This window comes from Capsicum annuum, chromosome 10, assembly GCF_002878395.1.
Source record: "Capsicum annuum cultivar UCD-10X-F1 chromosome 10, UCD10Xv1.1, whole genome shotgun sequence".
Lineage (NCBI taxonomy): Eukaryota > Viridiplantae > Streptophyta > Magnoliopsida > Solanales > Solanaceae > Capsicum > Capsicum annuum.
Genome location: NC_061120.1, coordinates 116,950,262 through 117,020,518, shown reverse-complemented (window position 1 = coordinate 117,020,518; position 70,257 = coordinate 116,950,262). Strand labels below are relative to the sequence as shown.

Genomic DNA, 70,257 nt, shown 5'->3' with positions numbered 1-70,257 from the left:
TTTTTTCTAGTTAGACCTTTTATTCCTATAACAATTAAACCGATATGCATCAATATCATTTTATTATTTTTTATATGTCTTAAAGAGTTAGCATTTACTAAATCTAGTATTTTAAAATCTTCTCCTATAGATGATATTTGTTCTTCTCTGTAATGTCTATATAGCTGATTGTCTGTAGAAAAATATCCTGCGTTATATAATGTTTTAGGATTTAATAATTTTAATTGATGTTGTTGGAAAATTTGTAAATCTTTATCTACATCTATTATTTCGTTAAGTTCTTGGTTCTGCTCCATATTAGGTTGTCTTCGTCATATTCTGAATGATATATTATTATTTCCTATTCTATTCTCCGAAAAACTTATTCTTTGTCTTTCTTCTCCTTGTCTTTCATTATTTTCGATGGTTCTCCGTCTATTTGATAGAAAGTCCATTTTTGTGGTTTTCTTATTATATTTTTTCTTTCTTGTTTAAGAGTTAATTCAATTCGTTTTAACTGGTTAATAAGTTCTTCTATTTCAAAGTTATTTTTTGGTGGCTCTTGAGCTTCTTTATTTTTTATTAGGATGTCTATTTTCTTATGTAGTTCGGGTAATTCCGATTCTTCCTGAAAAGGTTTTTGAGTTTCTTTGCCTTTAATTAAAATGTCTATCTTTTTGTGTAAGTCTAATAATAACTCTATTATGGTATTATTTTGTTTTAATAAAATTTTATCTGTTATACTTGAAGGTATATGCTTAGATAATCCTTCTGGTTCGCTATGATAATTTCTTGATTTTTCTAGTGCTTTACTATAATTTATATCTTCTTCAATCATGAATGTGATAATTCTTCTAATCTTTTTGTTATTTCTTGCAAATCTTTGATTTCTGTTGTTATATTTTCTACTTGTTCTATAAGCTTAGATATTAATTGAGTTGTTTTTACTTTTAATTCTTTAGGTCTTTCTATTATAGTTTTTATTAGCTTTTCAATTTCTAATTTTGTAGGTATTTTCTCTAAATTAAATTTGTGATTTAAATACTGAATTTTTCTGCCTATTTCTATTTCTTGTGACTTTAAATAATCTAAATTTTGTTCTATCTTATCTAGTGTCTTTTTATGTTTATTCTGAGTAACTTCTATCTCTTCTAAAATTCTTATTATACTATTATCTTTTTCCTGAATTTTTTTGCTTGTATTTATTAAAAAGTCTATTATTGTATTATATTGTTTATCCTCTGAATGTAAAATGTGTTCACCCTGGTTGAAATTACACCTTATAGTGGAGTTATCTTTTAACACTCTATATTTCTTTTCTGGTTGAAATCTAAGATCTAAGTAATCGAGGCGTTTTAAAGAAGCTATCTTGTTATCCTAAGTAGTTTAAATTAAGGTATTTTTTGCTTAGCTTAGTTTGATATTTCAATCTACTATTAGTATAGGTTATATCTAATTCTACTTCTTATATATTTTCTATCAGCCTAGATTTTTCACTAATTAATGCTTTTTTATAATAGTTGGAGGTTACGGTAATTATTTCGTCTGTTTCTTTAAAGTTTAGAATATTTATTTCTAGGTTTCTTATTTCTTTATTTAACAACTCTAGTCTTTCTACAAATTATTTTCGAATTTTTACAAGTTGATGTTTATAAGCAAATTCTCTATAATATTGACGTTGTATTTCTCTAATATACTCAATATATCTTATTGGCATTTATTATTCTAATTGATAAGATTTTCTATTAATACGTTCCTTAAGCCACTTTATTCCTGAAGTATTATTTTTTAAATCTCTCTCACAACCTTGTATTTCCCAATTTAATGCGCTTACTAAATCTTCACAAACTTGTCTAGATGTATTATAACTTTTATGTAATTTGTTTACTTCTAATAACTTTTTTCGACTTTCTTCTAAATTATGTTTTCTAGCTATTATATTATTTCTTTTTCTGATTTCTCTATATAAATAGAAGTAGCTACACCTTATGTCTTGGAAAGATCTATGTCTTTTCATACAGAGTTTATAAACTTTTGCGAGTTAATAGGTAATGTTCCCAAAACCTTCTCGCTCTGATACCAAACAAAGATATATTTCAATAATATTATGTTTCGATATTATATTTCAATGTTTTAACACAAAATGTTTAAAAAAGGATGATAAACAAGGATATATTTCAGTGATATTCTTCAATAAATAATGATTTTTTATGATTGTTTAGTATATCAGTTTTGTAAAAGCTACTCAGTACTCCCCCTTTCCCACTATTTCTTCATGTTAATTATTCTTATAGTTTATATTTTCCCCAGAGTTTTTTATGTTTTTTTTTTAATTTTATTTTACCCTGTTCATCTCTTCCCCTTAATCTGTGTTCTTAACATCTTACTTCTTTAACCACACCCCATAAAACTTTAGTTTGGCAGCTAACACTCGTCCTTTGTCTATTTTGCAGACCTGTTGGACTATCAAGGCTGGCCAGAATTCCTAGAAATTTACAGGTTAATCCATCGTTGTTATTAAGAAATTAAGAGGCTAACCATATACTAAGGGCAAGAATTTTTACAGAGAATTTAATTTACATGATGTACAAAAATATGTTAAATAACTTTAAACATGGATATAAGAACATAAGTAAACATAAATATAAATATTTTTTGTGGGAAAAATATGTAAAGTGTACTCATGTAAGATTCTTATCTTATGTCTATTTTTATTTGATATCAAAACCTAAGACTATACCAATAAAATAGACTAGGTAGATATAATAATAAATAACAGGAATATTAAGCAGATATAATATATATCCTAATAAACATATATATATATATATATAAGCAGTAGATATATATATATATATGATAATAAGTATATAAATAAAGGTAATATATATAAGTGAGTAATATATATATATTTAAGCAGTAAGTATATGTAGTTAGTAGATACAAATAATAATATATAGGTAATATGGTAAAAATATATAACAGATAATAATATTTATAAAATAGACAGATAGATATATTAATAAAAAGGGATGACCAAAACATATCTGCAACCAAATGACCAAAATACTCCTATTATCAAATAGAATGACATTTAACAACCACATTGGAACCATCACTTCTATTATATAGAAATAATAATGAGCAGATAAAATAATAATGTAATAATAAGCAGAAAATAATAAGCAGCTAGTAGATAATACGCAGGATATAATGAGTATAGTTAATAATAATAAACAGAGGTATCATGCAAATATAAGATAAATAAATAGGTAGCTAATAATAGTAATATATATATATATATATATATATAACTAGTATACAATATTAAACAAATACTATATAGATAGACAGATAAATATTATATAAAATAGACAGATAGATATGTAATAATATATAAACAAAAATAATAATAAATAGTGACTAGTATATGTATAAACAATATAAATCTAAGTATATATATGTTAGACACGTGGATATAGTTAGTATAATAAAATAAACAAGTTATTAAAGAAGGTAGGTAATTTTTTAAGTTATTAAAGCAGATGAGAAATATTAAGATATTAATGCAGAATTATCGTGAGTTTGTTTTAATATGGTGTAAAGTCCTACTCAGTACTCCCTCCTTCGTTGTCCTCAGTCCGGTGTAAGTGTCCAAGTCATAAAGGTCCAAGTGTATTTTCTCCCAATATATATTATTTTGTATTTTTTGGTTTATTGATTTTTTTCTTTTTTTTTATACCCTGTTCATCTCTTTCTCTTCAGTTTTAGGTATTTTAGCAATATCTTCTTTAATCACACCCCGAGAAAATAATAACAGTCCTTCTTTCAATCTTCTTCGAACTTTTCAAGTCCCTAGGAATTTACAGATTAATCCATTATTATTTCTAAAATACTGAGAGAATAACCTTATACTGAGGATATTTTTCTAAGTAATTTATAAATTTTACAAGATCAGAAAAATTATCGAAAAATCGTCGGTGATCCGGATCTTAATAATAAAATATATGTAAAAGAAAATATAAATTTGATTAATTCAAACATAATTTACAAACTTGGGAGAAAATTACAAAGACCTATGTAACTACTACTTACATGTCTTAAGGAAGAAGTGAGGTTTCCCTTTCGGGAGTCCCCTAAAAACTTGACAGGTACCGGAAAATGAAGAACTAAGAAAACTTTTCACACTTTTCACACACTCCTCTTTTTGTTGAAGTAGCTTACAAACTTTGGAAAACTAAGAATTTTAAGAAAAGCTAAGAACTTTATGAAAACTTTTTCACTCTTGGTTTTTTTCTCTTTCTTTGGTACATGTTTTTGTTTTCCATAAAAGGGTATTTATAGGCATTTTTTGACTTCAAATCTTACTTTTTTGTGGATTTCAAATCCTTTTTAAAGACTTTAGCAAGACTTATCATCTTGGGTAGGCCCGGCGGCTAATATCTTTCTTTAACTCTCCTCGGTTCATTTATTTATCTGATATTGCATACGGATGCTATTTTGTCTTTTGTAGATATCTTCATTGCTTATGTATCCAAATTATGTAAAGCCTCTGAGTCAAACTCCATTCCTGAATCATCATCTGCATTTGAGTCTTGGGCAAATTGATCCATGGCTGAGTTGTATTCTTGTTCATATTCATCACTGTCTCCGTCTGATAATCCTAGTATTGTTCCAGTTATTGTCTCTTCTCTTAGAATTAAAGGAATTCTGGGTCTTTGTTCTGGTGGTTCTGGATTCATAGATATCTCCTTAGGCGATTGTTCTGCTAACAACTTTTTTAGTAAGTCTGATATTATTTTTTCTATATTTCTTTTTTCATTTTTCTTTTTTCTTAATGAAAAATCCTTCTTATTTTGAGAAGAATTTTCTTCATCTATTATTTGAGTACTTGTGTTTTTAAAACTAGCTGGGAGTATTCTCCCTACATTTTTTGGCAAAGTGTCAGCCATCAATGGATTTGATGAGTCTTTACCAGCTACTGTTTAAGCTGGACTAGCTATATCATTACCCGATACAGTAGGTCTTACTGCATTCATTGGGGAATGTACACCCATTAACAGATTTGAGAAGTCTTTACCAGTTACCGTTTGAGCTGGACTAGCTGTATCATTACCCGATACAATGGGTTTTTCCATTTTTAAAGAAAATGAAGAACTCTTTGGTTGGATCTCATAAATTGACTGAGTCTGTTGTAAAAGTTCAAAATGAAGGATTCTTATACAGTCTTATAAAATACTTATATGTTCTAACATTTGTCCTTTTTCTTTTACAAGGTTTTCATTATCTTGTTTTAAAACTTCATTGGCTTGACTCAATCTTTGAAAAGCTCCGGTCATAGAGGAACAATGATCACAAAATATAATTTTGTCTGTGTCTTTGTTAATATTATATTGAAGAATTTTTTGTGTTTCTAGTCTTAAAGCTAGAGTAATAAAATAATTTGGTCTCAAATTTCTCCGGACATAGTCTAGAGTTTCTGAGAGGTCATAAAAACCTTTATAAAGAGGTGTTCTATAATAATTTATGGCATCCATTATGTCTATCCAAGTCTGGAACACTCCTTGCTGCTATCCTCTGAGAACAACATAGAATTTAAACCTGTTAATAGTATTTTTCTCAGTAAAATAGTAACTTAATGCATTTAGAACTGAAATAAAATTATTAATGTCACTTCTATTATAAGTTATCCATAAATTGTCTAGTATACATATTTGCGGCTTATCCACTTGTACGTCTGGCTTTCGTCTTAAAGTTAAGTTGGATGGTTCGTAACATACCAAGTTGTGGGGTCCAAAAATTATTCTATCTAATTTTGGTTGTTCTAGCATCGTAAGTGGTCTGAAATGAGTGTTGCTCATTAGTGTCTTTAGATAGTCTTGGGATGACGAGGCTTCTGCCTTACCTTTTCCTTTTCCTGTATTCATACTGAAACAAAAATCGCTAGTTGTCTTCTTTAATTAATCTACTTAATTGATCTGCTAAGTTATTATTTTTTTTCCTTTAATATGTTCTAAAACAATATTATAGATTGAAGTAGCATCTAGGAAATTTAACCATCTCTTTTTACTACTATTCTTATCTTTTATTTTCTGATAAAACTTTACTATAGCTTCACAGTCTGGTCTTATTAGTATTTCCCTCATATTATTACTAAAAACTAAAATATCATTTACGTAAACTAATACAAAATTTTTATAGTCTTTAAAAATACTATCCATTTTTCTTTGAAAAATTGGAGGAGCCGTCTTTAATCCAAACGGCATGACCAACATTCAAAATGTCCTTCTGGACATGTGAAAGCTGTCCCTTTTATACTATCTTCATGCATTTTAATCTGCCAATATTCAAATTTACAATCAAATTTACTAAATACTTTTCTTCCTTGTATTCTATTTATCAATTTTGTTTTGTCTGGTAACTTATATCCATCCATATTCTCATTTAGTCTTTTGTAATTTACTACAATTCTAGCCTTTTCTCTCACTATTTCACTATGGTTTCTTAATATGAAAGCTGCTGACCTATGTCTTGACGTAAATCTTCTAATTATTCCTAATTCTAGTAGCTCTTTTATTTGTATTTCAAAGTCTTTAAAGACTTCATTTGTAGCTTCTATAGATACTGTTTTTATAGTATATTCTGGATTAATTATTTCTAATTTACAGATAATTTGATTGGAGTCTCAATGTTGCAAGGGTTTTTCTTTAATTATTTCTAGCTTATTTAGGATTTGTATTATTTTTTCTAAGTCTTTTTGATCTTTTATTACTCCTATCTGCTATATAACTTTCTTAAAATTGTATAATCCTGTATACATTTCTATTAAAGTATAGTCTTTTTCTATTTCTTCTACTACTAATAAATCTTGTAATTCTTCATACATTGTTGCCTTTTTATTATAATTACATGTACAATTTTCTCCCTAATCACATTCTAGTGATATTTTGGATTTTATTTGGTTATCTAAACTTTCCTCTGGCTTATCCTTAAGAAGGTGATATTTAGTTAAAGTAGGTTGTGTCTATACTGGTGACTGAATGATATTACTGGCGAATATTACCCATTTTTTTTGTGTAACTAGACATCCTCCATTATTTTGTACCATAAAATCTAATCCTAACACAAAGTCTGCTTTTATGTTTAAATTTCTAACTAGTATTTCATTGAGTGTATATGGTGGTTGGTAGAATTTTTCACAAGTATTAATAAAACTTATTTTTGCTTTTGGTATATAGTCTGTATAGGTATTATATGTTCCGTCCATTTGCATGATTCTTGAGGTTTTGACAATTTTTTAATTAATTTTTCTGGTAAAATTCTACTATTTAAAATGCTCCTTGTACATCTTGAATCAACTATAGCTAAAGTCTCGAACTCATGGTTTTGAATTTTTATTCTCACTAAAATCTTGACTGTACTTATTTTCTTTTCTTTATTACATATCATTCCTTCAAATGGTACATTCATTGATTTTTTAACTTTATTATTTTCAACAAGTGTATTTAATAATTCTACCTCTGCTAAGTCTTCTTCTTTAATTATATCTTTACTGTATATTTTTATCTCTAGTCTTTTTAGTCTTTCTTCTAATTCTAATATTCTATGTTCTGTTGTTCTGATTATTGATTCCTCATTGTAAAATTTATTTAAATTACGGGTTGATTTCGGAGTTTTTAAGATTTCTGATACTTTCTCTATACATTTTATGCATGCTTCCTTGTAACATTTCCTACATTTGGCTCTTTTGCTTTTTACTTGAAACCATTTACAAAATCAACATTGATTACTGTCTAATCCTTCTCCTTATTCAAACTCGTATTCACATTCTTCTATCAGATTTACTAAATCATAATAGTCTGTGACTAAGTGATAGTTTGTGTTATTTACTAAGTGATAGTCTGTGTTTGTTCTCTCTAGTCCTATTTCATTTATAAATTCGTCTTCTCCAAAGTTTGAAGAATCAGAATTATCCTTCTCTTCTTCAAAAACTTTCATACTTCTGATAGAGTATATACTTTCATTTTCTGACATATATTCATCTACATTTATCAAATTCATATTCACATCCTCTATTAATTGTGAATTTCTAGATCTATTATTATTTCTTTTTGGACAAGTATTTGCTAAATGCTCTATACTTTCACAAGTAAAACATTCTAATGTATTCTTATAGGTTCTACCAGTGTTATATTTTCTCACATGTTTATTTTTATCTAAGTATGATTTTCTCGCATCTGATCTCCTCAAGTAATATTTCTTCTTAGGGCGATAGTCTTTTTAATATGTATTTTTATATTTTTTCTTTTTATAATCTTGATCATAATGTTGAGTAGTATATATGGTCTTACAAGAATCTGTATAACTTTTTTTAATTATTTTTGTATCTGTATATTTGTACATTCTTCTTGTAATATATCCATTATATGTTGTATTCTTTGTCCTATTAACCATGGGTTGTTTGGGTTTTGTATTACTCCTTCTCTTTTAGACCATTTTTCTTCTATTTCTTTTCCTAAAGCTCCTGATAATTTATTAAATAATATAGCTCCTAGAGTTTGATCAAATGAGTTTCCACTAATTGTACAATAATAAAAGTAATCATTTAAAAATTCTTTAATTCTTGACCAATGATTAATACTTAATTTTTCTAAATTTATTAAAGCTTTTTGTTGTAATACTACTAATTCACTATTGGGATCTTGGCCTGTTAGTAGAGTATGTACTTTATTTACAAAATTGCATGGATTTGAGCCAGGTTCTACTAATTTTTGAAAGTTTTGTGAGAATATTATTTTATAAACTTCCCAAAGTGCTTTAGTACTTTCTCCTAGAAATGTTTCTAAATATCTATACATAATTTCTGCATCTGGTTCTTGATTACCCTATATATGTTGTATGTAGTCTGCTACAACTATATTTTTCCATATGTCTATTACATGATTCTATGCTTGAGGGTGATGGCCTGACAAGTTTAAAATTTTTCCTTTATTACTTCTTTTTGTAATCTAATGGGTTCTTCTATTGACATTCTTTTTCCTCTAGATCTTATATCTTGTTCTGTTAGAGTGTTTGAGTTTGTTCTAAATACTCTATGTCTTGATAAATTTTCTGTTGTTAATGGTATGTTTTGCATATCAGTTGTTTTTTGGAAAGGGCTTGAGGAACTTACTGCACTTTTCATAAATTCCTTTATACTTTCTTCTATACTATAATTTGATTCTTTATCTTCACCGTTTAGTTCCTTTTTACGTGTATAACCATAATTATCTATTCTTAATTTACATTATATAAAATGTTCTTTCATTTCTTCAAGTTTTAAATTCCCTAATTTATAAACTGTACATTTAAATACGCTATTGCTATTTATTTCATATAGGACTTCTGCTTTTATTATAGCACAAATTAGACAAGACTAAAGATTTACAAAAATATTTAGGACTCTTAAATTATGCTAGAGCTTTCATCAAAGATTTAAGAAAAATAGCAGGACCACTATACTCTAAAACAGGATCGACAGGTTAAAAATTCATTGCTACTGAAGACTAAAAATTACTTCAACAATTTAAAAGCATGATATAAGATATTTCAGACTTAACATTACCATTAGAAACATATTATTTAATAGTCGAGATAGATGGAAGCCTTCAAGGATGAAGAGGACTATTAAAAGCAAAATCTAACAAATATAATGATGAAATGGATGAAAAAATTTATTTTTATTCAAGTGAAAAATATATAAAAAAATCAAATAGGATAAATGCTGCTAGCAGTAATTTATGGTTTATATAGTAATATATATATAACATAGAAATAGAAGTAGCTGTGACCCGCCATCTCGATTCCACCTTCCCGGATTTATCAGGTTTCGTTACTCTTGTCTTTTTCCTCCGGCCTCGCCGACCTTCCGGCGGCCGAATCTTCTGATTTTTTCTGGTTGATTGCATAGTTGATCTCCCTCAAAATGGAACGGGCGTCATTCACCGCTACATTCACGATAGTCTCCATTATTATATTTATTATTATACTGGTCGATAACGATGTCGTTTCGTGTTTGCACTTTTCGGATGTGCCGAACACCTATAATCGGACTACCATGGTTCTTCCACTATTTCCTCCCAAAGACACATCGTCATCTGGTCGACTCCTCCAGAAAATCCCCCTGAATGCTCGAATGTCTCTACACGACGATCTACTCCTCAACGGGTCTGTTTCTTAAATTCTCTGCTACAGATCTATTCTCAACGGATCTTTAATTACATATTTCATAATCAAGATAGTCAAACACTGGAAAGTGAATATAAATACGTTCTTTCAGGGGAACTTTTACTTTTTTGTTGATTGATGGCAAATTACTTTGATGTAGATATTATACAACCCGCCTTTGGATTGGAACTCCACCCCAGAGTTTTGCACTTATAGTGGATACTGGGAGTACTGTTACATATGTGCCTTGCTCGACGTGCGAACAATGCGGTAAGCATCAGGTATGACACATTTCTGAATTTGTTTTCGGTTTTAATTTTCTGGATATTAATTTTGATCAACAACTTTCGGGATATTGGGATTCTCAGTTGTATGTATTTTCTGACCGATAGTAGCTCAATATGACATAATTATGGATAATGTCAAAGTTTTTCTTCTTGTATGTTGCTTCAGAAACTTGATGATTTTGTTGAGGCAGAAAAATGTGTAAATTAATGAACTGTGTTATATAAGGTTCATTATTATGTTTGTGAGGGGAAGAGAAGTTGCTTTTCAGGATTTAATCTGCTAAATACAAACTTAATCTCATGTGAATAATTGGTTCACACTTTTCTTATTCCATAATGTGGAAGAACATTCTATAGAATTTCCATATATCTTATGCTTTTTTTTTTTTTTATGACATTATTATCAAATCTTAGATTTTGCTTACACTGGAATAATAAAAATGCAGAAAGAACGAAAATGTTAGTTTGGATCTTTGCTATTCTGCTGTTTGGGAAGTCCTGGTCAATTGACACGGAACTGGGCTTGCATATTTTCTTTTGGGAGTTCGCCCTTTTTTTTTTTTTGGTGTGTGTGTGTGTGTGTTAAACTACACATGATTGTACCTCTTATTAAATGCATTTTGCATAGAAAATAGCAATTATCCTTTTGGTGAAGTAGCAAGATGTATTAAATAAGCACCAGCCATTACAAAAGTGAAAAGAAAGGACTCTACTGGACTTGAGGAAAACGACTGTGAACTCGGACAGAAATTATCTGCAAGTTGATGATGCCAAGTGGAGTTTCTAAGTTCAGCCACGAAAAAGTGTAGACAAAGATGTTTCCTATACCTGGGCTTATTAAAATTTGAGAAGAAGAAAAACAAATAATATTTCATTTATTGGTAAGAACTCAGTGAGAGTCCTTCAAATGATCTTTTGCTTCTCTCCTTTAGCATTCACAAAACAGAGAAAAGGTATCAGTTTCCATAATCTTACCTTCTGTCTTATGACCACCTTAGCAGAAATTACTTGATCGAAGTTGTCCAATTTTAACCCATGAAGAGTCAGAGCACAACGTCAAGAAAATGAATTTGTAGTCCATTCAGCACTCAAGAAAGCAAAGATCATTGCTATTCCCTCTTCTCAAAATCTCTCAGGTGAGACTAGCATCCAAGCAGGTCTGAGTGCTGATTGCTGCCTATTAGCTGGGTGCCTAAGGGCTTAGCACACCATTTGTCTCTGTCTAGAAAAACTAAGGTTCTATCTTTATCTAGGCATTCTAAATGCATCTCATTATCGAAAAAGAATATCAATAACCTATTCCTCAATCCCAAACTAATTAGGATTGGTTATATCAATCCTTAATATACATTCTGCTTTATTTAAGATCATTTTCTTCCAATGCTAAGTAATTTGACTTTTACGGCAAATTAGGTATTCTATAAGAATCGCCCATAGCCCTTCTGCATGGACAGTGTCCAATCTCTATGAATTTGGCGAAGCACAACTGGTGCCAAACTTGGATTGAGAAGGACGGTTATAGTGGGTTGATGTCCAATGTAAAATAATTTAACTATGATAAGTAATTTGAAATATAAGAAAAGACGAAAGGGAAAATTAAAGGATTACAACATAGAGGTGATGTTGGGATCAATATCAATTTCTAAGCTTCTATCTCTAAAACAAATTCTAAGATTCTCACTGTTGCTGGGCTACATAAGTCATTTCATGCATGATTTGTCTTCTGATATTTTTCATGAGGTTTATTGCTCATTTGGTCTTAATCATAAGAAGGTCTGTTAGTGGGATATATAACCAATTACTACCCTTGATAACTTCGTAGCCTATATGATTACAATATTCCAAATTGTTGATAAGAGTTGCTTAAGTAACCTGTTAGATTCTATTGCATTGATTTCTATAATTTGATTGGTCATAATCCTTTGAATGTTGTCTTACTTAGGATCCTAGATTTCAGCCAGAAATGTCAAGCACCTATCAGCCTGTAAAATGTAATATTGACTGTACGTGTGACAATGAGAGGGAGCAGTGTATTTATGAAAGACAGTATGCGGAGATGAGTTCTAGTAGTGGGGTGCTTGGACAGGACATTGTGTCCTTTGGAAACCAAAGCGATCTTGAACCCCAGCAAGCTGTATTTGGATGTGAAAATAGGGAAACTGGTGATCTTTACAGCCAACATGCTGATGGTATAATGGGTTTGGGTCGTGGGGATCTCAGTATAGTGGATCAGCTTGTTGAGAAACATGTAATTAGTGATTCCTTCTCCTTGTGTTATGGAGGGATGGACTTTGGTGGCGGTGCAATGGTTCTTGGTGGAATAAAATCCCCTGCAGACATGGTCTTTACCAATTCGGATCCTGTACGCAGGTATGTATTGTGAATAATTCATTTAATGGCACAGGAATGTTAGGTGTTCTCCTAACAGATGCACTTGATAAACTTACGCATTTACTCTAGTCTCGGATGGCAACAGTCCATATTACAATATTGAGCTGAAGGAGATACATGTTGCTGGGAAGGCACTGAATCTGAATCCACGGGTTTTTGATGGAAATTACGGGACTGTGCTTGATAGTGGTACCACATATGCTTACCTTCCAGAAGCAGCATTTGCAGCCTTCAAGAGTGCTGTAAGATATATTTCTCTTAATTTCTTGCTATCATTTCTGTCATCTTTGTCATGCGTTCTGCCTGAGAAGAGTAGTGGAAAGTAACATGCTTGTGACGAGAAGATATCTTGAAGAAATTAAATCAGGGAAAAGTGAGCTTCATTTGTATAATGTGTCGGTAATATTGCCTGTTTGGTTGCAGAAGTCCTAATTTTATTTTCATTTGGCTGTTATATTGGTGCTATAACAAATTTAAGGATGACAAGGGGCGGGGCAAGGCAAGGCAGGGCGATCAATATCATAGGGGAGGGCAGTATAACAAATAAATGGGGCGGGGCGGGGCAGGGCGGGGCAGGGCAGGGAGAATTTTAATTTTTGGAATTTCTTAACAGGGAGGGTCGAGACAAATAGGATTGATACGTTTATTTTATTCTTTTTACCTTGTTTGAATCGCAACATTTATTCAAATTGAAGCTGTGTTCTTCGTATGCATCTTCATCGATTCAAATTGAAGTTTGTTAATGTTCATCTCAAGTAAAATTAATTAAGAATAGGTCTTAGTTAACAATAGTATAATAACATAGTTGTATATTTTCCCTGTAAGAGTTGAAATAAAGCATTTCATATACATCTCATTCCCATTGATAAAGAAAATGAGATATTAATTTTTATGAGATTTATCTTCGGTAGGTTTTTACACTACATCATTGATAACCCACAAAATGCAAAAAGAGAAATAAAGTACGAAAAAAATACGAAAAGTAAAGGATAGAGATAAGATAGATAGATAGACACATGAAGATACGAAAAAGGACAACCGAAGGATATATCAAATCCAACGACCTTCTTTAAGATTATCAAAAAGCACCGATCTCTTACGTAAACCATTAGAGAATCGAACTCCTAAGTAACCTACGTTTCGAAATGATTGTTTAACACAAGCTAATCCTAGCTCTCACACTCAAAAGTGTATTCATAATAATCATCAAAACTAAAGAAAATAATCTAAGAGAACTACTATTTATAGCCATGGGCTATTTATTACAATTATGGGCCCAAAAGTTACCCATTTCAGCAAATTGGGCATCTGCCCACGCAAATGGGGAACCTGCTAGCGCATGCCAGGGTGCTGGTGGCTCCAAATCATCAAATTGGGCACCTTGTGCCACATGGGAGTCCCCTGCTGGTGCATGTCAGGGCGCAGGTTCCAGAATGCCTCCAAGCTCCTCTTGATTGCCCAATGACCTCTCCAATGCATTCCTCGACTCCAAGCTACCCTCCACTGTTCTCTTGGGGGCTTGGAAAGGGTCCTCCAACATGTTGTTGCACCCTTGAAATGATTATGGCTTGAATCCCCTTGTGTCGGCCTTGAATTATGGGTCTTGTGAGGTCAATGCGGATTTGGCTTGTTTCATCCTCCCCTTCTTGAAGAGGATTCAACTTCGAATCCATAATTTGAAAACACATGAGGTGGACAAGAAACCAATATATCCTCTGAGGGTTAGCACAAGGATTAGCAACAATATTTCAGTGCCAAGGGGGCACACATTTGATATACAACCAACAATCCTTTATTATTAATGAAATGAACTCATCATACAATGCACGAAGATGTTGGCTATAAGGAGATTATGAAACAAGGAAACTACCAAGGTCGTAAGACTCAAGTGTTTCTTCATTCCACCATAAGGCCATACCCAAGGACTCCCACCTCTATCTAGATAAATCCAATATCAACATGGAAATGCAAAGAGGTAGTAAAGAAAGATATGAAGAAGTTGAGTCTCATCCAAGTTGTTTCCATATGCAACAGTATCAAGGTACTCAAGAAAACTAGTAGTCAAGTCACTAGAAATTGGTACATCCAAGGACGGAGTCAAGTCATTAGGGTGCAAATTACCCTTCTTTTCAAGACATCCCATGCTTACACATAATGGATTTTCAACACAAGCATGGTTATCATCATAGGCAAAGAGATAGAAAAGAGAGAAGTTAAGGACACCATTCTCATCTAAATTACTCTCAAACATAAGTACACAAGAAGATGAGACAAGACAATTTAAGCACATTACATCTTTTCCCAACAAGCAACTTCCTAAAAGAAGTGCATTCTCTAATGGAGTCATGCTATTAGAGGAATTAGAGGATCTATGTGAAACCAATTCATTCCAAAACAAATGATATACCCGAGAAATTTGGTTGCCTTTATTCAAGGAATTTAGCATACTCCTAAGAGTCCTTCCTATCACTTCAACTTGTCCAATTTCATAAGTGTGACATGGATTAGGAAACAAGAGTTGCACATCAAGTATGCACCAAGGACTCTTCCTAAAGCAACAAATAGATTGGGCATTTAGATTGCAAGGCCAACACAATTTAAGAACAAAAGACATACACCATGAAGAAATCTTGGTGACACTAATACTCTCATGGTATGACATGACATCAATCAATTTCAAGGGTCTACTCAATATGAGAAAGATATCATCATGTCTCCAAGGATCACTAGGAATAGGAGGGTAAATTACATACCTTGGAAGCAAGGCCTTGAACTTGTTCCATGCACCAACTTGGACCTTGCTCAGTCCTCTTGATTCCTTGGTAAGGAACTCCTTTTGATCCATGAGGTTAGATGCTTTACCCCTTGTCATCACGTATCCATCCATCCTTAGGAGTTGATTAGAATCCTCCCTTCATCAACGTTGGACTTTGGAGCCCTTAGATAAGAATTCATCTAGGCCTTCAAACTTATGCTCGTGAGAGATCCTTTTTGAATCCTCTTTGGGAGCATTGGCTCGTGAACTTGCAAAAGAGAAGTATTGGTACTAGGCAAAAGGTAGTACCATAGTTAGCATGTAACAAGGGCTTGGGATTGACAAGTTCCACAACTAAGTGTTCCGTGTCTACCTCCTTCAAGGGAGTCGAACTCTCGAGTAACCTGGACCCACGTTTCGAAATGATTGTTCAACACAAGCTAATCCTAGCTCTCACACTTGTAAGTGTATTGATAATAACCATCAAAACTAAAAAAAATAAGCTAAGGAAACTACTGTTTATAGCCATGGGTAGCAAATTGGCATCCGCCCACGTAGATGGGGCACCTGCTGGCGCATGTCAGGGCGCTGGTGGCTCCAGATCATCAAATTGGGCACCTGCTGGCGCAGGTGAGTCTGCTGCTGGTGCATGTGAGGGCGCAGGTTGCTCCAAAATGCCTCCAAGCTCCTCTTGATTGCCCAATGACCTCTCCAATGCATTCCTGGACTCCAAGATACCCTCCACACGTGGTATTGTACTCTTGGGGGCATGGAAAGGGTCCTCCAAACATGTCCTTGCACCCTTGAAATGATCATGGCTTGGATCCCTTTGTGTCAGCCTTGAATTATGGGTCTTGTGAGTTCAACGCCGATTTGGCTTGTATCAATCGTCACTCGTTAAAATTGTTAATTGTATTAAATTCATCTTCTAATTGTTCATGTGAGACCGTGTCTTTTTCTTTTATCTTTTTCATGGTGTTTTTTTGACAATTAAAAATACAAAATATCTTTTTCTTGGTGTTAACAAGAAAAGAAGAATCCAACTTAAATTAACCACAAACAGTAGCTGCGCGAATACAAAATTATTCTATGAATATGCATATAAAACATTACAATTGTGTAATTAGAAGTAATTTTTTATTATGAAATCAAATGTACATTGAGTTATTTCAAGAACTCTTTGAAAGTTGGATTATTTTGACACTTTCAACACCAGCGTCGTTGGTCAGAAGTTCAGAACAAAAGAAAAAAGAAAAAGAAATAGTGGATGTCATCAAATTGTTGTCAAAACACTTAATTAGTTTGGGGTTAGAATTTTGAACTAATTCGTTCAGTGAACTAAATTTGATGTTATTCCGGGTGAACTAAGAATAAATTTTTTGATGTAATTCCGGGAACTGATTGTTAAAAGAAGTTTTTTTAAAAAATACCACGTTGCAAAGTGAAAAATAAAGAGGAGAAATGAAAGATAATTTGGGGTGGGGGTGGGGGGGTCGGGAAAGTCTTAGTGAGGCAGCGTTTCTTTTGTTTTTTGGAAATGCTAAACTGGACAGGAAAGGGCGTGTCAAAATCTTTGCATGTCAAGCCTTGCCTTGTCCCAACCCGCCCCATTTACATCCCTAAACAAATTACCACATGCTAGTGTGACAAGGACACTCCTATTGTCAGTGGGACTTGAACCTAAAACCTCTTTATCTCACTTAAATACTCGGATAAGGCTTCAATTCAATACGACTACACAAGTTTGAAGGGAAGAAAAGAATTTGTCATCCTACTACTATACCATTTAACAATTGTCCATAAGGTTATCTTAAAGGACTTCTCATTTCACATTGCTTAACCATTGATTATAGTCATTGTTGCGTAACCACTAATTATAGTTGATTTTCTTTTTAAATTATTGAAAATTTAAGAAATTACCAGGTAATTTTCTCCGGGGATGTTGGAGAAAAATCGGAAATCTTTTTGGATAACTGCAAACTTCCTTACTCCATAAAACAAAGAAGATATATGCGAACTTCTCGTGGAGTTGCTGCAAACCTTAGATGGTTGTAGTTTCTTGCCTTTCATTCCTTTGCATTTCATTGTTTTTGTGTAGGGAGAAAAAGACTGATGGTTTTTACGGTAACTCAATGTGTTACTACTTACTAGTTAGTGGGGAATAGATTTTGTTTAGAAAATGGGAAAATCAGGAAAAGTTTTTCTCTCCGCAATGAACTTCTGGCAATTTTGTTTCAGGTTATGAAAGCGGTTCTTTCTCTAAAGCTGATTGAAGGACCTGATCCAAATTATAAAGATATCTGCTTTTCTGGTGCAGGAAGGTAATATATATCACTACAAAAGCGTTCTTAATCATTTGCATTTTTTCCTTTCACTTTTGATGTCGCTAGAGGTATCAAATGTCATGTATATTTCAGTGATATCTCACAACTCTCGAAATCCTTTCCACCTGTTGACATGGTATTTAGCAATGGAAAGAAACTCTCTCTGTCCCCTGAAAACTACTTGTTCCGGGTAGGCATCTTACCCTCTTCATTTTTAAACTTCCTTGCCTGATGAACTCCTGATGACTCCAATTTCTTTTGTGTTTGTATTAACTGATATTCCCTATTTTCTTTGCGTGAACTACTGTGCTATGAAGCACTCAAAGGTGCGTGGTGCTTATTGTCTAGGGATATTTCAGAATGGGAAGGATGCAACAACTCTTCTTGGAGGTATTTCTTATTTATATCTCTTAGCAGCTTTTGGAAGGACTATTTTCTATACTATTCCTTGTACGCGCTGTCACATTCTTGCTTTTACTGCACAGGAATTATTGTCCGCAACACACTTGTAACTTATGACCGTCAACATGAAATGATTGGTTTCTGGAAAACCAATTGTTCTGAATTATGGGATAGACTCAATTTATCTCCTCCACCTCCTCCATTGCCCTCAGGCTCGGATAGCAAACACTCCACAGGAAATATGAATCCTACATTGGTTCCTAGTGGCTCTCCTGGGTATAATGCACCTGGTACAGTATTACCCCTCCTTTACGCGATGCCGTTCAATCATAGCTTTCTTTTTCCCATTATAGAGCGGAGTACTGATAGGCTATGTTGCTCGGACTCGTCAAGAATGTTGACGGATGTGTGTTGGATTCGCTAGAAGTAGTGTATTTTTGAAGAATCCGACACGGGTGCGACATCGAAAATTAAGAGTCCGCGCAACTTAGCTGATAGGAAGTTCTGTATGTTGTTTCTAAAGATTAATTCATCTGAAGCCTTATGGCTTTTCTCTTCCATTTTAATCCATTTTGGTTTCTGTTTTTTTTTTCCCTTATAAATTAAATGTAGAATCAACTTTGAATTGCACATGTTAACTTTAGCTCTATTGCTTATGCACAAGTTAGGTCTGTTATTTTCTTGTCTTGACCAATATCAGCATATATGTTGACATTTGAGATTTGACCATAAGTTTGGATATTCTTTCACCGAGATAAATGTCTTGAGATCTAGTGTCCAGCTTATTGAGAAGCATTTTCAGGCATAAGAAATATTATAATTTCATGTCTTTTTTAACAATATTGAACTGGAAAAAATGTTTGGTTAAATGAAGTGGATTGAGAACCATGAGGAATCGGGTTCAAATCCCATCGGTAGCGAAAAGAAAGCTAGTTGATTTCTTCTAATTTGTACAAGCCTTGGTTGATAGAGCTACCAGATACTTGTATTGGTGGGAGGTAGCAATTAACTCGTGGAATTAGTTGAGATGCACACAAATTGACCCGAACATCACATTTAAAAGAAAAGGTCTGGTCAAATATTTGATTTGGACTAACAATTTCAAGGAATATAACAATTGCCACCAATTGGATATGGGTATAAACCTTTTGCCAACTGTCTCAAATTCCCTCCACTAGCTTATACTGATCAATTTCTTTCAGTATATCTGCACTAGAATCTTGGTCAAATTCTTGAAGACCTATGAGACAGGTGTCTCGTTTGACTCTTTTGTAATGTCAAGTTTTTGAGATGACATGATAATGTTGAATGATAAGGCAATTCTGTTAATTATAGGTTTACTCTCATGTTAAAGCAAAATTCTAGTGCAGATATTTTGGCGATTATAAGTCGTTTCCACTGCATATTCATCATTCATCTCAATTTGCAGGGGAAATTAAGGTTGGATTCATTACATTTTATATGTCGCTGAGTGTGAATTACTTAGACTTGAAGCCTTACATGACAGAGCTTACCCATCTCATTGCCCAAGAATTGGACGTTAACTTCTCAGAGGTATTTTGGTTTAAAAACAACAATCCTAGTTAAACCCAAATTTGTCTGAATATTTCTCATCTTAAAGCTAAATGATCATCTCTTTCATGTTACTTACCGTACTTGTGTTTTAACTACATGCTGCTGCTTCGTACTGTGAGATTCCTTGCAGGTCCACTTAATGAACTTATCGACAAAAGGAAATGATTCCCTTGTTAAATGGGCCATCTATCCAGCAGGATCTGCAAATTATATGACGAATGCTGCTGCCATGGTAATTCTGAGTTCGACATATTTGCGTATTATCCCTTAACTTGAGCAACTTTTGTGTATTCAACTATCCATCATATCTATTTGCAGGAAATAATACACCGTTTGGCTGAAAGTCGTGTTCATCTTCCTGATACATTTGGAAGTTACAAATTATTTGAATGGGGTATTGAGCCACCGCCGAAAAGGTATATAGGCAGTCTCCATTCTTGCATTTTGATTAATACTCTACATATCCTCATCTGTCTTTTCTTCTTTACACCATCCCTTTTCCTAGTTACTGTTGTCTCCTCCGCCTGAATATTAACTGGTGAAATCCCCTTGTCAAACGGTAGTATCCTTGGAAGTGTTGGTTTTGATAATTTTGCCAGCTCACATGATTTGCTTGAGCAGATTGGTGGAAGACTGTTCCATAAGCCCCTCAAATATTTTCATTTGTATGTTTATGACATCACTCCGGATGTTCCCAAGAATAGTACCCCTCGTTTCATTTATGTGTCTTTCTTTCCATTTTGTCTCTTTAAAAAAGTATGTTTTCTTTCTATTTTTAGTAAGTTTTTAATTTCAACATTCCAATTCACTTCCTTGTATGAAATGACGTGCGTATTTATGACGAGTAGACCAGTTTAATATAAGACTACAGGATTCAAAAGTTAGTTTTTCACATATTTATACTTGTCTGGTAAAACTATAAGTCACATAACTGAAACAGAAGGAATAAACTTTATGTTCCCCGACCAATGATTAGTATTTTCTTCTGTTATAAATGAAATTTTATGTATTCTAGAATAAGTTGCCAACAAATGCTTAATGCTGAAATTTTTCAACTATCAGAATTTCCACGCCTGTTGTATTGGGTTGATTTTACGTCTAAGAAAGTTATTTATTTTTGACATATAGGTATGAATGAAGGTTATTATGTCTTAACTGATTATTCTTTTGTTTTGAAATCATAACTAATCATAATATGTGATGAAACAAACAATTTTATCGGTTGAGACTGTCCATACTGCCATGTGACCAGGAAATCACGGTTCAAGCCGTGGAAACAACACCTTGGAGAAATGTAAGGTGATGCTTTACGATAGACCCTTGTGGTCCGGCCCTTTCCTGGACCCCCCGTAGTGCACCGGGCTGGCCTTTGTTGTCGATACTGCCAACTACCGAGCTTTAGTTGAAAGTTACTCTTACTTGTTTGAACATATTGAGCTGCCAAGTACCGAGCTTTAGTTGAATGTTACTCTTGTTTGAATATATTGAGCTAAACTGGCCATTTCACTTCACCCCACTCTCTTACTTCACGAATCATCATCTTCAATTTTCAATATTTCTTAGAATCAATTATCTCTTTCTTCGTAAAAATTTAGTAATTTACCTTCAAAATGAACTAAATCTTTTTTTCTTAAGAGAATATGCACATGCATTGACACTGTAACGAATTCTGGTTTATTATTATCGTTTAACAAAATTTAGTTTTGTACTTTTGACTTGACCTTTACGGGGATATGTAAATATCTATTGCTTAATTCTAATTGGAATGATGATTAAGCACATAGCATCAGATTTTAAATTCTTTATAGGAAGTTTAGAAGGGATGGTTCCGCTGAATGTATGGGACTATGAGTTTTTATCTTTTTTGAGAAATTGACAAATATTTGAAGGAAAATAATGAAATAGTGTTAGTAGAAGCCCTCAATTTGTCACTTAAAGCAATGTGAAGCAATAGGTTATCACCTCGTGGGTGAAGCCATGCTTTTCGGAAATGTATGCACTTCAAAAAATGAAGCCAAATTGATCCAACAGAGAAGTAATTAGTTCTTTGGTCCCGACTTTATGGTGTTTAATTAATGTCAGAATTGTATTTTATATTGGATGTTGAAATCAGTTATTTAATTGCAATATGATTCTTGTTGTATTAAATTCATATATGTTTCATATTATTTTAATTTTCATAAATTGTGCATTCATTTCAAAGAAGCACACTTCATGAACATTGTATCTTTCTTTGCCCTTACACTGCATTGGAAGCTGCCAAATTCAATTAGAAAGAGTACATGTTGAGGGCGTGACTTGTCATTTTGACTTCTCTTTATTTATTTTTGTCGGATGTCACTTTCTTGCCCAATTCTTCTTCATTTTCCTTTGACAAATAATCATCTTATAAAGTGCGTGCACATGTTAGGTGCTGCTTGAGTTGCTACTATCAAGATTTCTGTAATTGGGAGAAGACATCTTTGCTGACTAGTTACTTCACCTTCTGTTTGTATCAATATGTTGATGAGTGCTACAGTTTTTTATTTGTTCAGCATGTAGTCAAGTTCTTCAGTTAGTTGTCTTTATCTGTAGAACATGAAAACATATGAATTTGTGAAATTAATTGACCGAACATTCCACTGGTATTCTCTCACTCCCGGCTCTGCCAGAACAGAAATTCAGTAAAGCATGTTGATTGAATATAAAGGCTAATAAGCAGAAGACTGTAAAAGTAAGCTATGGTTACGATTTCATGAAGTCACTTCTTTCCTATATGGTCTTGACATGCATCCTTTTGGTCTTTAGAGCATCTTTTACATAAATTGCTACGTATAAAGATTTTGCTGAGCGTAATCCTTACTGAGTGCTACCTGTCCACAATTCACTGATAGATTCGCGTGATACAAGTTCTTGATTACTATTGTTTTGTTGCAATGATATAGGACTGGATGGCGACAAAGTTACTTGATCGTAGTTATAGCGTTGTCAGTTGTGTTGATACTTGGATTATCAGCTTTCCTAGGGTGGTTAATATGGAGAAGGGGGCAAGAATCATCTCTTCCATATGAGCGTGTTGAAAGTGTTGAAACCGTAGTGCGTGAACAAGAACTTCAACCACTAAAGTGAAAATTCTTGCTATCCTGAATGATATATATGCTGAAACATATGCAAAGGCATTTTAAAAGCAGAAGCCCTGATATTTTTAGCCTAATTACGAGTTGACTGAATTTTTGTCAGAAGTGAAAGAAATTATAGCCAGTTATAGATGATATGTCAGTATCAAATCAGCGTTACACTTGAGGGAAGGAACACAAAAAGGTCTGTCCCCAATTTTCTGTACTGTCATAATTCATTTGTGAATATTGTACGATATCTTGTAACGAAGAGATTACCGTTTTTGCCTGGTTTTGGAAGGCTGCTCTTTTATGAAGCTGAGTTAGATCCACCTAATTTGAGTACTATGCTAAGACCCCTATTGATTGTCGATCGGGTTCGCTCTATTCTTCACGTCCATGTTATTACTCGAGGAGATACAACAGAACTATCACTTGCATGGAATTAGGGCTTTTGATAACTCTCCCTCTCTCTCTCTCTCCCCTTCTTGGGTGGTAGGTGCTGAGGAGGATGTTGTCTGGTTTTGGAAGGTTGCTTTCTTATGAAGCTCAGAGTTGGATCCACACGCTAAGGTCCCAATCAACTGACATTCAGGTGTCACTGTATTCTTCAAGACCATGTTTCCACTTGCATGGAGTTGGGGCTTTTGCTACCGCCCACTGTCTCTCCTCCTCTCTCTCGCTCTTTCTCTCTCTCTCTCGCGATCTTTCTCTTCCTCTCTCCCCCCTCTTTTCTCTCCGGTGCTAGGTGCTGAGGATGATGTTTTGTCGGGTTTTGTCATGTTGCCGTCTTTTTTTAAAATGAAGCTGAGTTAGATCCATCTAATTTGAGTAATGTGCTAAGAAATTAATTGACAATCAAGTTTCACTATATTCTTCGCGTCCATGCTATTATTCAAGGTAATATAGCAAACTTTCAGAGTCCGGAAGGACAAGTTTTTTAGTTCAAAATTTTAGAAGGGCATATCAAAATGAAAAAATATGTTAATTAAAAAGTTTACGGCGTTAGTCACACATGGTAAAGTGCAAGGTAAAATAGTGATTTTACCTTATAAGGAAAATAGAGTCACTTACCTTATCTATTTATTGAAAAAGTGTTAAGATAAAATTGTAATTTTATCTTACTAGGTAAATTGAGTCATTTATCTTATCTGTTGATTGAAAAAGTAAAAATTAAATTTCCCTAGGGAAGAAGTGTCTGCAAGATGAGACTTACCGTTGATGAGAGAGGGAATAAATTCCCTTTTGCTAGCTGATTGTCAGTTGAGTATGAGTATGAACTCTCACCTTGTAAGATAGGATTTTATGTTCACCTTGTAAGGTAAGATCCCATATTTGTCTTGTAACTGCTTCAAAATTCACGATGCTATATAAAAAGTGTGAGTGTAGGTTTCTTTCATTTGCATCAATTCAAAAAAAAAAAAAAATTTTTTTTTTTTGTCAAAATTCACAACTCAAAATATTTGTTGAACCTTAATCATTTCTTACTTTAAGATGGATGATAATAAGGTAAGAGTGTGAGTGTGGGTTACTCAAAATATTTATTCACTTTTTTATTTTGGGATGTACAACAGTACATGTTTCAGTTATGAAATCAATGGCTAATTTATTCATTTTTACCTCTTTTATCCTTGGCATTTAATACAATACATCACTCATTGCATTTTTTAAAGCAAAAAATTTATTATATTCAAAGTGTGATATAGTAAAATTATTTATTTATTTATTGTTTCTTGAGGCATATTTCAAGTCAAAAGTGAACAAATATTTATGGACGGAGGGAGTATTTAGTAAAGAATTTATTTCAACTATAGTGCAAGGTTGGGAGACTGTTTTACCTTACAAGGTAAAATGTGTCCATTGCCTTTTTCATTTTCTTTTATAAACCACCCATTTCATTCATTTCTTATTCACATTATTGTTTATTCATGCGTTTCACTCTCTTCATTCACATTATTTAGGTGTTTGTTCTTATTCTTGTTCAAAGTCTAGTTTATAAAAAAAATTTTGCACTTTAAGGTATATTTTTAATTATCTTTTTATATATTTATTTCAATACCTAACAAACAAGTATGTAGTATTAATATTATTAATCATCTTTTTAGCTTACTAAGTAACCTACACTCACACTCTTACCTTATTATCATCCATCTTAAAATAAGAAACGAATAAGGTTCAACAAATATTTTGAGTGATGAATTTTTACAATTTTTTTTTTTTTTGAATTTATGCAAGTGAAAGAAACCTGCACTCACATTTTTTATAGAGCACCGTGAATTTCGAAGCTGTTACAAGACAAACATGGGATCCTACATTACAAGGTGAACATGAGGTCCTACCTTACAAGGTGAGAGTTCATACTCGACTTACAATTAACCACCAAAAGGGAATCTATTCCTTCCGTGGTTAGCGGTAAGCCATCTTACAGACACTCCTTCTCTAGGGTAATTTATTCTCCACCTTTTCAGTTAAAGGATAAGATAAGTAACTCCATTTACCTTGTAAGGTAAAATATTAATTTTACCTTGCATTTTTTTAATCAATAGATAAGGTAGGTGACTTTATTTACCTTGCAAGGTAAAATCACGATTTTATCTTACACTTTACCATGTGACGACGTTAACTTTTAATAGACAAGGTAAACATCTTATCCGTTTTGAATTTTTTTTCATTTTAATATGTCGTTTTGAAATTTTCAATGAAAACACCTCCCCTTTAGGCTCCGAACTCCAAACTTTCACTTGCATGGAATTAGGCTTTTGATAACCTTCTCTCTTTCCTCTCTCTCCCTCTCTCTTTAGTAGGGGTTGAGGAGGAGGCTTTGCTCGGTCTTGGAAGGTTTCTCTTTTATGAAGATGAGAGTTAGATAAACCAAATTTGTATACTATGCTAAGTAGGAACTTACGTCTGTCAACTTATCAAAACAATGCGACACACACAAGAGTAGGAAGGGTATTCATTTTTTAAATATTTTCGAAACAAGTGTGCCTATAATTTTAATTCTTTGACCGCCTTAAGTCTTCCTATTTTTCAAACTACAGCAAACCATACAAATAACATAAAAAAATACAAACTACCTAAACGTGTTGATTCAACATAATTGAAAACACCCTTGGGAATAGAACACAACAAGAGAAACACTTGGGTAGAGATGCAGACACAAGTTTCCCCAATGGCCCACCAAAAAAGGCATGCATTATCCGTAATGCAAGTAAATAAAATAGAGTTGTGAAGGTGGAAACTTACCTACGGCGCCCTAGGCACGTGTGTATGGTGTTGAGGTGGGGGCTGCAGGTGTAAATCTAGTAACATCCTTAGTATAAGTCTCATTGTCGGTGGTCGGCATACTCAATGGTTGAGGCTCACCTACTCACTGGTGCCGTACTAGATGAAGAGTTGCTCTCGGTCCATCAGGCCTTCTTTACCACATGAGTGTCGGCCATAGAACACCGTCGAGCCTTCTTTAAATCCCTTTTCTTCCTTCCACACTCTCTCGAGAGCACTATCTTCATCCGTATACTCTTCTCTCATTCTCTTCCCCATATCACGCATGAGTGCATCATCATCACCAAATAAAGTGAACAGTGGGGGCTCCTCCTCTTTCTCCTCCATAATGGTAATGCCAGGTGCCCCAATAACACTGACATGACTACTATGTAAGGCTGTGATGTCCGCCTAAGCCTATGAAAGGTTAGCAAATATCTGCGTCAAATATATGAGCTGAATCTCCTTCTACCTCAAGTTCACTCGCTCCTCTATACCGTCAAACGTCCATGCATCTCACACACGAACTGATCTAAGGGCTCTCTCCAGGGGAACCACAACATCTATTAACGTCGGAATGTAAGGCTGGAACTGTTGGGTGAGCAAAGTAAACTGCCTCTCCGTGCTCTGTCTGCTTTACTATATCACTTAATCCTTCATGGGTGAGTGTAATAACTACAGTAGAGGCTGGAGGACGTACTTAAATAGAAGGATATGCAGTATCCCCATTATCAATTTGTGTGAGAGTATCATCTTGATCACCCACCTCGATCATCTAAGCCAACAAATTGCCCTCAGAAGAGGAAGACACTGAGTCTTACTCTTAGACACAAGATTTGCCTCGTCTCAAATCAATCTGATATCCTGAACATACAGGCTTCCACCATATGATCAACACTCGAGAATATTAGCACGCCGACCTATCTTTACAGTGCAGCTACAAGGCATGGAAAAAGGATGGAAGTACTATCCCACAAGGCCCTCTGTCAAATCTCTGCAATGATATATGAGCTATATTAATGTCTTACCTCAATAAGAGTTTAGCTACTAGGAAAGCTCGATTTGATGTGAGAGAATTATCAGAAGTTGTGGGACTCAACCTTAATCGTACCACAACCCACCAAAATATAGCAGCAAAGTTCAAGGCTGCCTTAGTGCTATCAGCTTTGTCATTCTTTAACCATCCTGGGTCTTTGTCAGTAAGCAAGGTGGAAATCCATTTCAGCTGCCTTCTTCGCTCTTAAGGGTCTGATAGATGATCTTTCTTATCACTTATAGCCTGCAGACGAAAATCATAATTTGGGTGCTTATCGGGACCATAAAGTTTTAATCAAACAAAAAGTGTTGAATAGTGCGCTCAGAGATATCTACATATTATACCCGAACATGAACCCTATCTAGTGGAAGTTGTGCTTTCACTAATTGAGTTTTTGACATTGATTTTATCAAGGTTTCTGCATATGCAACATAAAACTATTGAATCATCTCCATGCTATACTTTCCTAGAGGCTTGCTCATTCACCACAGGTGGTAATGATCAAGCAAGGCTAAAATTTTTTTCATCTATGCCAAGTCTACTATCTAGATCCTCACCCCCTTGAAGATAATTATTTTGGTATCACCCTATTGTGTAGAGGCCAACCCTTTCTGATATATTGCCCTCATGCTTGGGATTCAACATCGAATATGCTTTACAACTAGGCAATCTTTACTGACCTTCCAAGTTATTTCCTTGCTATACGTGCATTTTTTGTGTTTTGAGTTCCTACAACGACTACAGGTCAGTTATGACTTATCAGAACTATAGGTGCGATCATTAGACGGTTTGTTTGGGTTTTAGGCTCATTTTCCTATTTTGGAGCTTTCATTGTTAAGGAATTGGTCTCAAACCAAAACTCCTAGTAAACAACCTTGGATGAGAATCCCGACAACGCTCAACTCTGAAACATTGATTTTAGGCTAGGAGGACCTTTGGTTTGGTTTAGTGGCCTTGGCCATTTGGATGAGGTTCGCTTTAGCAGTCAAGGTCAGCTTAAGAAGACCTCACTTTAGCAATGAGGAGACCACTTTAGTAATGTCTGCATCCCTATACCCGACCGCTTTAGCAGACTTGTGCCGCTTAAGCGGTAATCGCTTAAGTGGACAAGTTTAATGGCACCCGGGGATTATTAAATACCCACTTTTCACCTAATATTCTCATCATTCTCTCAACTATTTTCCATTATTTTGATAGCTTGAAGAGAGGAAAAGTGTAGGGAATGATCCATTGAAGCTAAGATAAGTTAGTCTAACACTCTTTGGTAATTTCCTATTATTTTCCCCACCAAATTCCATCTCATTTCATTGTAAATTCTTAGAAATTAGGGTTTGAAATTCCTTGACTTTAAGGGCTGATTTTTCCCCCGATTTATGCTCTATTTATGCTGAACTTTTGCGCACCCATTTCCTGTCCTTCGAGAGACCTTGTAACAAATTCAATTTTGGATTCCATTTGCGGGCCTCATGGCCCATTCTTGACCCAAATTCTCACCCAAACTTTTAATACCATTATTGGTCTTCTTTTAATCCTATTGACGTGTAGGTTATTATTTTGATAGCGTCGCGATGTTTCAGGATTGTGAAGCAAAGACAAGCAATTTTGGGATGATTTAACGATTGTGGTTCGACATTGAGGTAGGCTTCAGTCCACTTTTCTCTATGAGATGGTGATACAAGAACAACCCACAAACTCAAGGACAACACAAGATAACACGAAGAATAACAACACAAGATAACAAGAACCAAAGGTTTTCACTAAAACAATAACAAATTAGTACATGAAAGTAAAGATAGGTAGTAAGACATGCACTATTACAAGACCAAAGAACCCAAGGATATCTCAAATCTAAGGACCTCTATGACTTACAATAGTATCACCACACTCCCACGAAGACACAAGAGGGAATCCACCACTCAAGCACTAACGTTTCTAGCCAATTTTGCAACACAAGTGAGTACCACACTTGTTCTTGCCCTAGTTTCGGTTACAACTCTCTCTCTCTTTAGATACTAGTATTTCAATATCAGTTAACAACAAAAGAACTAAACACCTAAAACTAGTCTATTTATAAACTTATTACAAACATAAGTAAAATGTCCCAAAAGCTCTTAATGAAGGGAAGACAAAAGGTGCCTCTGGAGTGTAGTATATGACCCGTTCTTGGTGTGTGATATGGTGTTCCTTTGTACTCCACTTGCATGCTTCGAGTCTCGGGTTCGACGTGCACTCTCATAAGTTCATCTCCGTGATTATTCTTGTATCATCCTCTCCATCTTGAGAGGAATTTGCCCACAAATTCATGGCTTCACTTCATTCAATTGGTCACTTAAAGGAAGCCACTCAAAATAGTACGCAAAACATAGAGAACCCGCAAGCTCAATAACAATAAATCTCGGTCGACATCTTCATTTTGAATCTTGGCTTCTTCTTCATCTTGAGTTTTATCTTCAATGTCATTCGATTCAAGTCTCCTACCATCATACAAGCATTTTTGTAGACCCATATCCTTCATGTTCCTTTCTACCATTCTTCTCTACATGGACATATCGATTTTGGTAAAGTGGAGCTTCGGTCAAGAGGGTTGGTTTAGTAAAGCGGAGCTTCGGTTGTGGATCTTGGATGGAAGGAATTTGAATTGGTGAAAGTTAACGCCTTTGGTTAAGTGGATCTTGGATGGGAGGGTTCGGTTTTAGTGTAGGCATTTGGCGTCCAAGTCCTTGTTGGACTTGATCGAATTGTAGTGAAATGGGCCTAGTTATGTCTTGGTTTTGAGGGTTATTTGGAGCTTGGATTGCGGAATTAGGTGATGGTCTTGGAGGATTGGTCATTGGAAGTAAAGTGTCGGGATTCAAAGCACGAGAGTTCCTTCGACTCTCCATTTGATCCAACCTCTCACTTATAGTTACCACATACGAGCCAATTTTTTCAAGACCCGCATTCACCCTAGCAAGGTCTCGGGACATAGCAACAAGGCGAGCCAAAATAATATTGATGGCATTATTGTTCATTGTTTGTGCATTTGAAGCCTCGGGTTCCATGGGGGTTGTACCAAAAATAACCCTTCAAGTTTCTTCAAACTGAAGCTCAACAATGGTGGATGGCTTAAATAACCTCCAATTTAGCTCAAATTTGAACCCAATACTCCTATAGTGTTAGAGAACACAAATCTAACACTAAAAACACAAGAAAAACACAAAATCAAAAACTCAAAATTTGACCTAGGGTCAAAAATGGGTTTAGTATTTTTTTCGGGATTTTTAATTTTGACACTTCTTTTTTGTTGGAATTTTCAATTTCTAGAATATGATAGTGTTAGAGAACAAATATCTAACACTATAAACACACAAAACACATAAAAATCAGGTTTTTAGAAAGACCCAAAAAACATGAACAGTAACTTTTTTCTTCTTTTTCATTTTTTTTTATTTTCAAGATAACAATCCCAAGATTGATTTTGTTGGAACAAAATCAAACCTTGCTTTGATACCAAAAAATACAAGAACAGCCCACAAACTCAAGGACAACACAAGATAACAAGAAGAATAACAACACAAGATAACAAGAACCAAAGGTTTTCACTAAAACAAGAACAAACTAGTACATGAAAGTAAAGATAGGTAGTGAGACATACACTATTACAAGACCAAAGAACCCAAGGATATCTCAAATATAAGGACCCCTAAGACTTACAATAGTAACACCACACTCCTACGAAGACACAAGAGAGAATCCGCCACTCAAGCACCAACGTTTCTAGCTAATTTTACAACACAAGTGAGTACCACATTGGTTCTTGCCCTAGTTTCGGTTACAACTCTCTCTCTCTCTAGAGAATAGTCTTTTAATATCATTTAACAACTAAAGAAGTAAAGACCTAAAACTAGTCTATTTATAAACTTATTACAAACATAAGTAAAATGTCCTAAAAGCTCTTAATGAAGGAAAGACAAAAGGTGTATATGGAGTGTAGTGTATGACCCGTTCTTGGTGTGTGATATGGTGTTTGTTTGTACTTCACTTGCACGCTTCGAGTCTCGGGTTCGATGCATACTCTCATAAGTTCATCTCCGTAATTATTCTTGTATCAGATGGTGTATGTCTAGATTGCATGTTAAATAGGTAATATAGGATGTGATCATGACTAGTACCCATGATTTAGCCTAATTAAGGAGTTTAGGGATAGAAGGGTGAACCGATCCTTAAGATCAAATACTTGTTATAGTTATAGAATTCTATCACCCTAGACTATAAAAATGTGATCATAGTTGATGCTAAGGACCCTATATAATAAGGTTTACTATTTGACTAAGTGAATTGGATCATAGTTTATCAAATTATGGTATTGCTATTATGCTAGTTATATACTATTGGCTCGAGGTCGTGCTACGATACTAGTTCGACTCTATGTGAGCATTCTATCCTTATAAAGGATGCAACTTTATTCTATAGCCGCCAAGAGGTAATGATGTTGGATACTGGTGATAACATGCATATGTTATGGTACATTCATGCTCACTTAGTGGTATGATTCCGACTAAAATCATGATTCTACAACTGTTTCCTAAAAATGAATTTATTTCTACTTTTCACTTTTAAGTAGATTTTTTAATAATGGTAATCATACCACCTTACTTAATGATTTATAAGATTTTGGAACTAAAAATAATGTTTTAAAACATAGATTGAGATTGGTTTCGCTCCGTGGTTTATCCACTTTTTTTATCACTATTATTTACTTCAATTAAGAGTGATTTCAACCCTTTCTACTCTATAATACCGATTTAGTCCTGGAGTTGATCTCGAAAAATAGATTTACAAACTAACACTCTTTTAGTCACAATTTACATTCATACACTTATTATATATACATGTCTCTGATACTGGGAAGAAGTAGATTGATGATGATGATTGGAAATCCTGGATCGATTCTAGGTAAGTGTATATGGATATTCCAAAATTATCTAAGGGCTTCTTCATTTGTGAGCTATCGTGAAAAAGAAAAGAGGTCGCCGTAGGTTATGCCTTTGCGAGTTATTGAGTTGGTGGAGGAGTATACACTTGGTACGTTATGACACTCAAATCAGATATCGTACTATGAATTTACTTATATTCATTCATTTATATGTATTACCTATCACCAGTTATTATTTGGTGCTTATATCTATCAGCCTTTGGGGGGTTGCATAGGTATAAGCTATGATTGCTTTTTGCTGAGTGTTGATTGAACCTTCTGAGTTTATGGGAACCTAGTTAGGTATTGTTTGTTCGGACTATCTAATAACTTCATTATTGTTATTATGGTTAGTTTATGGTAGACTAATTTTGGAATAGTACTAAGGTTGGAGGTATGATTCTGATCCCTTTTCTTTTTATGGTAAATAACATTATAGATAGTCATCTCATGGTTAGACAATATGATTAGGGACCCTGAGTATGCCAACACTAGCTTTCCTACCTGGTTAGAAAGCCTTAAGATGTTAGGTTGGTTTATTAGGGTAATTTTTAGGTAGCCTATATATATATATATATATATATATATATATGGTGTCACCGTATATCCCTTTCTTTCTTTTTTTATTCATATCATATATGAAATCTTGGCTTAATATGCTATTATATAACTGTCCTTCACTTTTATATATATTGACTAGTGATATACGATGTGGCACTTTAGATCATAATTACTGTGAGGATAGGGTAGTTTGTCCTTATTAACCTACTGGATTATTTATGTTTAGTTTTTTGGATGGTTACTTGTACATTATAATCCTACCTTACATGTTATTTATGCTTGCGCTATCTTTGGAGCTTAGCCGACAGTTGCCTACTGAGTACCATGTGTTAGGTACTCATACCACATTTTTGTAGCCTGCAGATCATAGTACAAGCTCTCGTCGTGGTGTGTTCATCATATGGAGCAAATTTGGGTCAAATTTTAGGTGAGCTCCTGACATTCAGAGCATTACTACTCTCCCTTTTATTGATTAGGCTAATATCTATGTTGTATTCAGAGATGGGTTATACACGTATATTTATTCAGTAATTTACTTGTACTCTTATTGTATTAGAAGATCTTATACTAATTTCACCAGGTCTTGAGATTATTTTATATATATTATCCCCTTTATTATTTTTACCCCACATATTCTCTTTTATTTTTCTTTATATTTTGTTACTAGCAGTTTTAAACTACGAGTTGGATTACCTACTAGTGGGTCATAGAGGTGCCATCATGACCTGAGAAATTAGGTTGTGACTAATTGGTATCTGAGTCTAGGTTTACCATTGTGTTGGTACAAGATTTAGGTGTCTAGTAGAGTTCTGCAGATCGGTATAAAAATATATATATCCTATCTACGGGAGGCTATAAGGCATTTTTGGGAAATTCTATTCTTGATCCCTTGTCGTGTGTCGATATTTCTATGAAACTCTAGTACATTCTTTGACTCTATTCTATTGCAGATGGATAATATAAGGTAATTGATATATGTAGATAAGGCTTTTTTGTGTGTTTTAAAATTTTCAGCCTAGCATTGTACTATAAATAGATTAATGTCAAAGATCTTCTGTGTTAGCCAAAGCATTTGGGGTTATCCTAGGCTCCGATTGAGTTTATGACCACTTCAGCCTTATAAAATTTAATATTGGGATATCTAAGCATTTTAATAGATACCTCACAGCCAGAGATAACATCCGATACATCGAGTAGTTTTAAGGATAAAGTTGGGTTTGTTGGTGTTCAATGAGGTTCCTTGTCAATTTTGGAGTATGGATTGGGTTTCTTGAGTGGGATAGACATACTCCTATGCTATATCCTTTAGAGCATTTGATAACAGTTAAGTCTTTCTTCCCTCAGGTTGTTGAGCGCGCTAGGTCCATAGAGAGAGAGAATGTATTGGGACATATAAAGGTAGCAGTAAGAGGCCATGCCTATAATATGGTGTTATGGGTATTTCGTTCGGATAGGGGTCCTCTCGGTGGAGATCAACCTCAATTGCAGCCTGATAATTCATTGGTAGCATCTCAGGCTATAGGTGGCTCTCAAATCAGTTGTGGTGGTTACATCGACCAGAGTTCTTACCGGATCCTACAGAGTACTTGATGTGAATCTTTAGGTCGTGGCTGTCGTTCTAGATTAGTGGGTGCAGTGCCTCAGAGTATTCCAGGATCATATTTTGGTTATGGTGATATTGGCCATTAGTCTAGGGAGTGCCTCAGATATGAGTTGGATGTTCAAAAAGGGTCAACATATATTCCTCACTAACCTAGAGCTCTTAAGGTATGCTATGATTATGGGGAGGATGATCCCTTTTGTAGGGAATGCCCCTAATATTAATTGGTCACAGTTGGCATTAACTCATATTTCTTTCTAGGTTAGGGCTTTAGGGGTTTTTCGTAGCCATCAATGATTATGTGCCTTGGTAGGTTTATATTGGTTGTTTTATGCCTTGGTATACAGTTCATGATTATGTAACTACCCTCATAGATTATTTCTTTTAGTAATGGGTAAAGTGGATCAGTATTGACATTTTCTTAGGGGTGTACCATTTGGTTTCAAGTCCCTTTACCTTGGCATATTGGCCTTCTTATGGACCTAGAGTGGTACTTGTCATTGATTTTCATTTTGGTACCACCTTACCCTTATACTGATATTTCTATTGTTGTTGTTATTATTGCTATTTTTTTGATGTTAATCGATCCTTGGTTGTTAGACAATTAGACTAGCATTATCTAGTTGGAATTTTCTTTCTTGTGATTCTTGTTCATTGGCCTAGACAGATAACATGGTTGGATGGTTTTATCTCTTTAGTGAGGTAAGCTTGGTTGTTTCCCTCTTATGTTGGCGAGGTTGGATCGATTGTTGAGTGAGGTATAGAAGTGAAGGAAGGTTGGCCTTCCATGGTTCTTTTATAGTTCTAGAATTGACAATTTGGTTATATTACCCATTTTTGAGTTTGAGATTCTAGGACTTACATTCTGGTTTGCCAAGATTTTAGCATTAGATTTCCTTCTCCATTGCCTACTTATGAGGTTGATAAACTCAAGACTTGTTATTCTGATTTGGCTAGTTCATTACCTAGTAATAGTCTGGATATTGATGTCGAAAGGTATAATGCTTGCCTTTCTAGTTGTTGGGTTCATCTCCTGATGAGAGTTCTAATCTTGGAATAAGTATGAAGTTGGATACTCTATTCTCTCTCTTGATGACCATAGATTAAATTGCGATATGTTTTGAACTAAGGCATTGACTTAATAATGTAAATAGTTGGTAAAAGGTTTCATAAAGGTCTTATTGGACATATGTTTATTTGAATTGTGACATTGGTGGTTTAAATGGATAAATGGGTTCGAGTCCCTAAATTTTGAATTAAATCGATTACTTTTTATAGATAATGAGTTTGAGTCCCAAGGTAAAACGATAACGGTTATGGCAAGTTATACGCTTACAAATGGGGTTGGTATGACGATACCAATAGGATGCCTTTGGTAAGTAACTGGACTAATGGTTGTGTGTATGTGTAAAGAATTTTTAATTGGACTTTAAAGTAGGGTGTGTATCCGGTCCGTGAAAGTCGAGTTCGAAGGACTAACACTGGAAACCGCACTAGCCGATGTGGGTGTCTATATGACCAGAAGGTTTGAGTCCTTTAAATGGATATATGAATTGAAGGTTTGAGTCCCCTAAGTTGTATATATTGATGATACATTACCTTGATTATGCTGAAAGGTTTGATTCCTCCATGATGGTATGTACGGATATGGATATTCTCTGGTTCATGCAGCTACACGCACTGGGGCCCTTCCAGCTAGGGGAGAGCTGGACCCATATAGCCCGTGGGTGCATTATTTTATGAAGGTTATGCTACACAACCCAGGTTAATATATTCAAAGTTTATGTTAAGCCTTGTCCCCTATCACGACATGATGTGTGTGTGTGTATATATATATATATACATACAAATTTTGATTGCATATGATGGTTTTTAACTTAGTACTACACAATAGCATTATTGTAATTCTCTATCCTTGAGTTATATGCTAGCACTTCAATCGCTAACTGTCTTCGGACGCTGTATCCCCACACGATACAGGAACCAGAGCCTCTTCTTCTTTTCCTACGCAGTGACTAGGTGATCCAGCAGTTCATGAGATCGACATTGAAGTGCTGAGCTTCCATACTTCAGAAGGAATTCATTTCATGTTCCTTTACTCTTTGTCTTAGACTTGGTTTAGATATTGTTTTGGCTATTGTTAGGGGAATGTCCCGACATACTATTGACTTTGGTTTTGTAGAGGCTAGTAGATTAATGTGGACTTGGGTGTGATGGTTTAGTATGTTGTTTGGTCGATTGCCTTAGATACCTTAGGAGTTATTATTAGACTTACTTTCCTCTATCTTGCTATATGTTCAATTTTCATCCGATATTTGTAGTTGATTTGTGAGACGCCCAAATTACAACTTTCTTACGATAGTGTAAGTGGTCGCTGTCAAATATAGAACCTAACTGGGTTGGGTGTCAAATCCCATAGGGAATACTGTGTTCACTAATTATTGTGACTGTTATTAGACTATTGATCTAAGGTTCCTGAGCAAAAGGGGGTTTTGATGTGCTATAATGCTCTTTCGTTCTTGTATCACACAGTGGTCCAGCTAATGTCAGTTAATGCAAGTGTAATTTCAATGAAAATAAGTTAACTAGAGTTATACTCACCAAGATGTTCAAATAGTTAGGGTTGTGAACTTGTGCTTGAATTCTAACTTATAATTTCAATTGCAAGAAGTATTGAATTCTAAGAATTACCCACTTGTTTCTCAACTTAATGGGTGTTTTACCCTTTTCTTCTTTCGAACTTAAAAGGATCAATGTATTATTCAATAGAACTCTCATGAGGGTTGATCCCGTTAGGGTATCAACCCTTGACCCAAAGGGTAAACCTATGGATATCATGTGAATCACCTCGTTTCCCAACATCCACTTTCTTGTCAGACAAGTGGTGTTCATGGGCTCACTTCTCAAGTTTGCAACCAAGAGATGTCATTAAAATGAAAAGAGATCCATGCAATTTAGGTAGATGTTAGAAATCAAATGGATTCACAACCCCAAACAACTCTCTACATCAAGGCTTCCATAACCCTAGTTATGGGAGTTTAGCTTCTCATCTCCATATAAGATATCAAAGATATATTGATGTTCATAAATAACTTAAAGAAAGTACTTACAAAAGTTACAATATTGTTCTTCTCAATCTTCAATGAAAAAAAATACAGAATAATAATCAGATCTTAATTTCTAGCTTTAAATCTCAATAAAAAGTGTTATACAACTCTCAATAGAGAAGAAAGTATGGAACTCTGTCACAATATGCGGAATAAAACCTAATACTTAGTATTTATATGATTCTAGAACTGGGTTTTAAAATTCAAACTCGGATTTGCCGCTTCAAGTTTGACGGGTCAAGCGATAGTTCATCGCTAGGGCAACGGTCCATTTCCTAGACCGTCGCTGGAGCTCCAGTGATTCCATGTTCTATTTTTGGGCGATGGGTCCGGCGACGGTTTGTCGGAGGGTCGACAGTCCAGCGCAGGACTTTAGTTATTCTGCATTCTGCTTTTGCGCAATGATTTAGGCTGACAGTTTGTCGCAAAGTTGACGGTCCATCGCCTAGATCATCACAGGACTTCCAATGATTCTGTATTCTGCTTTTGGGTGATAGTTTAGGCCGATGGTTTGTTGCAACGTCGACGGTCCATCGCCTAAGCCGTCGCTTACCCTTTTTTTTCTTGTTTTGCCAGTTTATTCAAGTTATTCTTCACGCTCAGTTTTTATCCTGAAAACACTAAAATACAATGTTAAATACAACAATAGTTTCTTGAAAACACACAATTATCCTAAGAAAAAGGCCTAAAATGTTTCGTTAAAAGACGGAACATCAACATCCTCAACTTAAGGCAATTTCTTGTCCACAAGCAACTCAACACCAAGATTTCTATACGAACAACATCATGATGACCATTTTACAGTGAAACCAACAAGATCATACAATTATTCAACTTCCCATTCGGTTATGCGATCTCAACACACATGGATCTACTACTGGCATTAGCTACTAATCAACATATTCACAGCCACAGATGCAACACCCTGAAGAAATAAGTAGATCAAAAATAACTCAACATGCTCTCACAGTCAAAGAAGTTTACCTCACATTACACAATTAAATCATGGACGAAACTAATACTCTCACTCTCAGAAAAGAAGTTACAAACACAGTTCACACGTATAATCTTGCCCTTATCATTTAACGTTCTCTCATGATTGACTCGCCAAGATCAAGTAGGACTTGCTAAGGGTTGTAATGAGGTTTTAGGCTTGGTGAGGGTTGATTATTTGGACCTGTGGCTTAAAGTACAAAACTTCACTCTCTTTACCCTTTGCGGCATCTACTCACAAGGATTAAAGTTCCTTTCACTAATTTACAATCTTTACTATCCATCCGCGCCCTTGTCATAACCCAATTTTTTCCTTAGAACAGCAGCATCAGCCACCCTCAACTTAAGCTATTGTAGTCAGTTGAGGCACACAATATCTACTTAGACTTATAACTAGACCAGGGACGGATGCTACTTCTTAAACCAACTTTAGTTCGCCCACCTAGGCTGCTAACAATCCAATAGTAGCCAACCTCAACTTAGGTGATTTGCCTGAGTTGAAGTGCATAATGTCCAAAATTTGTCCCGAGCAAAAGCGAAGTGCTAAAACTTTTTAGAGAGTGATTCACTTATTTGGACAGAACAAACACTGATACGACTCAACAGGGTTTACAAAAGAACAAAAATATTTTGGTGGGTCATTATTTTGGCTAAGTGGACTAACAAAACAAGGAGGCCTACTATCCTATCTTATTGGGTCGCACACCCAACAACATCCAATAAACCAGGCAAGTTCTAGGTGTAACACTTATGCATGACCTGTGAAAATACTCACACACACCGGTACTGAGTTAATTCCTATCCTACCAAATCTTGGGAATCATATCTCATAGCTATGCTTTGACTCACTCTATATTCTAATGCCAATTTTAAAGTCACAAATAGTTGAATAACACTTTACCAAATGGTAAGAAGAAATATTTATACAAAAATTCAAAATACTTTGCCAATACATTTTTTTCAACACTTTTCCACCATCACTTATCATCCATATTTACAAAATGATGCCAACAGAACATAAAATTACTTATATAAATAATCACTTCATGATATTTACATCACATCACATGGAAATAAAAGTGCAAACTAAACATGCCGGTTCTCCTAAATAAACATGAGGGAAATGAACATCGGCAACAAAAACCCCCATGGTACAAGTATCACCCATTCAAAATAATGCAATGTACTCAATGCATCCAAAGTAAAAAAATGGAGGAAAATACTTGTACAGCCTCTTAGTCAGATGAGGCGTCAGTCAAATGGTCTAAGGCTGCTCTGGCATCGTCTTCAACAACATTAAACCCTATGGTGGTAGGGATCCTCACATCAACATCCTTCGGAATTAGAGGAATCTCACAATAAATAGGGTCAGAAATTGTCCTCCGAGCTAGGGACGAATTGGTGGAAACACCAGTAACTTCATCTTGCAATCTCTTCCTCTACTTTTCCTCTGATCTCCTTAATCTCTTAAGTGCTTTCTGCATATCATATTTCTCTCTCTTTCGACATCATGGCTGCTAGTTTCCTTTTCTTGGCTGCTTTTTTTTTGTGGTTTTCTCTGCTTTTTCATCTGTCTCTGTTGCTTTCTTACCCTTGTCTATTATCAGTCTCCCCATTAGGTCAACAAGACCTTCATCCTCATCACATGCAAGATGTGCTGGATCAAATATGGACTGTGGTGGATGCCATTTTAGTTTTGCTATATCTGCCTGAGCCTGTCCAAGCTCCACCATGAACTTGGCAAAATTAGGAATGGACATGACATCCAGCTTCTTATTGATTTGCTCCTCCATATCATCCATTATTAGCTGAATGTTCCTGAACGGACGTAATGCTACCTCTATAATTCTTTCAATAAAGGGTTTGAAATCTTTCCCCATATAGCTAACTGCTTTTCAAACCTTTTCTGGGCTCGGACTGCCTTTGCAAAGTTCTCCTAGTTCAGCCTGTATTCAGAAAATTAGGGTAGGAATGATACAGAGTCTACAGAACCACCTATAGGCATCAAAGCTGAACCTATAGATATGGTAGGAAGGCACAATATAGTAAGAGGTAATGGCATACATGAAGGAATCTCAGATGTCTTAGGAACTGGTGTCAGTTGAGTCTGATGAGCTGGGGGTCTTTTGACTCTCATATCAAACCTTGCAATATCCCTTGTCTTCTCAATATCTTGTTTATGCATTACCCGAACCTCATTATCAACTCTACTAATTAAAAAGATATTTGCCTACTTGCACAACTCAGTAATCAGACATGGAAATGGTAGTGCAATGGTAGTTCTGTGAGTGTGGGTAAATAATTTATTTGTAATAATGTGGCCAAAATCCACAGTCAATCCTTCAATTAATGCAACAATAGTCACAACTCTATTGATTTCTAAATGGTCATCACTGCATGTCGGCATTAGCCTTAGCCTAACAATTGCCTACTAGAACTTGGCCCTAAAGCTTAGGGACAACTTAGACATCCTTTTGCATGGGTTGTGTAACCACGCAGGCTCACCTTCTTCTGTCAATATTTTGGCCATCCAAGGCCTTTGGTTGGTCGCCATGAACAATCGATGCTCCAGATCTGGTACTGGACCCGGTATATGATATTTAGGCCCAAACAAAAACCTATTCAGTGTACTCTTTGAGATATCTATATTGACTCCCCGCACAGGAATTGTGCCTAGATTATTCATGTCACTGACTAATGCACCTGATGGACAATGTTTCTCTAGTAACGCCAAGTAATTGGCAAAAATTCATAAACCAAATTCGGTTGATATGATCTGAGTGGTTGACTCATCCATGCCAACTCATATTCATTGAATTAGCACTCAAGTTCTGGATACTCGTGCAGAGTTGTAGTCACAATCTGATATTCTTCAAAAATAGGCCTCTTGACTTCCAACCTGTCAGTTTTCTCAAGCCCTTTGTAGAAGTGTTTCCGAACGCCTTCAACTTGCCACCTGATAGCTTCCTACAATTGTGGTTCTTTGCACCGTACCAAGTTTGGGTCCTCCTATTCTGAGACCTCTACTTGGATGGGGTTAGATGTTTCAACCCCTTCCTCGCCTGGGCTCAAGGTCGAGCTGCTGCTGCTACTGCTATCACCCTCTTCTTCAAACTGGGGGAATGAAGAAACCACCTAGCGTCTTTGTCGAGTGTTATGATTCGGTGTATTTAAATCCTATGATGGTTTTGGCCTGGCCCTTTGGCCCCTACCCCTGCCTCTAGTTAGTGGTAGTTTGTTTGCCATATCACGTACAAATAAGACATTTATCAATTTACAAACTCAAACCAGAAGAAAGAAAAAATTCTGGCTAGCGACGGGTAGGGCGACGGTCCCCCGACCCCAACCATCGAGTCTAATCCAGAGGCTTAAATTCTAAGAAAAGTGCACAATTTTAGGTGATGGATCGTCAGGTGTCTGACGGTCTGTCGCATAAGCCGTCGCCTGCAATTTTTGAATTCATGCCTCATTTTGGCATTTTATCGAACACCTTGCATAGCTTCATTCAAAGGCGATTTTCATGGCATTTTCATCAATAATACATCACCATATTTTGCTATTTTTGTCCATGGGTTACTCAGACTTCCCCAGGATAGTGTTTTCCAAGTTTCAACTTAATTCAGACCCACATAGAATCAATCAAGAGAAAAGGAATTATTTCACCATTATAGCCTTCACCTATTTTCTTTGATCTTAATATTGAATAAAGTAGAGAGTGATGAAAAGATCATACCTTGGTAATACAGTATTTGATCACTACTCTGACTTGTACACTAAATATAGAACTGAAGAAATGGATCTTTGCTTTGGTGAGAAACTTTGCTTTGCTTGTGGTGGAAAGGTAAAGAGAAAAAATATAGTTAAAATAAATGGGGAAGGGAAGATAAGATGTTTTTAAAAGAGAATGAAAAGGTTCAGGTACGTTGAATGTGTGGGAAATATATAGTCTCAGGCATGTGAACAGTTTGGGGAGTTACTTAACCGCTTAAAATTATCCAATTAAAAGCGGTCGGGTCGGATAACAATAAACTATTCAGCACTTTTAATCAATCTGATCTGACCCACTCAATTAGGGTTAAGTGCGACGATTTAAGAGACGGTCCATTGCACGTGCGAAGGTACGTCAGGTGACCCGTTGCCCCTTTCCAGTGCACTTACCTTGCAACTCATTAGTAATGGTTGGGCCAACGATCCATCGAGCTTGCGACGGTCCCTCGGTGAACTCGTTGCTATTTTTCTAGTATCCTGATTTCTGGAATTTGTTGCAATGATTCCCACGATGGCCTGTTGAGTCTGCGATGGTCCGTCAGATAATTCGTCGGCCTCTCTGAACTCTTTTAACTTCTGTTTTCCTACATTGTCATACTTGCACACTTACACAAACCCTTTCACTTACACAAAACAACAAAATAACTTAAACTAATGCTTTACAACACAAAATGTGGGTTGCCTCCCACTAGCGCCTGATTTATTGTTGTGGCACGACTCAGTTATCTTGATTAATCATACTTCATTGATATAGATTTTCGCAATTCTTTTCATCGAGTACGTTGAACTAATATACAATTTTACATGCTGCCCATTAACCTTGAAGACACTTCCGTCTTTATTTTTGAGTTCTACTACTCCATATGAGTTGACATGGTTAACTCTAAATGGGCCAGACCATTTGGATTTGAGCTTACCTGGAAAAAGCTTGAGTCAGGAGTTGAAGAGGAGCACTAAGTCACCTTTCTAGCAATCTCGCTTTTCAATTCTACGGTCATAGTACTTCTTTATTCTTTCTTTGTATAAGTCTACTCTTTCATAAGCTTCAAGATGGAACTCACCCATCTCATTCAGTTGCCCCAGTCTCATATCCGCTTCCTCATTCCAGTTCAGATTAAGCCACTTTAGTGCCCACAGTTCTTTATGCTCCAATTCAATTAGCAAATGACACGCCATGCCATAAACCAATTGGTATGGTGACATGCCAATTGGTGTCATGCCAATTGGTGTCTTAAAAGCTGTTCTATATGCCCATAAGGCATCATCTATCTTCCTAGACCAATCTTTCCTACTAGCATTTACAGTCTTGGCAAGGATAGCTTTGATTTCCTGATTAGACATTTCCACCTGCCCACTGGTCTATAGGTGGTATGGGGTATCCACCTTATGCTGCTTGACTCTATATTTTGCCAAGGCAGCTCTGAATATCTTGTTGCAAAAGTGTGATCCACCATTGCTTATGATGGTATGTGGTACCCCAAAGCGAGAGAAGATATTTATCTTTAAGAATTCAACGACCCGCTTTCCTTCATTATCTGCCAAAGCCACGGCCTCGAGCTATTTTGACACGTAGTCAACAACAACTAATATGTACTTCATCCCAAATGAGCTCACGAAGGGCCTCACAAAATCAATGCCCCAAACATCAAATAATTCCACCTCCAACATTTTAGATATTGGCATCTCATGGTGCTTTGAGATGAGCCCTTGCCTTTGACATTGGTCATATCTCTTCACAAACTTATAAGCATCCTTGAACAAGGTGGGGTAATAGTAGCTGCTTTGGAGCACTTTTCTGGCAGTCCAATCACCCGCAGGGTAACCTCCATTTGAGGAAGCATGACTTGCTTCCAATATACTCAATATATCTACTTAAAGAATGCACCACCTAATAATGCCATCCGCACGCTGTCAAAATAGATATGGTTTATCCCAAAAGTAATGACCCACATGATGAAGAAATTTCTTTCTTTGATAAAAAGAAAGATTTTCAAGAACCACTTCACTCACCACATAATTAGCAAAATTTGCATACCAAGGTATTTGTTCGAGCACGATCACTAAGATTTCTTCATCTGGAAATGCATCATCAATCTCAAGTTCCTCTTTGGCTTCTTGCTTTTCCTCAATTCTAGATAGATGGTCTGTAACTTGGTTCTCGTTGTCCTTACGATCCTTTACTTCAAAATCAAATTCTTGAAGTAGCAGCACCCATCTAATCAACTTTGGTTTTGCATTATTTTTCGCCATCAAATATCTCAAGGCTGCATGGTCAGTGTTGACCACCACCTTGGTTCCTAACAAATAAGCCCAAAAATTCTCAAAGGCATAGACTACTGCAAGAAGTTCTTGCTCTATGATGGTGTAGTTCTTTTGAGCTCCATTCAGCGTTTTACTGGCATAATAGATTGGATAAAACAATTTGTCTTTTTTCTTGTCCCAACACAGCTCTAAGGGCAACACCGCTTACATCACACATGATCTTAAACAATTTTGACCAAACCTGTGCAACAATAATAGAAGCATCAACCAGCTTCCCTTTAAGACATTCGAATGCCTTCTAACAATCATCATCAAAGGAGAATTTGACTTTCTTCTCTAAATGTTTGCAAAAGGGGTTTGCAATTTTTGAGAAGTCCTTTATAAATCTCCTATAGAAGCCATCATGACCAAGGAAACTATGCACCCCTTTCACTGAAATAGGAGGAGAAAGATTCTCTATAACCTCAAATTTAGCTCAATCAACTTCAATCCCTTTTGCTAAAATTTTGTGTCCAAGAATAATGCCCTCCTTTACCATGAAGTGGCATTTCTCCCAATTAAGTATAAGATTGAACTCCTCACACCGCTGCAAGGCCCTACTCAGCTTTATCAAACACATCTCAAATGAATCTCCTATAATAGAAAAATCATCCATAAACACCTCCAAGGTGTCTTCAACCATATCTGAGAAAATAAACATCATGCACCGTTGAAAGGTAGTGGGTGTATTATACAATCCAAACGGTATCTATTTAAATGCAAAAGTACCATATGGGCAGGTGAATGTCATTTTTTCCAGATCCTCTGGGGCAATAGAAATCTGATTGTAACCAGAATAACCATCTAAGAAATAGTACCAACCTTTTCCCACCAATCGATCAAGCATCTGATCCATGAAAGACATTGGGAAGTGGTCCTTCAATGTACACGAGTTGAGTTTTCTATAATCCATACACACCCTCCATCCAGTAATAGTCCTAAGTGGAATCAACTCGTTCTTCTCATTAGCCACCACTGTCATACCTTTTTTCTTGGGCACGCAGTGAACAGGACTTACCCACTTACTATATGAAATAAGATATACTACTACTACGTCCAGCCACTTGATAATCTCTTTCTTTACCACTTCTTGGATAGGTGGGTTTAGATGATGCTGATGCTCAATGTTCGAAACACAATCCTCCTCTAGCTGAATCTTATGTGTACATATACCAGGAGGTATACCAATGATGTTTGCGATCGTCCAACCAGTGGCCCTCTTATATCTCTTAAGAATAGAGATACGAGCTTCCACCTATTGCTTACCCAAATCAATAACAATTATCACCAGTAGTGTATTCCCACTGCCTAGGAACACATACCTCAAATTATCGAGCAACTCTTTCAGTTCCAAAGTAGGTGGCTCTTCAATAAACGGCTTGGCTTGTAGACTTGGATGATTTTTCAAGTCCAGATCTAGATTCTTAGGTTCATAAGAATAAGACCCCATGCTAGTCAAGGCACACACAGTTTCCTCATAATCTTCAATACCATCTTGATCAAAATTCATTAATACAACAGCTAAAGTCTCAACCGCGAGTTTTTCTTCTGTAGGCACTTCCTGCTCCTCCTCATAATAAATATCCACAATAGAAAAGACGCTCATGTCTTTATTCTATTTCATGGACTGACATATATCGAATCAAACTACTTCATCATTCAACTTGAATAGTAGCTCATTTGGCCTCAACTTAATAAGTTCACTTTCAGTTGCGAGGAAAGGTCTGCCCAAGTTTATGGGCACCTCAAAATCCTCCTCGCAATCAAGAATGACAAAATCAATTGAAAATATAAAACTGGCCACTTTTACCGATACGTCATATAGAATCCCCACAAACTGCTTCACAGACCTGAACGCTATAACTAGCCTCATGTTTATGTGGGTAGGATCCACCAAACCTAATTTCTTTTACACAACAAGAGACATCAAGTTTATACTAGCTCCCAAATCACATAGAGCTTTTGACAAATCAAGAGACCCAATAGTGCACAGGATGGTAAATGCTCCAGGGTCTGCCTTCTTCTGAACCAAAGACCTTGTAGAGATAGCACCACAATGATGGATAATTTCCATCAGCTCATAACTAACTGTCCATTTCTTCGTGACAAGGTCTTTCATGAACTTTGCATACCCAAGCATCTGCTCTAGTGTTTCCACTAATGGCAAATTAATCATCAACTGCTTAAGAATGGCCATAAACTTTCCAAACTTGGTGTTATCGGCCTTCTTTTTAAATTGATGGGGAAATGGAGGAGGTGGTTTTAGGAGTTTAGTAACCACCACTTCAGTATCCTTTTCCTTGCTCTTCTCCAACTCATTAACCTGCTGATGGTTGGATGGTGTATTATCAGTGACTTTATCCAGTTTCTCAGACTCTGCTGGATAACTTTCTTCATGGTCAATATCCTCTTCAATCAAGTCTTTAATCACAGCTTCGCCCACAGACGATCCTGGTAATACCTTGCCACTCAGTGTGGTAATTTCCATGTAAGAGCCATCATTTTGAGGGTTCTGAACTATATCACTTGGCAAGGTTCCACTCTTTCTCTAATTCAATACTGTTGAGAGTTGTCTCATTTACTGCTCTAACTATTTGATAGAGGTAGAGTGTGAGTTTACCTACTGACTCATGGAAAATAAATCACTCTTCATAGTAGTCACCCCAGAGTTGGTAGTCTTAAATCTCTTTAATAATTTATCCATCATGTCCTCCATGGACATATTGCCAGAGCTAGTTGTAGCATTATCTCTACTTTTAGGAGGTATATATAGTCCAGTCCTATAATTTTTGCTCTTCCAGTTCCTTTGATCTTTATCCTTGTAACCAGCTTTATCGTAATAGTTTTGACCTTGATTTCCTTGACTATTACCTCAGAACCCCCCTGATTATTTAGATAGTTTGCCTCTTTTTCTGAACCAGAGTCAGATCTTCCCTGGGATGCAAAAAATTTCACCTTCTCTATTTTTCCAGACAATAGATGCTTAGTCAACAAATCTATCTGTGTCTTTAAATGTGCTATATCTTGGTCACGTTCTTCCTCCTTTTTGCATTGCTCTGTAGTCATACTACTAGACACAGTAGGGCTTAATACGACAGAATACCTGGTATGCCAAGCTCTACTTTGTTTGGTCATTTGATCAAGTATCTCCGAAGTCTCTGGAAAAGTAAGGTCAACAAACGATCCTCCTGCAGTATTATCCAAACTAGCTTTGTAATAAAGTTCAAATCCTGATAAAGTGTCTCCATCAAATAAATTGCATCAACTTCTTTTTAAATCTCTCCCAGGTCTCATGAAGAGCTTCAGTGGGAAGCTGTCAGAAGTTACTGATTTCATCCCTCAACTGTACCCTTTTGAAGGGTGGGAAAAACCTTTCTAGGAAAGATCTTTTCAACTATCTCCAATTGGTTATAGAGTCGGGGATTAGTTCATTTAGCCATAGTGTCGCCTCCCCAGTCAAAGACAGTAGAAACAAATGTAGACGAATAGCATTCTGACCCACTCCTAATTATCAAAAGACTTGTAAATGGTGACAAAATTCACTAAATGCATGATTGGATCATCTCCAGGAAGACCACCGAACAACCGCTTAAGATGAAGGAGTTGAATCATCATACTGGTAGTATTAAATTTAGCTCCTAGTGCTAGAGATGGAGGAATGATAGCTCCAGTTGTACCTACTCCATCCATTCCATCTTCATCATTGTTCAGATCAAACTGCACTGGTTGATGCTCTTGCCTTTTCCTAAAGGGGCGATTCCTATTCATATTTCGATTCACTGGTGTAGCCACATTCTCTACACCCCTAGGGTTAACAGAATCTAACAAGCCCTCATCCCCCAAATCATCATCATCATCAGGATTAGGATGATATGCCTGCTAGCCGTCATTCTATTAATTTAGTTGAGCTCTAGCCAGAGCGACTAGTCTTTCAGCATCTTGGGGGTCTGCCATTCTGCCAATTAACTATGATTTTGGATATATTAGTAATAATGGTGCATTCGATCTCTGTGTACTTGGCATACACCATAACGCCCTTGCACAGAATAAAAACAACAAACAAAATTTAAATTTGGGAAACTTGACCAAAGGTCAATTAACAAACAAAAACTTAATTAACAACCGTATTCCTTGGCAATGGCGCCAAAATTTGATACGCCCAAATTACAACTTTCTTACGAAAGTGTAAGTAGTTGTTGTCAAATTTAGAACCTAACTGGGTTGGGTGTCTAATCCCACAGGGAATACTGTGTTCACTAAGTATTATGACAGTTATGACTGTTAATCTAAGGTTCCTGAGTAAAAGGGGGTTTCGATATGTTAATAATGCTTTTTCATTCTTATATCACACAACGGTCCAGCTAATGAGAGTTAATACAAGTGTAATTTCAATGAAATGAGTCAACTAGAGTTATGCTCACCCAAATGTTAAGATAGTTAGGGTTGTGAACTTGTGCTTGAATTCTAACTTATAATTTCAATTGCAAGAAGTATTGAATTCTAAGGATTACCCATTTTTTTCTCAACCTAGTGGGTGTTTTACCCTTTTATTCTTTCAAACTTAAAAGATCTATGTATCATTCAATAGAACTCTCATGAGGGTTGATCCTATTAGGGTATCAACCCTTGACCCAAAGGGTAAACCTATGAATTTCATGTGAATCACCTCTTTTTCCAACATCCACTTTCTTGTCAGAAAAGTGGAGTTCATGGGCTCACTTCTCAAGTTTTCAACTAAGAGATGTCATTATAATGAAGAGAGATTCATGCAATTTAGATAGATGTTAGAAATCGAATGGATTCACAACCCCAAACAACTTTCTACATCAAGGCTCCCATAACCCTAGTTATGGGATTTTAGCTACTCATCTCCATATAAGATATCAAAGATATATTGATGTTCATAAATAACTTTAAGAGAGTACTTACAAAAGTTACAATATTATTCTTCTCAATCTTCAATGAAAACAAATAGAGAATAATAATCAGATCTTAATTTCTTGCTTTAAATCTCAATAAAAAGTGTTATACAGCTCTCAATAGAGAAGAAACTATGAAACTCTGTCAAAATATGAGGAATAAAACCTAATACTTAGTATTTATACGATTCTAGAACTGGGGTTTTAAAATTCAAACTCGAAGTTTCCACTTCATGTTCGACGGGTCGAGTGACGGTTCATCACTGGGGTGACGGTCCGTCACCTAGACCATAGCTTGAGCTCCAGTGATTCCATGTTCTGTTTCTAGGTGATGAGTCGGGTGATGGTTCATCACAGGGTCGATGGTCCGTCACCTGGAACATCATAGGACTTCCAGTGATTCTGTATTCTGCTTTTGGGTGACGATTTGGGCCGACGGTTCATCGCAAGGTTGATGGTCCATTGTAGGACTTCCAGTGATTCTGCATTCTACTTTTGGGCAATGTTTTAGGCCGACAGTTCATCGTAAGGTTGATGGTCCATCGGCTAAGCCGTCGCTTGTCATTTGTTTTGTCTAATTTATTCAAGTTATTCTTCATGCTCAGTTTTTTTCCTGAAAACATTAAAGTACAATGTTAAATACAATAATAATTTCTTGAAAACACACAATTATCCTAAGAAAAAGGCCTAAAATATTTTGTCAAAAGTCAGAACATCAATATGTTGGTTAGGTTAGGTGAAAGGGGTGATCTTCGGTCCATATAGGAGTAGAGATACCCGTCATGGCCAGCCCTTGGTTTGGGTCGTGATACTATGTCAACGTTCGTTGCTTGATAATTCTTTTATCATTCTCAAACAATGAAGGGGCAGCTGTTGACACCCAATTTTGACCACCCGACGCTCCTCTTAGGCTGCCATTTTATAAGAATTTTTAATATATTAATTATTTTTACACATTACTTCTATATCAAATAAATATTGACGTGTCACATTCATGATTTTAAAGTTTGTAATTTATTTTTTATTATTTAAGTTTATATTTATTATATACTATATACAATTTATTAATTTAAATGTAATATTTTTCTACATAACTTTGACAATAATTATTAAATTATTTTTGAAAATACCCATGATTTATAAACACCTAGTCTATTATTATTATTATTATTATTATTATTATTATTATTATTACTATTATTATATTTGTAATTTATGAGTGTCTAATTTATTTCAAATTATTATTGTCGTTAATTTTAAAGTAATATATTACGTACTATAATTTTATTTACACAATTTATTCATAATTAACTTAAGAATAATTATTTTATTTATTTATTATTATTGTATATTTATTATATTTATTAAATTGTAGCCTAATTAAATTCAATTCCCCTAATTTATTTAAGTTATAGTCATTCTTATACCCGATTGATGTCTATTGCCTATTTTTGAGTTCAATTTAATTCAAGTTTAAATGAATTTTCATCCCATTCTCAATATTAATCACAACCGTCGATCTTATGCGATTGATGACTAAGATTAAATCATATTTTTCATTTAAATAACAACAAAACTCCTAACCCTAAATCTTTTTTCAGAAGCAGCCGCACAACTCTTTTCTTTTCTTTTTCCCCTCTCTCTAAAAATCCAATAGGTCTGTCGATTTTTGTTTGCACCTCTACTGGTAAGTCTACCATCAGTAGACCTCACAATCATCTACCGCCACTGCCCACCACCAACTGCTACTGCTTCCACCACCAACTGCCACTGCTTCCACCACTGGTGAATCCAAGCCACCTATGATGCCTCCTTTCTCTCTTTTCTTCTCCATCACTAGCGGACTTTATAACCCCAATCATCGTCAACCACTTCTGCAGCTTCTGCCGTCGCTCTTCTCCCTTCCTTTCTATGATCTACCCTCATGGACTCATCGGAGTTGATGACCGGTGAGCCTCATTCGACCATCACTATCACCTCTATAAAATAGTCACTGCCACCAATGAAATTTGCACCATCGACGCTCTGCCAACTCTCTATCCGGTGAGCTTAGACATGTATACCAACCATAAAATTTAAACACCAGAGCCTCCTTCCTTTTCTATCTCTGGCCAGATTTCATCGAAAGTTCATAACGGGTTCTACGAACCCATACCAAGTTTCATTTCCTTGTTTAACCTCATGCCTAAATTAATATTATTATCTCCTCCTACTTTTTTTTTCTACTTGACAAGTTATTAAATTTGAAATTCTTGAAGTATGATTGAGTTGTGATTAATTCCTTAGTGATTTGTGTCTGTCAACTTGCATAGATTATCAAACTAGAAAAATCTAATTTCTACCAACTTTAATTAGCCTTATGACCAAGTACTGATTTTATTCAGTTATTAAATTCTTATTTTCTTGGGGCATCAGTTGAATACATTGTTGATGTTGAGAATTATTCATTGGAAGTCTATGTGAAAAAATGATTACTGTGATGATACTCCTACATGTGTTAATTCAAAATTTATGAAACCTTTGATACTTTTTTATTCATGGTAAATTGATAGACAAATTGGTAAGTGATTATTTTTGTGACTTTGATTGATTTTGTGCCTACTTGATTTAATTACTCTATTTAAGGTGGATTGATATTGTATAGTAATTTCCATCCATCTTGCTCTTTGATTACTGATTTGCTTTCTTTCTTAATTGAAAAGATTTTATTTAATTATTCAAGGCAAATTTAATTTTCTTTCCTTTTCAGTGTTGGATAATTTTTATTTGATCATTTTTAAATGATAATTTTTGAATAATTATGCCCATTTAATTGTTCTTACTGACCTGTTAAAAGGAATAAATTTTCTTGATTGATTGAGTGAATATTTCTCTTCCTTTTTAATTCACCCGATTGATTCTTGAATATTCTCCTTTCATTTTCTAATGTCACCACATGACTATAAAAACATCACCCTCTTCACTATTGAAAACCTCTTATCATCCTCTCCCACTCTCTATAAGTTTTTTTTTAACTTCTACACTCTTCTACACAAAGTGTTAAATTTTACTTGCTACTACTTTGGGACTGCTGGTCCTTGCTTGCTGTCGCAACTGTCAGTCTACTTTGAAAAGTTTAATTTCTTTTGTTATTAGGCTGTTAACCGGTTAGTTTTATCTAGACATGCATTAATTTCCTTTATGTCATTCTATGTCAGTATGATCGTGTTTTGATTTGCCTACTTTAAATGCTTTATGTCACAAGCCTTAATACTCTTTTGTGCATTTCCTTAGTCTGTTGGCTGTTATGCTGTTTGCTTTCGACATGTTTCCTTCCTCTATTTGCAAATAAAAATTCTTTCTATTAAAATGTTATTGTATGTGATCTGAAGTAATCTTGGCACATACCATAACTCCTTTGGTGTGAGCCTGCCTGGGATTCCTGATATCCTTACTATCTCGACAGCGCCAAGGGTTGGTTATGTGTCGCCAACGGTACATTTTGGATTCAGGGTATGTTTTGGTGCTTTCTTTGAGTCCACAGGTTGGGGGTGAAAAAGAGTTTTCCTAAATGGGAAGGGACAATAAAGGGCTTGTCAATTAGTTTTTTTTTTGCTATTTACTAGTTTTTTGCTTAATTCACTCATTTTGTAATGAACAATATGTGTAGAATAAAATATGGGGTGCTTATGGGGATGTGGACTATGCGATTATGTTCTCACCTAGGCAAAACATACATAGGATCGTTGCTAAATTAATTCTGTCACCTAGAAACCATGATTTAGGACTCATGTTTGAGGATGTTTTAATCAACTTTTGACGTATTAAACTAACTTCGAATATATCAACTTGATTTTTGGTAAGTTTACTCATTTGCAGCATGTTTAACTAACTCTTCGGCATGATATAAATATTTTCAGCATCCATTTTTAATTTTCAGCAAGTTTATTTATTTGTTTGCATGTTTTGTTAGTTTTTCAATGCTTAAACTAATTTTTCAGCACATCAATTAATTTTGCAGCACTTACGTTAATTTTTCAGAACCCTTAAATCAATTTTCAGCACTCAAAAAATTAGTTTTCAGTATTTACATTTATATTTCTGCGTGTTTGTGTTAATTTCCAGCGTATTAACTATTTTTTTTTGCATTTAAAAAATATTTTTAGAATATTAAATTAATTTTTTCAGTATTTTGAAAAAGTAATTTCCAGCATATTAGTTAATTTTCCATCATGTCTATTCAATTTTCAGCACAATTATTGAATTTCTAGTATATTAAATCAATCTTGGCATTTTAAAACAAACTTTCTGCATTTAAATATATTTTTGACACTTTGAGTTAATTTCAAGCATTTGGACAAATTTTCAACAATGTTAAATTGATTGTTCACATATTGCAATTAATTCTTATCATATACATTTCTCAACATGCTTAATCTTTTACATGCCCATTTGATTTTACAAATACACATTGTTTTAAAATGATTTGACAATTATCTTTTGTCAATAAACAAGTCTCACTTAGTATCATGCCTATAGATCTTTATTATACAAAGAATAAGTAATCAATTTTTCGTTTAGCATGTTAATCACTTAACCAACATCTAACTAATAATGAAGATTGTTTGAAACCATTATGTGCTACGTGCTAGTTCGATGTTCTTTGAGTCTAATTAGGTGAACTTAGCTTTCTTTTGTCTAGACCCCAAATCCAAATAGCCTCTTGGACATTAAGTTGGAGTAGGTAGGCATCTTAGGGAATGATAGCCTTTTGTTATTTTTAGAACGCCTTTAAGGTCTAATAATAAAATTAGGTGGGGGTGGGTAGGCATTTGAAAATGATGGAAGTTGACTCGAGCATAATCCGACAATGCGACATATGACATTGTCACCCGTTAATTAGCTGGGCGCTGATCCGAATAAAGACAATATATCCTTTGTCCAATCTCGCGAATTTGTTTTTCCCTTTTCTCTACTTTATATGCTTATTTGTTTGGGGTAGCTAGGTTTATAATATAAGTAACCCTTTTTGCTATATGAACTATATTATTTCTGTCTCTTCGCTTATCTAATTTATATTATTCTTTCTTGTTTTTCTTATCATCACTTAGATATTAATAATTAGGAATAACTAAATAACATGTCTTGTCTTATTCATTACTTTGTCACTTAGTTAATATTAAGTTTATAAAATAAGTGACCTTTGCTTATCACATAGAATCCTCATGTAAAATATGAATTCGATCGGGAACCACATTTGTGGACCTCGAAAGGTGAATAACACCTTTATTTTAAGGTAATTTGAACCCTTACCTGAACTTCTGGTGACGTAAACTAATTTAACAGTTCTTAATTAGCCTAGAATGGTGCCCTAAGACACCTTAATTCGTTAAGTGGTGACTCTTCACTCTTTAACCCTCCAAAAAGAGTTGTCACATCGAATCCCGCTTTTTGCAAGACAAACGGGGAGCAATAATAATCACCGATTAGTTTAAATACCCCAATGCACTCAAATGAAAAGGTAAAGATAGGAAATAAAAGGATCACCTATGACAGTGGAATCTGAAGTCACACGCCTGACGTGCCCGAAGGAGTATAAACTTGAGAGGGTCCAAATATCTGATGGGAAACATATGTCATGAAACAAAAATCCAAGGGTTGTGATGGCACTTTTTGCAATGAACCTTGACAAGTAAGTCCATCATCTAAGTTGATACAAAAGAGAAATTAACATTCAAAACCCAAGAAGATGCTCTTAGAATAAAGCCGAACCATAATCAATACAGTGAAAGTGGAAAGAAACATAAACAATAATGTCATAACTCCCAGAATCTAGTATCACAGTGTAAGAACTACTTGTACAACTCAAGAAAAAGCAATACATAGGAATAAATTTGTTTTTGAATAGTAATACAGACATATTCTAATAAAAAGAGGTAGTAATAGACTCCGAATGCATGAAATCCATCATTACCTCGTAAAGCTCCAAATATTGCAAGAATCAACCAACGTGAGGCGTACACAAACCAGGATCTGCACCGAAAGGGTACAATAGGAGTGAATACGATCCACTTGTTCTTAGTAGGTATCATAGGCCTATTGAGCAAAGTATATAATAAAGCATACAATACATTCTAAGGACACTTCACTTGCAATAAGAAAATATCCCACAATGGTAGCCTACACCACTTGCACTTATACTTCTATAATACTCACATATATTGCAACAATATCAGAAAGGACCACAAATATACATTATACAATACACATGTAAAGAATAGAAGGACAACATATACAAGAACATCAAGTACAAGTAAAGAAACATATAACAAATGGATAGGTAACAAGTCAAGGAAAAAATACATCACATCACAAGTACAATGAACTAAATATAATGAAAATATTGAGAATGATGATGACGATGATGTAATGCACTAGGTCATCGCACAACCTCCAAAACTGTTGTATAAACTCCGTGTACACCTACAAAATGAATGCTTCTCGATGTAGGACCTATGGGGGTTCATCAACCCGTAAACAATCCATAACGATATCTCCTCCCCGACATATCACTCGAGGATTTTTTTATAAGATGTCACATGTTCAGTCAGAAAGTTGTGTTTCTCTGTGTTTGTAGTATTTCCAGTGGCACCAATGTTTCATGAATGTACATGATATGAAAGTGTAATGCTCACAACCAGCCACAACGAGCATTTCCATATCCAACTAATATACCATCCAAGTTAGCCAAATATCTATTCAGTATTTCCAACCATCCACGAAAACCAACACGATTCATATGCTAATAGAGTATAAACATATCATAATACATAATTGATACCACAGTAGGCTTTTCATCAAATAGGATATGATTATTTTCATGCATATAGGCTATCAACATCATATAGGATCCAACACGGTCACACATAACACATAATATCCCAAAACTACCAAATACATCACATATAAGCCCCCATATGGGCACTGCACAATAAGAAAGCCATTTTTCATGATTAGTTTCCACACCCTTAACATGCTTTTATATCAAAATTAACTACCCAACCTAGTTTGAAAGAAGTTAAGCCATAACCTACCTCGAATACCGAAAATTGAAATAAAATTCTTCAATCTCAAAGCCTCACTCCTCACGAACTGTCCCATAATTAACAAAAATATGGAAAAATATATTCTATGCATCATAAGAAAACCAACATTACCCATTTTGCCTAGTTTCAAGTCGGTGTCAAAACACCCCCCCAAAATATTTTTTTTTTAAAAAGAAGGGGAAAATGGTAAATTTATTCCCAAAATGTGTTTTCATATTTTTAGGAGTCTACAACTGAAAACCCAAGAAAAAATGAGTCCAAATCAAAGGAAAACCATTTTCAAGTTTTATCAGAAAAATCCCCGAAATCCATTTAAAATAGAGAATTGTAGTTGTTTTGAAAATGAAATTGAGGAAAAGCTGATAATTATAGGACTACAAACTCCCCCATGTGAAAATGGATAGAAATTGACACTTTAATTGGAGAAATACCAATTTTAGGTCTTACAGGCCAAAATACCCAAATTTCATACTTTAATCCAAGTTTAAAATAAGAAATAGATGGTAAAGATTGAAGGAAATAATTAAAATAGATGTTAGGGAGCTTACCCAAGCTTAAAAGCGGAGAAACATGCTAAAATCATGAAACCCTAAGATCCACTTCTCAAAAATAGTGAAAAATGCTAAATACATGGGTATTTATATAAACCAGGCATCGTGATCACAGACCAGGTGTCGTGATTGCAATACCTGGATTGCAAGGGTATCGTGATCCCAAAACTTGACCTGCATGCCCAATCGCGATACTAGCTTCGTGATTGTGGGTGCACCAGCTGGGGACTTGGTGCATTTCAAGTCTCTACAGGTCCCTCGGGATTCATTAAAAATCCTGTGAACACAAAAGAACTATGATGCCCTATCAAATTTGATGCTTGAGACTCAATGACGATATCAGATTTTTGAAAAAACATTATTTTCCCAAGTTGACCCTCGTAAGCCAAAATCACAACTATCCAAATAGCAAGTCGTAATGAGATTTAAAAGCCACAAAACCACACCAACCATGTTACCATCCTAAAATAGATATTTTAGATTATTTGGTGCAGTCTACTTTTCCATCCGACATGCAGTTCAAAAGATGTTGACTAAAGTCAACTATAAGACTCATGAAGCCATAAAAAACCACAATATTGCATAAATCACATCAAAATGCATCGAGAACCATTCCAGTCATCCCATACCACAGAAATACGACAAAACAACCACGGGGAGGGGTAAAATAGGTCAAATTACATAAAAGCACATATTTCACATAATTCATCAAAAATTTGAGTTGTTGCATCATCAACCACTAAAAATCTAGTTCATTCTCGAACTAAAGGCAAGAGAAATACCCAAATAAGCAAAAAGTGGGGATAAGAACTACACATATCAGACTTGACCTCCCAAGTAGTCTCATCTATAGGTCGATGCCACTACTGGACCTTAACCATATGAATAACTCTAGAGCGCAACTGCCTAACATCCCTAGCCAATATGGAGATCGACTCGTCAACAAAAGACAACCTCTCATCTAACTGAACCGACTCCCAACGAATGACATGAGACTCATTCAAAACGTAACGACGATGGATAAAAACATGAAAATAGGATGAACAACTAATAAGTCTGGGGTAAAACTAACTTATAAGACAAATCACCAATAGTTAAAAAAATCTCAAATGGGAAAATATACCTGGGGCTAAGCTTGCCTCTCTTCCCAAACCTTATCATACCCTTTATGTGCAAAACTCAAAGGAAAACATGATTACCAGCACCAAATATCTAGGCACAAAGTCTACAATCTGTATAACACTTCTGCATACCCTGAGCCACTTGAAGTCTATCTTGAATAATCCAAACTCTATCGGAAGACTCATAAAGCGAGTCTATACATCAGGGTCTTACCTCAAAAACCTCAAACCAACCTATTAGAGAGCGACAATGCCTAACATACAAAGCCTCAAAAGGAGCCATATTGATATTAGAATAGTAGCTATTATTATACGCAAACTCCACCAAGGCTAAATGCTGCTCCCACTGACCACTAAAATCCATCACACAAGCACAAAACATATCCTCTAAAATCTAGATAGTCTGCTCCAACTGACCCCTAATCTGGGGGTAAAATGCATTGCTAAGATCAACTCTAGTACCTAACTCATCCTAAAAATCTTCCAAAAGTGAGATGTGAACACAAAACCCCAATCTAAAATGATAGACACTGTCACACCATAAAGTCATATAATCTTCTGAATATAGATACAGGACAACCTCTCAATATTGAAAGAGACCTGTACAGGAATAAAATAAGCAGACTTGGTCAATCGATCCACGATGACCCAAACACTATCAAAACCATGCAAAGTGTAAGGTAAGCTAGTGCCAAAGTATATAGTGATCCATTCCCATTTCCTCTCGGGAATGGGTAACCTTTGAAGCAATCCACAAGGTCTTAAATGCTTAACCTTTACTTGCTGGAAACATAGGCAACGAGCCACAAAGTCTACTACATCCTTCCTCATACCACCCCACCAGTAGTGCTGTGTCAAGTCAATATACATCTTAGTCACTTCTGAATAGATGGAAATACCTAGAATAATGGGCTTTCTCCAAAATAACTCTAATCCAATTACCTACTCTTGGCACATAAACTCGGCCTCGAATCCTTAAAATCCCATCTGAATCAAGTGAGAATTCCTTAGACTCTCCACTCAGCACCTTATGATGAGTCACCCTTAATCCAACATCATTAAATAAATAAGCCTAAATCTGCTCCATCAAAGAAAATCTAGCCTCCACAAATGCCAAAACACACCAGGTATCAAAATATCAAGTCTAACCATATGGTTAGCGAAAGACTGTACCTCTAAGGACAAGGGTCTTTCCTGGGTCAAAAAATGCTCCATCTACCCATGCTGGTTGACTTCCAGCTCAAGGCATCTGTAACCACATTAGCCTTGCCTAGATGATAGATAATAGTTAAGTTATAATTCACAAGTAACTCAATCCAACGATGCTGTCTCATATTAAGATCTTGCTAGGTGAAGAAGTACTGAAGGCTATGATGATTTGAGAAAATCTCACGATAGACTCCATATAAGTAGTGCCTCCACAATTTCAAAGAATAAATCATCGTGCATAACTCCAAATCATGGGTAGGTTATTCTTCTCATGGGGATTCAATTGACGAAAAGTATACACAATCACCTTACCCTTCTGTATCAATATCATACCCAAACCAACACCTGAAGTATCATAAAAGATGATAAAACCTATGCCTTCCTTAGGCAAAGTCAAGACAGGAGATGGAGTCAACAAATCCTTAAGCTTTTAGAAGCTTACCTCAGAAGCATCAGATCACTTAAAGGGAATTTTCTTTTGAGTCAATATGGTCAATGAAGCTGTAATGGATAAAATACCCTCAACAAAATGGAAATAATAACCTGCCAAGCCAACAAAACTCTAAATTTTTATAGATAAAGTACGCCTAGCCCAATCATGAACCGCTAAAAATTGGTTGGATCAACCATATTCCCTTCTTATTCACCACAAGACCAAAGAAAGAAATAGAATCCAACCAAAACTCATGCTTGGAGAACTTGGCATACAACTTCTCATCCCTTAATCTCTAAAGAACAATCCATAAATATTCCTTATGACCTACCAGACTACCAAGATATCATGTATAAATACAATAATAAAGAAGTTGAGATATGGTCAAAATACCCCGTTCATCAACTCCATGAATATGGCTGGGGCATTGGTAAACCCAAAGGACATGACCAAGAACTCATAATGACCATATCGAGTTTGAAGAGCTATCTTTGGAATATCCTAAGCTCTAATAATCCTTAACTAGTTATGCTCAAATCTCAAATCAATCTTTGAAAACACCGCGACACCCTGAAGCTGGTCAAACAAATTATCAATACAAGGAAGATGATGCTTATTCTTAACCATCACCTTGTTTAACTCTTGATAATCAATACACATTTGCATAGATCTATCATTCTTATTTACAAACAAGATAGGTGAACCCCATGTTGACATACTAGGTTAGATAAATCCCTTATCCAATAACTCTTGCAATTGATCCTTTAGTTCCTTCAACTCGACTGTTGTCATCCTATAAGGAGGAATAGAAATGGGTTTGGTGCCTAGCTCAACATCAATAGTAAAATCATTATCATGATTAGAGGCATACCAGGTAAATTCTTAGGAAACACATCCATAAACTCACTGACAACACGAATAGAATCCAAAGAAAGAGGTGAGACAACACTAGTATCACAAATATAATCCAAGTAAGACAAACATCCTCTCTGAATTAATCGATGATCCTGAATATAAGATATAACCTTCTTAGGACCTGAATAAAATGCACCCTTCCAAGCTATCCTTGGCACATTAGGTGAAGCTAGAGTCATGGTCTTAACATAAAAATATAGGACAACGTGGTAAGGAGATAACCAATCCATACCCAAGATAACGTCAAAATCAACCATATCTAAGAAAAAAAAATCTACCCAAGTCTCACACCTAGAAAAAGTCATAATATTGGATTGGTACACCCAATCCACCACTAAAGAATCTTCTATTGGGGTAGATACAAAAATAGGCATAACAAGAGGCTCACTAACAGAATCAAGACCTGAAGCAAAATATGCAGACACATAGGAGAAAGTTAATCTCAAATTAAATAGTAAAAATACAGATCTGAAATAAATAAGGATGATAACTGTGATCATAACATTAGAAAACTCTAACTCTAGTCAGGAAGGTATAGCATAGCACTGTCCACGACCACCAACTAGCTAAGTTTCCCCATGACTACCACCACGGGCAGCACTACCTCTGCCTCTTGTACCTCTGGTAGAACTCTTACCTTTTACAACTAAAATAAAAGTAGCTCTAATCACATGACGAGGGTAGTCCTTGTCCAGATGGACAATCTCATCACAAATAAAGCAACCTCTACAACCTGACTTAATAGGACAAGGTACCACTAGGCTTGGGAGACCACCCTAAACTGCTGAACCAGAGGATCCATTATTTGAATCCTACCAAGCTTCCTATGCTGGCCTACAATGAAACCCACGAGAACCTCTAAAATCTCTAACTCTAGAAGTGTGACCTCTAAACTCACCAAAATGGGCTACCTTCTTGGTGCCTTCCTGAGATTCTTACAGAATATCCTCAGTGATCTTAGCATGATCCACTATACTCCAAAAAGACATTCCAAATACAACCATCAAAGATATAGCCAATTGAAGAGAAGCATCTAACCCGTTTATGAACTTTTAAATCTTAATAACTCGGTGGCAATGCTGGCATAAGAATATCTAGATAAGGCATGGAAGCATGCCTCATACTTTGCAACAATCATTAAGCCCTACTTCAGGTGATCAAACTTATCTCTCATCTATTCCCTCAGAATATAAGGAAAAAATCTCTCAAAAAATCCTCGACAAATTGATCCCCTATCATCTTAGGAGAATCAAGAGCTTTATAACTAATAAGCGACCTCTACCAATCTCTAGTAGCGTCTCTTAACTAATAAGTAGTATAAGGAACCCCATGTAACACAAACAAATCCAAAATATGCAACTTCTTTTGACAATCAATCAAGAACTCATAGAATCCTTGCTGTAACATCCCAAAACCTGGTCCCAAGATGTCACACTGTGCTTAAGACTATGAGTAGCCTTAAGCTAACCCTGTCTTCCTTCTATAAAGCCTAAATCTCATAATAAGGGAATATAGATTATAATAATACTAAAATAGGGAAATCTATCTGAGCTAACTGAGAATATCTGAATCATAGGATATAAAATAATAGACTTAAGAGTCTGGACAATAAAAATTAAATAGTTTGAATCATATCTAGCAGTCTGACGAGCCCTACTACTAATATCTAGAGAGTCACTGGGACAAACCTCCAACTGACTCAGATTATTTGAAAAGAATACTGAATTATCTAAACTTATAAGCTGAAAAAAAATTGAATGACTAAGTCCCTGAATTATAAGGACTCACGACCTGTTGGATATAGATAGAGATGCTCAAAAATCACTCACACTGCTGGAACTGAGCACCTGAAACTACATTATGAGATAATATAGTACATAAATGTATATGTGGATCAATACTTTAAGGATGTACTGAGTATATAGGGTGAAATACATAAGTAAAACATTATCTCATTATCATAATTCAAAAAACAATATATGCTAAATGTAAATGACTCACATAAGCTGGAATATTTGGAAAAAAATTGAAATCTTAAATACTAAGAAGAAGATCATACTTTATAAATCTAGTGAGTCATAACATTTAGTTTTGAAATCTGTACTAATGTCCTGTCTGTAAATCATACTGTCAAAGTGTAAAAGCGCTCATTTCTATATCTGAAATCTGAAAGCTAAAATCTATAACTATTAACTTTCTGTAAAGCATAATCTGAATAAAGTTGTGAGCCTCTACACTTAGTTTTCTAAAAGATTTCTATTTTTTTCTGAAATCTATAATTTGTAGGGAAAAATACTTTAATAACTATTCTAAAAAGTTTTTACTGAGGAGGTTCTTCTAACCGTCATAAATTATGTGAGCTAACATGGAGCCCAACGTCTTGTTCCCCTATAGGGAAAAACTCACGATGGGAAGAGGTATCATGCTCTTTCCAAGGAGTATAACTTGAGCTAAGTGATCACAACTGTAATTGTCATTCATAAAGAAATGGAAATAATCTGATAATTTGTAACTATGTGGGCTACATAGTTCTATAGAAGATAGGGCACGCTAATTCCACTCTTCCCACTGGTGTTAAATACTACTCCCTTTTAATCTGTATGCTCACTCTATTAGAAATCCACTTTAAAAACTAGCATAAGGGTTATTACAAAACTAATTATGATTTTATCTGAGTTAATCTATAAATAAATCTAATCTGAATCCTGTAATCTAAGATAAATATGTAAAGCGGATTCCAAATATTATCTGAGGATTAAAAGATCAAAACTTTATTGAAAATCTATAAATAATCTGATCATAGGATGCTTAAAGCATCATATTTCTTGAAATATCAATATATAAACTTAGGCTTGATAACCCATGCATCAGGTTTATGTCAAAACATCATAATAATCATGCTTGATAATGAAAACAATGATAATTCATCTCAAAATCTGGAATTTACTACAATAGGCATGAAAATATGAAAATAAACATGCAATTCATCATCAAAATCTCTCAAAAACTCATAATCTTGGAAATAGCAATAATGGGTATGAACCCTAATTCAAATATCATGGATATTCAATCAAAATCATATGACTTTTTAATTAAAACTTAGTTTTGATCACAATGATGAAAGAGGATCCTTGTTCATAAACCCCACATACCTTGGAAGATAATTAAATAAAGAACTTGAATTATTGATTCCTATTTGAGTTCTTGAAGATGAGTTCTTGATTATCTTGTCTTGGGAATCCTCAATTTGGAGCTTTCTTGGAGAAACAATGGAGGGATTTAATTCCTTGGAGAAGAAGCTTTGGAGCTCTAGGGTTTTTCTTTGAGAGAGAATGGATGAAAATAAGCATAAAGTGCTTTGAATATGCTAAATTCCTTATTTATGATGAATTGGGGCCTTGGGAATTGACCAAAGTGCCCCTTTTTAAACTTTAATCAAAACATGAAAAAGGAACAAAAATCTCAATTTAACATGCCACTGTGATGCGCCACTATTGCGGTGGCTTACTGGAATAGGATAATTTGGAAGTGGAAGTTCTCCGTGATGTGGAGCTATAGCAGTGCACCTTTGGAATACCATTTAGGCCATCAACGCAACATGGTACAACCACGTTGGTCTACTGGAAATTGACATCTGGGAAATTAGGCTTCTCCGCAATGCAGGGCAAACGTGGAGGTCCACTGGATATTGATGATTGGGAATCTACCCTTCACTGCGATGTGGTGGTTGCTTGAATGGCACACTGTTAACACTAAAAATGCCATAACTTCTCAACTGAGTATTAGATTTGGGCGAAATTGGTAGCGATGGAAAGCTTATTCAATTTCCTCCACAATAAAGGGTCTAAATTTGGAAAATTCTACATGTAACAACATATGTTTATTTTTAAAGCTAATTCTTGACATTCTAGGAGAAAAATTAAGCTATGAAAAGTATGGGGTATTACAATATCTCCCCCCTTGGGAATATTCACCCTCGAATATGGCTAGTTAAGCTAAAAATACTGAGGAATCTAAGGCTATAATCTGTCATGCACAACTTAAATAACTGTATGGCTGAATGAATTACATTCTGAGCAATTGAACTGATCTGCGAGTGCATGACTTTACATGAAAATAGCTATATGGCTGAATCTGAGAGTGAAAAAGAACTAAATGAAGGAAAACTATTACCTTCGACAGAATCTTAGTTCGTGAAGAAGAGATGAAGATACTTGATACGCATGTCTGCTTCTGTTTCCCAAGTAGCACCCTCAACGGAATGATTTCACCATAGTACTTTGACCAAGGGAACTTCTTTGTTCCTTAGCCCACAGATCAGATGATCAAGAATCTTTACAGGAATTTCTTCATATGAGAGGCTATTCAGAATATCTGTACTTTCCAGAGGAACTATAACGGCTGAATCATCCATGCACTTCTTCAAGGACACATGGAAAAGTAGATGAACTGAGGATAAATCTATGGTTAGCTTAAGCTCATACGCTACCTTCCCAACATGATTCAAAATTCAAAAGGGACCTACATAACGGGGACTAAGCTTCCCTTTTTTGCCAAACCTCTTCATCCCTTCATGGGTGAAACTTTCAAATAGAAAAGATCATCTACCGCGAACTCATGATCTCTTATTTTTATGTTTGCATGATATTTCTGATGACTCTGGACTGCTTTCAATCTTTCTATAATCAACTAAACTTTCTCCATGGATTCAAACACAATGTATGGACCAATAAAAGTGGCCTCACCCACTTAAAACCTACCAACTGGTGATCTACATCTTCGTCCATAAAGGGCCTCAAATGGAGCCATCTGAATACTAGCATGATAACTATTATTATAAGTGAACTCAATCAACGGTAAGTGCTCATCCCAACTACCTTTGAAATCAGGAACACATGCCCTCAAAATGTCCTATAGGGTCTGAATGGTCCTCTCTGCCTGACCATCTGTCTGCGGGTGAAAAGTTAAACTAGGATGAACTTCGGTCTTGACTTGGGTACCAAGACCCTTCTTTATGGCTCTCCAAAACTGAGAGGTAAACTAAGTACCCCTATTTGAGATGATCGACAAAGAAACTCCATGCAATCTAACTAATTATTTGATATACAACTTGCATAATCTTTAGCTGTGTAAGACATGTGAGCTGGTAAGAAATACATTGACTTAGTCAATCTATCTACAATAACCCAAATCAAGTCATGCTAACAACACGAATGGGGTAAACCAGTCACAAAATCCATATTCTCCACTTCCTACTCCTACGTGGGGATACCAAACTCTTGCAATGTACCATCAGGTATTTAGTGCTCTACCTTAACCTATTGAAAATTTTTACATTTTACTACAAACTCTACTATATATTTCTTCATACCACTCCACCAATAGATTTCCCACAAGTCGAGGTACATCTTGGTAGCACCTGGATGAATGGAATAACACGTACCATGCGCTTCTGCCATAATCCACTGCCTCAAATCATCAACACATGGCACACACAATCTACTCTAGTACCTCAACACACCATCTCCCCCTTAGGAGAAAATCTCTATCTTTTAGCCTTTAACTAACTCCTTCAGTTTGACCATACTAAGATCCTTATCTTGCTTATGTTTCACTTCTAAAACCAGAGAAAATTCAGAACTACTCTGAACCCAAACATTTCCTTCAGCAGAATCAACCAATCTCACACCCAATCTAGCTAAATGATGAACTTCTCAAACTAACTCTTTTTTTATCATTCTCCATATGAGCAACACTGCACATAGACAATCTACTAAGGACGTCTGCTACTATATTGGCCTTGCCTAGATGATACAATACACTCATATTATAATCCTTCAACAATTCTAACCACCTTCTCTACCTAAGATTCAACTCCCTCTGAGTAAATACATACTGCAAACTTTTGTGATCCATGAACACATCAACATGCACTCTATAAAAATAATGTCTCCAGATTTTCAAAGCAAACACAACAGTGGCAAACTCAAGATCATGGGTCAGGTAATTCTTTTCATGAAGCTTCAACTATCAAGAGGCACATGCTATGACCTTACCTCTCTATATCAAAACACAACCCAAACCAACTCTAGAGATATCACAATACACCATAAAACCATCTGTACCATCAGGTAATGCTAAAACTAGAGCTGAAGTGAGTCAAGACTTTAGCTCCTGAAAACTCTTCTCACAGGAATCTGACCACTGAAACTTAACTTTTTTCTAAGTTAATTTAGATATAGGAGACGCAATAGATGAGAAACCCTCAACAAAACATCTATAATAGCCAGCTAAACCCAAGAAACTCCTAACGTATGATGGAGAGATAGGTCTAGGCTAATTTCTTATGGCTTCTATCTTTTGGGGATCAACTTTAATACCTTAACTGGAAATAATATGACCAAGGAAAGCTACGGACCTTATCCAAAATTTATATTTGCTGAATTTGGCAAACAACTGGTAATCTCTAAGAGTTTACAACACAATTGTAAGATGGTTTGCATGATCATCCTCACTGAGAGTAGACAAGAGTATCATTAATTAAGACTATGAAAAATAAGTCTAGATACTATTTGAACACTCTGTTCATTAAGTCCATGAAGGCTATTAGGGCATTGGTTAGCGCAAAGGACATAACTAGAAACTTAAAATGACCATAACGGGTTCTGAAAGCTGTCTTTAGGATATTATATTCCCTTACTTTAAACTGATGAAAGCTGAATCTAAGGTTTATCTTTGAAAAATAACTTGCACCTTGAAGTTGATCAAATAAGTCATCAACTCTAGGAAGAGGATATTTGTTTTTGAGTGTAACTTTATTTAGCTGACAATAGTCAATTCATATTCGCAAGGAACTATCTTTCTTCTGCACGAATTAGACGGGAGCGCCCCATGGAGAAACACTAGGCCTTATGAAACCTTTATCTAGAAGATCTTTGAATTGCTCTTTTAACTCTTTTAGCTAGGCGGGAGCCATACGATAAGGTGGAATAGAAATAGGCTAAGTATCTGGGAGAAGGTCAATCCCGAATTCTATTTCCCTATTTGGAGGTACCCCTAGCAAATCTTCAGGAAAAAATTAGGAAAATCATTGACTACACTTACTGACTGAACTGTTGGAGTCTTAGACTTAGTGTCCTTGACTCGAACTAGATGATAGATACACCCTTTAGAAATAAAATTTCTGGCTTTAAGATATTATATGAAATAACTCTAGGGAGACACTAAATTACCTTTCCACTTAAAGACTGGCTCTTCTGGAAACTAAAATGTCACCACTCGGGTGCGACAATCTATGGATGCATAACAGGAATGGAGCTAATCCATGCTAAGAATAAGGTCAAAGTCAACCATATCTAACTTTATTAAGTATAATAACATAATTTTATGAAGGACAATGATAGGACACTTTTTATAGATTTGTTTGGCAATAACTAACTCACTTACTGGGGTAGAAACCAAGAAGGGCTCATGGATCTTTTTAGGACTTATTTCAAAATTCACTGCAACTAAGAAAAACTCGACCCAGGGTCTAACAACACATAAATATCAAGATGAAAGACACAAAGCATACCAGTAACAACATCTGGTGAATGATCCTATTCCTGATGGGATGGTAAAGCATAAAATCAATTCTGGCATTGGCCGTCATCGGTATTGGATGATGCATCCAAAGGAGGGACTGGGTGACCTAAATAAGCTGGCGCACTAGTAGCTTAGGCCTGGGGACGAACATCTCTATTTCCCTGCTTAGCATGTGGACATTTTCTAATTCTATGACCTAAATTACCACAACCATAACAACCCTTCTATCCAGCCAAGTACTCTTCAGGATGATTCTTACCATACTTAGCACATGGAGAATAACTGGACTATCTAATCATACTACTCTGAGATCTAGACATAGAGGACTTACCCCGCTGCTCCTGTCTAGCTTTGGGAGTGGGAGCACTAGCTGAAGATAGTGGTGGCATAGATGAATAATTCTAAAACTTTGAATGATTTCCCCCTTAAGACCTAGCCTAGCCATACTCAAACTTCCCTGTTCTAGCCTTTTTATTTTCCCTCTTTTTTTCTTTCAACTTCTCTACCTCAATTTGTTGAGCATGAATCATCAACCTAGAAAGATTCATATCTCCAATAAGCATGGTAGTCTTATACTTCTTAACTGCAAAGCTAGATATGCCATAAACAAACTTACTCATACTTGCCCTAGGATCAGCCATCGTATCAAGGGCATACTTAGACAACTGGTTAAAATTAAGGCAGTACTTCTTTACTGTCATCGAGCCCTGCCTCAAGTTTACAAACTCCTTTATCTTAGCTTCTCTTATTTTGCGTAGAGAGAACCTATCTAGAAATGTATTCTAAAACACTAGCAAACTCATAGGAGCTGTATTCTCCACTCTACCATTATTCCACATGACTACCCAATCATACACTATATTTTTTAATCAATAGGATGCTAACTCTACTCCTCTTTAGAAATATGCATAATCTATGTGATCTTCTTCACCTTATCTAAATAAAGCTATAGGTCCTCACCTGCTTTTGACCCAAAAACTCTAGAGGATTCATTCTCATGAAATCTCTGATTTTGGATGCTGTTAAATCACCATTCTGCTAAAGTGGGATTGCAACCTGATGGTTTCCCTAAACATTAGAAGTCACAGCTTGGGCTAATTCCTAAAAGGCAGCCCTAAACTCAGCATGGGATACATTCCTATTCAGAGAATTGGTGGGATAGGGTGGCTGCTTATCATTTTTGCAGGCGTTAGCTCGACAAAAGGCATACTCAACTATCATGTAAGATAACGAGTCAAAAGAATATAGATATACTGTAAGCATGGTAGATCATAAAAGAAAAATAATTTCCTAAATATGTCCCATAGCCTCTTGCTCATAAATATGGTATGCTTCATACCCATGATCAATACTTTACATAACACGACTTGTCTGACTCCCTAGGACCCTTAAAAACCTTAGGCTCTAACACCAAGTTTGTAACACCCCAAAACCTATTCTCGAGATATCACACGGTGCTCAAGACTATGAGTAGCCTTAAGCTAACCCTATCTGCCTTCAACTAAGCCTGAATCTCATAATAAGGGAATATAGATGTATAATCATACTAAAATGCAAAAATCTATTTGAGCTAACTGGGAATATCTGAATCATAATATCTAAAATAATAGACTTAAGAATCTGAGCAATTAAAACTGAATAGACTGAATAATCTCTAGCAGTCTGACAAGCCTCTACTACTAATATGTAGAGAGTTACTAGGACAAACCTCTAGTTAACTCGAATTGTCTGAAAAGAATACTGAATCATCTAAACTAATAAGCTGAAAGTCCCTGAACCATGAGGACTCACCAAATATCGAATATAGATAGAGATGCTTGAAAATCACTCATGCCACTAGAA

General features: G+C 35.4%; 1 protein-coding gene across 6 annotated transcripts; it reads left to right on the top strand.

The window, feature by feature from the left end:
- The first annotated feature begins 9,704 nt into the window (after nucleotides 1-9,704).
- On the top strand, nucleotides 9,705-23,346 carry LOC107845555 (aspartic proteinase 36). Of its 6 annotated transcripts, none has more exons than XM_016689945.2 (12): nucleotides 9,705-10,185; nucleotides 10,346-10,466; nucleotides 12,415-12,842; nucleotides 12,949-13,105; nucleotides 17,857-17,939; nucleotides 18,036-18,132; nucleotides 18,260-18,332; nucleotides 18,428-18,634; nucleotides 19,774-19,898; nucleotides 20,050-20,151; nucleotides 20,238-20,335; nucleotides 22,844-23,346. In XM_016689945.2, exons 1-12 carry the CDS (start codon nucleotides 9,944-9,946, stop codon nucleotides 23,025-23,027), a joined length of 1,917 nt encoding a protein of 638 aa, XP_016545431.2. In that variant the 5' UTR covers nucleotides 9,705-9,943; the 3' UTR covers nucleotides 23,028-23,346. The 6 variants fall into 6 exon arrangements, with proteins under 6 accessions (XP_016545431.2, XP_047254068.1, XP_016545432.2 ...); XM_047398112.1 differs by lacking the exon at nucleotides 22,844-23,346 and adding an exon at nucleotides 22,330-22,636 and having other exon boundaries at nucleotides 9,787-10,185; nucleotides 18,087-18,132; XM_016689946.2 differs by lacking the exon at nucleotides 22,844-23,346 and adding an exon at nucleotides 22,330-22,636 and having other exon boundaries at nucleotides 9,787-10,185.
- Nucleotides 23,347-70,257: the final 46,911 nt, after the last annotated feature.

What these genes read in the sequence shown, in the direction of transcription:
- LOC107845555 (XM_016689945.2), top strand. Translation starts at nt 9,944, where the DNA reads ATGGAACGGGCGTCATTCACCGCTACATTCACGATAGTCTCCATTATT. An exon ending in AATTCGGATCCTGTACGCAG is followed by an intron (nt 12,843 to 12,948) that starts GTATGTATTGTG and finishes GGATGGCAACAG; the next exon opens with TCCATATTACAATATTGAGC. An exon ending in TGACGAATGCTGCTGCCATG is followed by an intron (nt 20,152 to 20,237) that starts GTAATTCTGAGT and finishes ATCTATTTGCAG; the next exon opens with GAAATAATACACCGTTTGGC.